Raw genomic sequence first — 72,089 nt, 5'->3', positions numbered from 1 at the left:
GGGTACAATACCTTCTGGTGCCGGCTTTCTCCATTTCAGCACTAATGAAATTTGGGGCCTGCCAGTCCTTTCTTGTGGGCTGTCCTGGGTACCGTAGGCTTTTGAGCAGCATCCTTGACTTCTGCCCACTAGAAGCCAGTAGCAGCCCCCCACCCCCCAGTGTTTTAATTAAACATGGCTGCAGACATTGGGAAAAGTCCTCTGGTTATGTGTGTGTGTGTGGTGGGAGGCGGGGGTGGGGAAATTGTCCCAGCTGAGAACCTCACCCTAGACGTAGAGTGCTCATTCTAGACTGGGGAAGCATGGCCTTCTTGTTTCATTTTATTGTTATTATTATTATTTTTTGACAGTTCCATGAGGAATTTCTCCTGTATGTTGAACTAAAATCTGACTCCCTTAGGCTCTGTGTATGAATCCTCTCGGCAGGATAGGGTAACTGGTCCTGCATTCACTCTCTCTCCCCTAGCACAGCCTTTTCATCAGAAGCCTGTGAGGTTAGGCCCTTTGAGCCATTCCTTAGGATGAAATTCGGTCCTTCTTTCCACTGCCCTTCCTAAGACTTGAGTTTGAATTCTGTCTCTAATGGCTTTGATAATGCCTCTCTAAATCAGAAACCTTGTTTTCAGTCACCATCTTGAAGATCAGTACCCAGATATAGGTGCAGCCATTCTCGAATGGCATTGGCTCTGCCCCTGTTATTTGCAAGGTCTACCTCTGCCTGGTGCTGGGAAGACAGAGATGAACCTACTGAAGGGGACATAAACTCAAAGCTGATGTGTTTCTATAAGCAGACGTAGTCTAACGGTGGATGCAGGAAGAGAAGCCAAAATAATTCCAAGGCAATCCTTGGAGGTGGCGAAATAAAGGCTTGCTGAAGGAGGCATTCACCCTTCCTGCGGGAGTGGGTGGCGGGGCCAGCGAAGGAGGAGAGACTGTGTTTCGCTCACTCGCTCTGGAAGACAGGCAAGGCAGTCGGTACTTTCAGGGATAGCCTGAACAGGGACCTAGGATGTGCCAACGTGGGCCATATTTCAGGAAGACAAAATGTGAGGTACGATGAGAGCCCAGTAGGCCCAGTTGCCGTGTGAATGCACACCTAGGCTGAGAGGGCCTGGGCTCCTGGGAAGCGGCTTGTTCACGGACTTTTGAGACCTCATGAAACCAGAGGAAAAACCAGCCTCCTGGCCATTCGGAAGCCACATCAAATGCTTTTCTGAAGCAGATTGTCAAACGTTCATAGGTACCACCTAAAGCAGGGATGGCAGATGCCAGCCTCGTGGAAACCTGCCGCCAGTCTCCTTCAGCTCCAAAACAACGCCCTGCTTGCCTCTCTGGTTTTTTGAGAGGTTGCTGGTTAAAGAATAAAGACTGCTCCCCGAAATTGTTGGGGAGACTTGGTTTAGAATAGCCGAGCCAAAAACTAGTTCCCAGACCTGGCATGCACTGCTTCTCGGAGATTCATTTCGGGTTTTTTTTTTTGACATGAGCAGTGAAGAAAAATAAGACTCGCTGCTTTGGGTTGAACTGTGTCCCCTCAAAGTTCATATGTTGAAGCCCTAAGCCCCGGGACCTCAGAATGGAAGCTTATTGGAAAATGGGGTCCTTACAGATGTGCTGCGTTAAGATGAAGTCACACTGGAGTAGGGGGTGCCCTAATCTAATATGACTTGCATCCTAATCAAAAGGGGGAAATAAGACAGGGAGACATGCACACAAAGAGAACACCATGTGAAGATGAAGGCAGAGCTCACGTGATGCTTCTATAAGGCAAGAAAGGACAGAGATGGTTGGCAGCCAGCAGGAGTCAGGAGGAAGGCGGGAAACACCTGCTCGCTCACAGCTTCCGAAGGACCCACCCTACCAACACCAGGACCTCAGACTTCCAGCTTCCAGAACTGTCCTAGAATCAGTTTCCGTTGTCGACTGCATCTTGGTTCTGTCATTAGGCATCTGTGTTATTTGCGCCACATGGTCCTAGAAAACTAATCTTACTGCATTGTGTGAAAATAAGATGGAATAGCAGGAAAGCCAGAAGATGGATCGCTTGGCACTTAGTAAAGGGACTGCCATGTGAGACCAAGTTACCAGTAGAAGAAAGAAGCTGGTTTTGGAAGGGAGCATGTGAGAGCCATTGGAGCCCAGTGGGAAGGATGGGACGAAGGAGGGCAGGGAGCAAAGAATGTGGAACCACAGCAAGAAGCTGACCCAAAGTCTGCAGAGAAGCCTTGAAAGAAATGTGGTTCATGCAGGGAGCTGAGCCTATGCCTGTGTTTTAATGAAGTGAGCGGTGGACCTGGGGTCACAAGAACAGCTCTCATCCTTAGGCACCGACTAGGTTCCAGAGGCCATATCTGGTGTTTGGCAGATGCTGTCTCTCAACTTGAGTCTTTCAAAGTAAATGGAATTCCCCCCATTTTCCAGGGGCTTTCTAAAGTTCCCAGGGATGCCAGTCAGCCCAGTCCTCCCAGGTAACAAGGAGCCCATGTTATCCATGCACAGCATCTGGGTCTAGACAGATGCCTGGCTAGTGGGATCTTGACTGTTGGTTAAAATAAAAAAGTGAAGGGACTTGGATTCAAACCTAGGACCTTCTAGTCCAGAGTTCACCCTTTTTTCTTTTCCTCTTTACTGCCCAATTTAACAGACAGCTCATCAAGCAGGACAGCGAGGGCCGTGAGCCAGCCGCAGACTGTCTAGACCCTCAGCTGCCCCATCTGTAAATTAGAAGTAATAAAAGACATTCCAAAGTCTCTCCACTTAGGACTAAATGAGCTATTTTAAGTGAACAGGCTTTGGAAACTGTAAATTGCCACATAAACATGAGGAAATGAAATGACAACTGAAACTGTCCACCAACACTTTGCCTTCACCCAGGTGCTCTTGTTTTGAACACAGCCTCCTGCGGCTAATGCGTAATTTACTCCCAGAAAATCCACACTGTGTCCCTGAGCAGCTTCACCCAGAGCCAGACACTCAATTAATAAGTCCCCATTACCCTGCAAAATACCCCAAACAGACAAAAAGCCATTTCCTAGTACCTAAACAACAGGATTTTCAACTTGAAACACAACGCCAGCCTAATTAACTAATTAGACAGCAAAATAAATAATTATCCAGTGTATCAGCAAGAGAAAAAGAGACGCATTAAAAGGTTACTCGGATGCATAGTCTCCTCTGGAAAGGGATAGAGACAGCTTCACCAGGAACTGGAGAGTTTTATTTGTGGGTTTCAGTCAGAGACCTCTCCCGGGTTGCTTGGTAATTATGCCTGTCTGCTGGTAATGGGTAATGGCAGAGCCTGGGCATGCAGACTTTCTGGGTGATGAGGAGTCCTGTCTCTCTCCCTGTGCATTTCCCGGGCATTTCAATGCCAGCCTGTTTCCCAATTCCTCTCGAAACAAACTTATCACAGCTATAACATCTACAAGTTGGAGAAGATGGTGCTATTTATCAAGGGAGCCCCCCCACACACACTCAGATGACAGGTTTCCGTCCCTTCCTTTGTAATCCTCAAGAAAATTGATTTTATGTCATTGCAACTCTGAGTTCTCAGGCATGCGATCTGGGGAAAGGGCCGATTTCTAACAGGGTATCCAGGTTCATTTTTAATTTTTTTTGGAAGAGATGAAATTATTTTATTGGTTTAAATAAACTAAAAAGATAGCAAGACATACAAATTATTTAGTTTTAATTTTAAGGAATACCACAAAATAAACTTGAATTTCAGCATAAACTTATTATTACAGATTACTATTTGGTAGCTTACTGATTACTATTTGAATTAAGCAGTGCGAACTACAATTTAAGCTTTTTAGTTTTGCAGATTGAATTTCTAGGTATGCTGTTTTGCTGATAGTGAAATAAACTTATTTCTTAAAAATTATTATTTTACTGGATTATGTCAGAAATAGGGATGTGTTCTTGAGGAAGGACAAGTTTCTTCTCGGGCTGGTGACAAAATCATGTGTACACCAAACCCCAGGGACACACAGTTTACCTATGGAACAAACTTGCACATGTAGCCCCTGAACCTAAAAAAGGAGTTGGAAGAGAAAAAGAAATAAAGAAAAACATTAGTCTGAAACAAAAAGAATTAAATGAATGCACATCACGTTTTTAGCACCGCACTCAATACCTATTGGGCCTTCAACAAATAGTATTTTGAAAAAAGACTTTTTTTTTTTTTAAACCGTCTCATTTTTTCACCCTGGCTGGTGTGCAGTGGCATGATCCTGGCTCACTGCAACCTCTGCCTCCTGAGTTCAAGTGCTGCTCCTGCTTCAGCCTCCCAAGTAGCTGGGATTACAAGTGAGTGCCACCATGCCCAGCTAATTTTGTGTTTTGTATTTTTTTTTTTTTTGGTGGAAATGGGGTTTCACCATGTTGGCCAGACGGATCTCAACCTCCTGACCTCAGGTGATCCACCTGCCTCAGCTTCCCAAAGTGCTGGGATTACAGGTGTGAACCACTGCACCAGCCAAGACTTTTCTTTTAAATAATATCTGCTTATGCCTGCTAAAGCCATATGATGGGAGCTTGAGTCTCCTCCCCCTCTGTGGATGTTCATGACCACAGCTCACTCTGCGTAGGAGACAGTGCACTATCCTTAACTACAAAGGAACAAACAAGGGGCCTCCAGTCCACCTTGGAGAAAACTGATCCTGGTCCCTTTCTTCTTTCAGGGGTCACAGCGGCTCAGACAATTCTACCATGTGATAGGAGGGATGACCATCATGGCAGGATAAAGCATCACTATGGAAGCTTATTTTTCTGGTTGTCTTTTCTTTGAGCTCATTTAGAACTTTGAACGTGTGGAAGTAGCAGGAGTCTAGCACATTCTAATCGGTTTTCTTTGCCTCCCTGAAAAGTCCTGTGTACCTTCTCATCACTCATTTATTAATTTGAGAAAAGTAGGGTGATGAGAAGCAAGCATCAAGCCATGTGGCAGGTGATATAACACACGCTGCCTGCTGGTTCTTCCCAGCACCAGAGATGGTATATTGCGCCTAATGGATGCTGTCCCCATCTTCAGGGGAATGGATTTGATGAGGCTTAGCAAATGAAATCCAAATTTTAAAGATGTCCCAAATGAGGGAGCTGATCTCACCTTCCAAAGATGAAGATTCCAAATCTCAAAGTGTCACTAGCATTTGGTTGGGAAGATGATTCTGGACACGGGGCTTATATATATAATGATACCATCATGCTTGCAAAGAAGAGAAATGCAGTGAGCTGAGGCCTATGCCTGTGATTCCATGAACCGATGGAGCTAGAGTCAAAACAAGAACAGCTCCCATCCTTGAGCACTTACTAGGTTCCTGATGCCATGTCTGGTGCTTGTCAACATCTGGTAAGCATCAAGAGAACAAGTGAAGCAATTCACTTGTTCATAAAAGGACTTTATAGTTCTCACTGGTATCTTGAAGAAGGAAAATTCCTTCTTCCTCATTCTCTTTTCTCTGCAGACACTTTGTACACACTGAGTATCTGACCATAAACAACTCCATTCTTTTTTTTTTTTTTGAGATGGAGTTTTGTTCTTGTTGCCCAGACTGGAGGGCAATGAAACGATCTTGACTCACTGCAACTTCTGCCTCCTGGGTTCAAGCGATTCTCTGCCTCAGCCTCCCTAATAGCTGGGATTACAGGCATGTGCCACCATGACCAGCTAATTTTGTATCTTTAGTAGAGACAGGGTTTCTTTTCTCCATTTTGGTCAGGCTGCTCTTGAACTCCTGACCTCAGGTGGTCCGCCAGCCTCGGCCTCCCAAAGTGCTGGGATTACAGGCATGAGCCACCATGCCCGGCTCCATTCTTTTCCTTGGGAACTTGACATTCTTGTAAGGGATGCAGACATTATCCCGGTTATGCAATCAGTTATTTAATTAAAAGGGTGATTGATGGCACAAAGAATAAGTCTGAGAACTTCAATAGTATGTCACAAAGACATCATGAGTTAGTGTGGTGGTGAAGGAAGTGCCCTTTTAACTGAAATCTGAGAAAGTCAAGAGAGAGGTAAGTAGGAGTCAGCTTTTGCAGAGAGTGGAGGCTGAGACTTTTACCTTCAGACCAACAGGGAACCATGGACATAATGAATGTAGAGCAGAGTCTTGATCAAACTTCAATGGTCATGATGGCTGCTGTGTGGAGAATGCATTGGAAGTGGTCAAGATTATATGAACAGAGAAAAGATAGACATCTTGGAGGTACCAGACAAAAGGTGATGGGAGCCAGATCTGCCCAGGTGGTAGAGGTCCTGGAGAGAAGCTGATTGGCATCAGAGATGTGTGTGCAGAAATCCACAGGGTTTTTCAAGTGATTAGATTGGGTGGGAAGTGAGGGACAGAAATGGCTAAATCTGCGTCCTAAGGTTCAACTTCTACCATTAAATGAATAGCAACGCAAAGTCACAGAAATAGTTGGCGGAGAACCTCATGCAGCTTATCAGAGGGCCTCATTCTGTGAACTACAAGACAATTCACGGGACGCATCCTCTGTCCCCCAAGTGAGGATATATCACATAGAAATGGGGGACGCTTCGTGCCAATCAAGGGCAGGGCTGATGCAGTTCACTAGTGCTGGGGCAGAAAACTCAAAGCTAAGGACAGTGAGGAGCCTTGAGGTTGGAGACCCGAGCACACAGAGACCAGGTGGGCTGCAGGGGACTTGTGGAGCCCAGGCAGGTACAGTAGGAGCTGGCTAAAAGTTGCACAGCTGTGTACAGAGACAGGCAGTATGGCAGGACCTGAGGATGGGCCCTGAAGAGAGACAAAGCTGGGTTTGAATCCTGGATGTGGCAACCAGGTCAGTGGCCTCGGGCAGGCATCTCAACGTATTTGAGTTTTCCATCTGTGTTAGTCTATTCTCATGCTGCTAATAAAGACATACCTAAGACTGGGTAATTTTTAAAGGAAAGAGGTTTAATTGACTCACAGTTCAGCAAGGCTGGAGAGGCCTCAATCTTGGCAGAAGGCAAGGAGAAGCAAAGTCACATCTTACATGGCAGCAGGCAAGAGAGTGTGTGCAGGGCAATTTCCCTTTATAAAACCACCAAGTCTCGTGAGACGTATTCACTATCATGAGAACAGCATAGAAAAGACCTGCCCTACCCCTGTTATTCAATTACTTGTCACTGGGTCCCTCCCACAACACGTGGAGATTATGGAATTCAAGATGAGATTTGAGTGGGGACCAAATCATGTCATCATCTGTGGAAGGAAGGTAACCTTAGCATCGACCTTAAAGCAGAGACTGGATAAGATGATGGGGAAAAGAACCAAACGACAACTCACAGATGATGGTTGTTCAATGAACCTGCTACTATCATGAGTGGAGTGAACATCAAACCTAACACTGAAGTGAAGCAAACAAAAGTCAGGGCAGCCCCTTTGGAGCAGTGCAGGCTCTCGGGTACCAGGGGAAAGGAGGCAGGTAGTTGAGGCTGAGCTCCTGTGTCCCTCTTTTGCTTTCATACAGTCTCATGTTTCTGAGAAAACCATAAGCACTCAGTCTGAATAATTAATAGAAAGTCAAGGGCCAACCCCTCACTCTGGAAAGCAACAACTGCTAGTAATGAACCATGATTCTGCAGCTAAGACGGACGTTGGCTACAGCCACAGCCAGTAGCCTTTGTTAGGTCTGGCTTGCAGATGGGTTTTGTTTGGTCTTCACATTGTTTTTTTTTTGTAATAAGCAATAAACATTTAACATTCAGATTTGCCACATTAGAATGTGAATTTCTGCTTCTACTGAGAGATCAGAAGATAGACAAAGCTTGAGTCAACAGGGTTGGAGACCCCTGAACCTAAGAAATGGCTGTCTCCGAAAAGAGACACCTGCTCTCCAAGTCCCCAGAGTCCTAGGGTGACTCTTGATGGTTTCTGTATTTTCTTTTTTAAAATTTTACTTTAAGTTCTGAGGTACACGGGCAGATCTTCCAGGACTGTCACACAGGTATACATGTACCGTGGTGGTTTGCTGCCTCCATCCCCTCGTCACCCACATTAGGTATTCCTCCTAAGGTTATCTCTCCCCAATCTCCCCACCCCCTGCTATCCCTCCCCCAGCCCCACAGCCCCAACAGACCCCAGTAGTTGATGTTCCCCTCCCTGTGTCCATGTGTTCTCATTGTTCAACACCCACTTATGAGTGAGTACATGTGGTGTTTGGTTTTCTGTTCATGTGTCAGTTTGCTGAGAATTATGGTTTTCAGATTCATCCATTTCCATGCAAAGGACATGAACTCATCCTTTTCTATGGCTGCATAGTATTCCATGGTGTGTATGTGCCACATTTTCTTTATGAAGTCTATCATTGATGGGTATTTGGGTTGGTTCCAAGTCTTTGCTATTGTAAACAGTGCTGCAGTGAACATACATGTGCATGAGTCTTTATAATAGAACGATTTACCATCCTTTGGGCTTATACCCGGTAACGATATTGCTGAGTCAAACGGCACCTCTATTTCTAAATCCTGGAGGAATCCCCACACTGTCTTCCACAATGGTTGAACTAATTTACACTCCCACCAACAGTGTAAAAGTGTTCCTTTTTCTCCACATCCTCTCCAGTATCTGTTGTCTCCAGATTTTTTAATAATCACCATTCTAACTGGCATGAGATGGTATCTCAATGTGATTTTGATTTGCATTTCTCTAATGACCAAGGATGATGAGCATTTTTTCATGTTTGTTGGTCACATAAATGTCTTCTTTTGAAAACTGTTCATATCCTTTGCCCACTTTTTGATGGGGTTGTTTGTTTTTTTCCTCATATTTGTTTTAGTTCTTTGCGGATTCTGGATATCAGCCCTTTGTCGGTTGGGTAGCTTGCAAAAATTTTTTCTATTGGTTGCTGGTTCACTCAAATGGTTGTTTCTTTGCTGTGCAGAAGCTTTTAAGTTTAATTAGATTCTGTTTGTCTGTTTTGGCTTTCGGTGCCATTGCTTTTTGTGTTTTAATCATGAAGTCCTTGCCTACGCCTATGTCCTGCCTAGGTATTGCCTAGGTTTTCTTCTAGGGTTTTTATGGTGTTAGGTTTTACATGCAAATCTTTAATCCATATGGAATTAATTTTTGTATAAGGTCTAAGGAAGGGGTCCAATTTCAGCTTTCTGCACATGGTCAGCCAGTTTTCCCAACACCATTTATTAAACAGGAAATTCTTTCCCCATTGCTTGTTTTTGTCAGGTTTGTCAAAGATCAGATGGTTGTAGGTGTGTGGTGGTTTCTATATTTTCTTATACTAACCTTGCCTCTCTGACTTTCTTGAGTCCTGTTGCCTTGAGAATTTTTGAAACCTTTATCTAAAGCAACTGTTATCAACTATGTTCTGGGTAGAAACACTATTTTTTTTTAAAGTGGATAAGTCTTCATTAACATGGTCCATTGACAGTATTTTCTAGATCTTCACAGCCATGCACAAGGACACACATGTGCTCATGCTAAGCAAAGCTTATTGACGAGTTTTCTAAACTTTTTCTCCAATACTGTTCTTTAAAGTCTTAAGCATGTCTATACTAGAATCTGGTGTCAGCATCAGATTGAGCTCACATTTACATCTTTGGTTTTTTATACATCGAAGTCATTTATCTTTCACAGTTCTCCTCCAGGTGTTTTGCCACCTGAATGCTTCTGAGATGCACGTGGCCAAAAGTTCTGGTTCAAAAGAATCAAAAACTCTTCTAGGCCCCGAGGGAAACATATTTTGACAATTCCTCTTCTCCATTCTCCCTTGATGAGTTCAGGAGAAGGTAAAGAGACACATAGGAAAAATCTGCCTCTTCTTTTGAAACAAAACAAAATAAAACAAGGCCATAAACAGTAGACAGGGAAGGTATTTACCTCAGTAGCAAACTCAACTACTTGCGGATTTCATTTACCAGAGGACACAGTGTTTTCTCAAATATTCTGTAGTGATTATCTGGCAAAATCTCAAAACATTTTTTAACACAAGTTGTCTTTGGTCAATAAACACCAGAACTGAAATGTCCTGGGGGTGGAGATTTATGATCTAAGTGCAACAAACACACCCATAACTTAGGCAGAGAAGGTGCTCAGGTAGCCGAGCAGGCATTATGCAGATCTCAGCAGAGGCCAGGGAGGAAGTCCATGGGGTCCTGGCAGGGCTGAGCTCACATCAGCCTGAGGGAGGAACGGATGGGCTTTCAAAGGCTTCATTTCTTCATCCACAAAGGAATGAACACTTTGGCTTTGCACTGTTGAGTTTCTCTTTTCCTAATCATTGGAAATTTTCCCTTTTCCATTGCTCACAGACATTTGCAAAGACAGGCGTGTTGGGAAGTACCTGGGGAACCAGGTTGAAATCATGGCTGGAACACCGGGCTGTGTGAGCTTGGGCAAGTCCTGTAAACGCTCTAGCATTTTGCATCCGTCTCTGAAACGTGAGGAAAATAATACCCACCATACAGGACGACTGTTAGGATTAAATCGGATAACGGTGAGAAATGCTTAGCACGGTGCCTTGCAAAGTTTCACTTATAGATAACATCTGTTAAAGTGCCCAGTCATGTAGGTCTTCTATAAATTACCCTTAACCCTTTCCAATGCGCGAAATTCAGGGAAATGTAGATGATGCTCTATAATAAACAGTAGCTTCGTCCAGACGCAAAGCTTGACTAAAGTGTTTGGTGGTGGGGCCGGGCGCGGTGGCTCACGCCTGTAATCCCAGCACTTTGGGAGGCCGAGGTGGGTGGATCACGAGGTCAAGAGATCCAGACCATCCTGGTCAACAAGGTGAAACCCCGTTTCTACCAAAAATCAGAAAATTAGCTGGGCACGGTGGCGCGTGCCTGTAATCCCAGCTACTCAGGAGGCTGAGGCAGGAGAATTGCCTGATCCCAGGAGGCAGAGGTTGCGGTGAGCCGAGATCGCGCCATTGCACTCCAGCCTGGGTAACAAGAGCGAAATTCCGTCTAAAAAAAAAAAAAAAAAGTGTTTGATGGCTTATCTTGATATGGAGTCCAGTTCTGATAAGTGGACTTCTCTTGGGTCCCAAGATCCAGTCTCACCTTGAATTTGGTTTGTTTACTCTCTGTTCCCTCCCAGGATTGTTCGCGGTCTCTGACTTTTTCAACTCTGAGTCTATGCTCTCTTCTCCTCCCTCCCCTGACCTCCTCCCCCTGCTTTCTTCTTTCCTCTCCTCCCCTTCTTTTCCTTTCCCCTCTATTCCTCTCTGCAGTTTAGTCTTCACTCCCTCCTTATCTCATGTGCTTCCACTACTGTCTATATATCCTGATGACTCCAGCTGACCTGTAGCTCCTCCCAGCCCTCTCTTCTACGATCCCAGGTACCCCTGTCTAGACAGCTCTTCCATTGACATTTCCACCAGGATGTGTCACAGGGGTCTCAAAGGCAACATTTCCCACACTTACCTCTGTATCCTTCGTTATCATTCTCACAGTCTTGTTCAGCATCTCCCATGTGTGGGGCTTTTGCAGGATTTGGAGGAGGCAGCAGTAAGAGGTCGGCAGGTCCCGATCTGGACTTGGTGATATTCAGACCTGGTTCACCCCTGCACTTCTCGTCTGGGCAAATATCCCCAGTGGCGTACCTGTGGCCCAGGTTAAATATCTGAGAGGCCACGTTGATGCCTTCCTCTCCTGCATACAAGCCTCTCCCATGTCCTGTGGACTTTACTTCCTAGCTACCCTCCATGTCTGTTTTTTCTGTCTGTTTCTACTGCCCCATCCTATTTAAAACCACTCTCATCTGTCACCCAGGTGACTAGCAAGCAGCCTTTCACTGGAATGATGCATTTCCCCAGCAACATCCCACAAAGTACAGAGAATAACTAAACACACAAGCCTGCTCATGTGATCCCTCTGCTTAAAACTTCTGTGGCTCCCCACGGACTTTGGCATAGAATCCAATGTCTTAACCGGCTTCCAAGGTGCCTCCCACTCAGAGCCCTGCCTCCATCCCTGGTATGTCTCCAGCTTCCCTTCCTGCCCTTTCCTTACTAGACTTTACTTTTTTATTTTTTTGGAGATGGAGTTTTGCTCTGTTGCCCAGGCTGGATTACAGTGGTGTGATCTCAGCTCAATGCAACTTCCGTCTCCAGGGTTCAAGCAATTCTCCCTTCCTCAGCCTCCTGAGTAGCTGGGATTACAGGTGCCAGTCACCACACCCAGCTAATTTTTGTATTTTTGGTAGAGACATGGTTTTGCCATGTTGCCAGGCTGGTCTTGAACTCTCGACCTCAGGTGATCTACCTGCCTCGGCCTCCCAAAGTGCTGAGATTATAGGTGTGAGCCATCACACCTGAACGACTTTATGTTCTTTCAGGTTCTCTAACATACTGTGATCTCCTTGGCCTCCAAACCTGTACTAGACCAGACTCCCTGCTGCCTGGAAGACCCTCCCTTAACTGTTCCCAATTCCTGGTAGAAATGAGACCTTCTCCTCGATGCTTCCTTGACTTCCTACCCTTGATACATCCCTTCGTTCTATACTTTCACATCATCCCCACTCTTTCTTAGGAGTTCCTTAGGCACTTGGGATTGTTTAACGAGCTCTAGGATGCAATGGAGCCCCAAGACAATGCCTCTTCACATGTGCCCCAAATCACTTGGGCAGCGAGCCTTAGAAAAAGGCAAAGTTGGGCAATTCCTGGGAGGTGAGGTCTGGAATTTTATGTTTTTAACAAGTTCCACAAGTGCATGTAAGCACAGCAAACTCAGAGAGCTGTTGCCATGAGTGCTTGGCCCACAGGACAGTGTTTATAACTTCTCTGGACTTAGGGGTGCTGCAGGAGGGAAAGCCTGCACCCGGCGTGAGCTCTCAGAATGTCCTGGGAACCTTCTGCACCTTCAGATTCTCTGTTATTACTGCATGGTTTGGACTTCCAGCTGTCTCATGATAACTCAACAAACACGTATTTCACGAAATGTGAAGGGTTTTCTGGATGTGTCTGCATGAGCGTCCTTCTTCCTTCCTATCCTCGGGGGGTCTGCCACTTAGATTCCTCTGCTTGGGCATTCCTCTGACACATGCATAAGCCTCACTGACAATAATACCCCCCTCCCCAAAGTTATGGGTCTTGAGGAGGCAAATGTAAAAGACCAGCCTTTCTCTCTATGAAATCTGACTTGCTTTCAAGAATAGTTATGTCTGTGACATCTTTTCTACTGTTCCTTTGAACAGCTGCTTAAATCTTGGTTTAGCACAAAATGCCGAGATGGTCAAAGCAGATATCATTTGACCCTGGAGAAGTTCTTCACTTCCTCTGGCATTCTGATTTCTCTTCTGTACAGAAACAGGTAGAACACTCACCTGGAAGGGATTGAAATGTGCCAAGGTGCTGGATACAGGGAAGGCTCTCACGGCTGTTCACCGCCCTCCCCGCCTCCCTCTCTGCCAAATGCACTTCACCTCCAGTACCCGTAGGGGCCAGCTCCTGTCTGACAGTGACCTCAGTCCTGCCCCCAGGTATGTGCTACTGTCATCTCTGAACCAGGCGGAAGCACTCCTGGTGATGGTAAATTGCTCTATCAAATGCTTGTCTCATATTATCCTCTTGAAGATTGAAAGGACATGCAGCTTCATTTTCCATAGAGGAAATCTAGAAACATAGAATTGTCCATTTTTTTTTCTATGATCAATCAGTGATTTATCAGGATTCAGGTCGTGGCTCTGCTTCTTACTAGCTGTGTGACGTGGGGCAAGAACCCCAATAACATCCCCGCAAATGTCAATCATGGTGTCAGGCGCTGGTTGGGGTGTTTGGCTGACTCTTCCCCTTTCCCTTGCTTTGCGATTAAGTCTTGATTTTTATAGGGGTGGAAACAGAGGCTGGGTGGAGTAAGCCAGTTGTCCAAGCCTCCACTCCTGGGAAATGGCTGTGCGACAGCAGAGTTGGCAAGTCACTGTCACTTTCTACCACAGTTGTTGCCTTTCTAAGCCATAGTTAGAGTTAGCCCTACATGGCAATACAGTGAAATTTTAATAAGCAATGCAATGCATGGGAAATACTTACCACAGCCTCTGGCCTTGGTGAGTGTCAGGGCATGCAGCTTGTTATGTCTTAGGCTCTGCAGGTGCTGTGAACTTGACTGGACATTTCCCTTCACTAAGGTGGTCCACTGGCAAAAGTGTGAGCATCAGCTTTGTCCCCTGCTTGTGTGGCCTGGCAGCATCTCTCACGGCCTTCAGCCTTGCCCTAGGCTCTTTCCGATGTACCCAATCCTACTGGAAGCAATTGATTAAGTGGCTCCCACATCTGGTCATGGGCCTTGCCTCCAAGAAAGGCGTGGAGGGGGTGCTCAGTGAGGAGCTAGTGTTGGGCTGGGCCCCCCAGCCTGTTGTGGGCACTGTGGAGGGAGCAGCTCCTCCAGGGGCCCCTCACCCGCTGCATCTCCCCACCAGGCCCTAGCTTGTGCAGCTTCCTCGCATCATGGGCTCTCCATCTTCCTTCTCCATCTCAGCCTGGGCCCTCCCTGCTCCCCACATAGGGTAATTTGGCAGCCTTCTGAATGGCTCCCCATAACCAGGCAGCACATGACAGCCAGTGGTCAAATCCAGCCCTTAGACTATTTTCATAGCCCTCAAGCTAAGAATATTTCTATGTTTCTAAAGAGTTGTTAAATCCAACCACATGACAAAAATAAAGAAGAATATGCAACAACGACCGCAAAGCCCTTTGCAGACACTGTTTGCAGACACTGTTTGCAGATGCCTGCTCTAGACTGTTCTTCACACTGACCTTCTCGCCCAGCCCCAAGGTTTCACCCCGACCCCACTCAAGGTCTCACATCCTGTCTCTGCACTGTTTAAAAATCTTTAAACCACCCTGTGTGCAAAAAACGCACCTTGGAGGAAGTCTAAGAAGATCTGGATTCAAATCCCGACTCTCATACTTATTAGCTGTATGGCCCTCTTGACCCTCAGTCTCTTCCTCTGTGCAATAGAGTAACAGGGCAAAACCAGGAGGTTAGTTGGGGACCTGATGACTTTGAGGTGTGAAAATACACTCTGAGCTACACAGAGCTATTCACAATATGAAATTTCATCATAACTGTTTTGTCCATGGGGAGTGTCCACACCCCAGAGCCTGCTTAGACTCTGTCTGCAGCTGAGGCCCAGTTTCTTTCCAACCTCATTCCTTGTGACTTTCCACATCCCACCCCACATGTCACATGGCTTTGCTCTCACCCCACCTTGGTTGAAATGCCCTTCCCAGTTCCCTCTTGCATTTGAGCCCTACCTGGTCTTCAGAGTTCACGCCCAGCTCGGTGGCAGGCGCCTCTGATGTGTGGATCCTGGAATTTACGTGGGGACATTTGGAGACGTGGAGATGGGAGGAGTCTTCAGTACTCAGAGCGCTTGTTCTCCAGCCCGAGAACGCATTAACCATTTCAATCTGTGCGCTGGTCTTAAATCTTCTCCTCCCTCTCTTTTCTTTCTCTTCTGTTTCTTTCCAACACTCCAACATGAAACAGTGCCTGCTGAGCAATAAAAATACTTTGGCTGCTTCCCTTTTAAAAGTGTTCTCAAAATACACAGAGACATCCACATGCACACATGGCAGGCTCTGACGATTGCCTTCCAGGTGACGGAAACAAACCCTGAGCTCATGCTCCTCTTTGGGACCAGCGCGGGCAACTCCGGGCCCCGCCTTCCAGACAGACACCTAGTTAAGAGGCAGCAGCATTCGATATGGAGCAAAAGTTTGCTGTCTTTGCTGACCATTCTCAATACTACAGAACTCTCAACTATTTGTAGAAACTGGAAGAAGCAAGGTGATGTAAATAAAGGTAGAATATGATTCACGCGCTTTTGTGTTTTAAGATCTGCTCAAGGACATAAAAATTTTTGAAACTCTTGCCTTTTTTAAACCCTAGTTTTCTTGCCTGAACTCGAATAAACTTGTGTTTCACCCAAAGAAAGGCATTGTGGGGTCCTGCAAAATCATTAGATGAGGAGCCAGCACGATGAGGTTCTCATTGTCACCTGTCACCACCTCTAACAAGTCCCAGGTTGTCTCTGAACTTCAGTCACTTTACCCAAAATTTAGGGGCTTTAATTAAGTGACCCGTGAGATAACTTCTAGCTATAAAAGTCTGTGGTAGAACAGCTAGAATTCTTAGTATGATTTAAGGCATAATATGGGTTTAGGAACAGCATTTCTTTTATCACTGATAGTTATAACTTTGCAGGATAATGCCTACAGTCCTCATTCCATAGACCCCTTTTATTTTGGCTTTTTTTTTTTTTTTGAAACAGAGTCTCACTCTGTCACCCAGGCTGGACTGCAGAGGTATGGTTTTGGCTCACTGCAACCTCTGGCCCGGGTTTCACTTAGTTTTGTGTGTCAGCCTCCCAAGTAGCTGGGATTACAGGCATGCACCACCATGCGCAGCGGTTTCTTTGGCACTTTTAGTAGAGATGGGGTTTCGCTATATTGGCCAGCCTGGTCTCGAATTCTTGGCCTGACGTGATCTACCTGCTTCCCAAAGTGCTAGGATTACAGGCATGAGCCACCACACCCAGCTGACTCTTTCTAAATAAAGTTATTATTATCAATATTAGATACAGTGTCTGGCTCTGTCACCCAGGTTGGAGTATAGTGGCACAATCTTGGCTCATTGCAACCTCTGCCTCTTGGACTCAAGCAGTCCTCCCACCTCAGCCTCCCGACTATCTGGGATTACAGGTGTGTGCCACCACGCCAGGCTAATTTTTGAATATTTTCTTAGAGAAAGCATTTTGCCCTGTTGCCCAGGCTGATCTCCAACTCCCGAGCTTAACGGATCCTCCTGCCTCAGCCTCCCAAAGTGCTGGGATTATAGGCATGACCCATGGCCCTTCGGCCACATTCAATAGCCTCTTTACACTGGGGTGGGTGCTGTGGCTACAGCAAAGGGAAATGTGTATTTATTTGTTCAGTGGTCAAATATTTATGTCATTGTGGTTGGCATCATTCTCCTTTTATGGAAGATAACACGAAGGCTAAGTGAAGTTGGAATTAACATTCACACTCACATCTATAATATGTGCTCATTCTACTTAGCTCATTTTAGGGCCCTAATCTCAATAGGCGTTCCCACAGTAGGCTTTCAACTTATGGATTCTTTAGGCCATTCCTAAATGTAAAACAAGTTCTTATTTACAATGCATTATTAAATAAAGTAAGCTATTATGTTAGTGCAAAAATGATTGTGGTTTTTGCCATTAAAATGCCATGGCATAAACCGCAATCACTTTTGAACTACCCTAATATTTCAGATTGCGATTATTTCAGTATACCACTTATATGATATTTTGGGACTGTCTTTGAGTGAGGTCTATTGCTGGTATTGTGCCCTAGTAAAGCCCCATTTAGAGCTCTTCTGAAATTCAGTCTTTCAGAAAATCAGGACTCTTCAATAAGTCCCCGATTTGCTCTTGCCCAGCATTAGTCACTGTACTAAAGAGGCTTTCACGATCAATGTGTTTTGGAAATACGACTACACAGAGTAAGGTTAGTGCCTTTATAGCAGCACCTCCTGCATCCTGCAATGCATGGATATGTAATCGGAATCTCCATGAGGGTGTTTGTTACCGTTTGCTGCTTTTTCTAAAGTTATTTTACTCTAGAAAGTACTATCATGGAGCATCTAACAGCCCTGGTATTCATGGAAATCTGTGTTGCCCTCAGTTAATCTTAATTTCTCTCATTAACATTGAATCTGTGGGGGTTTGCTGCAATGTAAAAAGGAATAATGACTCTGTGTCATATTTTAGACACTTTATGGATTCCAAAGCATTTATCTCATATGGTTCTTAAAGCCATCATGAGAGATGGATATGATTATTCCATTGTATTCACAAAGCAGTGAGAATTGTAGTTTAAGATGATGCACCCAATAAATACTACAACTTTTCCCCACTTCTCTGAACACATAAGAAGGAGGGGAATGATATTGATAAGCCATACTAAATACACAGCAATGCCCCCAAACAAGAATGGGCAATCTACAGATGCCAGAAAAAGAAATATTTCCTGAAAAGGAGGGTGCTTGGGGTGGTTACTAGGGGCTGAATCACTGGGGTGCAAGCAGGTGCTGGGAAAAGAGCTCAGAGCGATGCACAAGGCTGGGCTGAGGGTTTTGGGTCCTAGGAGGGCCTGGGGACCACATCTGGCAATCTAGGTGTGGCAAAGGACTGCAAACCTGCAGTGGGGACTGGAAATCTACCCCCACCCATTTCTAGAGTCTGCACTGCTCTGTGTCTGTCTACCCAGTGGTGTGGCTGAAGCCCTGGTCTTGGAACTTGAGATGGGCCTTCTGCATGGGGGCACGGTCTGGAACCACCATAAGAGTAGGAGCTGTCTGGAAATAAGTCCATCATGTGGCATTGGGATTGAACTGAGACAGGGGCAGAGCCCATGTATAGAACTGTAATAATGCATCTTGGGGGTTGCTGGAATTCAAAGACAAGAAATCACTCAAGGTGGTGACGACCTCACAACCAAGAATCACACAACCCTGGAGGAAGACAGAGCCCACGTGAGACAAAAACACAGAACAGAGGAACACATACCCTGCAAAAACAAGAGAACTTAGGGAATCTGAAAAGAAATGTGAAACAGTTTTTAATATCCTGAAAGAAAGGAGAGGAAGCAGCCATGACCAGAGGAAAGAAGGCTCTGGAGGGAAAGAAATCTTGAAATAATAACAAGAAGTTTGGGGAAGCAATGATAAATTCCACATGTACCAATACATTTTTGAAAATCACAAAAGCACCTTAAAAGACGTGCTGAACAGATGAAATCTTCAAGACCATAGCAGTACAAAGAGAAAACACACTAGAAAAGGTAGGGGACATAGAAGACAGGTAGCCCTGTGACACAAGTTTAGTGGTAGGAAAAGCAAATGAATAGAAGAAAGCACAAGAGACCCCTACAAATGTGCTGTGTGGATATTCCAAGAACTAACTGACATCATCTAGAAAAACCTCCAAACAAAAAGAGTAAAAAGAAAATCCCACAAGCTGTGAGAGAAGATTAAAACACACACACACACACACACACACACACACACACACACACACACACACGTTTTCTGCAAAGGAAGGAAAATGAACATTAGATGCCAGGAGACTAATTAAGTAATATATTCAAAGAGAAAACAGTTTTCTGTCATAAATACTTTACCAGTTCCAGGTAGTTTTCAAGAATATGTGCAATATAAAATAAAGAAATTTAAAGACATAGGCAAACCGGCCTGTTGACCACAGACCCTTTCTGGTAGAGCCGCTGTCAAACGGGCCAAATCCAGTCACCACCTGTTTTTGTATGGCCTGTGGGTTAAAAACGGATTTAAATTTTTTAATGATTGAAAGGAAATCAAATAACAATTAACATTTTCTGACAAATGAAAGTTATATAAAATTCAAATTTTGGTGTCCGTAAGTAAAGTTCTATTGGCTCATAAGCCTGCCCTCTGGCTTCCCTGTTGCCTGTGGCTACTTTCATGTTACAAGGGCAGAGCTGAGAAGTTGTGACAGACCCCAAATGGTCAGCAAAATGTACACTATTTATTATCTAGCCCTTAACTAGAAAATTGCCGGTCCTGAAGGATATACTTTAGCAAAAACAAATATGAACCCAGGAGAGAGTAATTGGCTTTCTTTTCTCCAATGTATGTTCTTGGCACCATTGTCAAAAATGAGTTCACTGTAAGTGTGTGGATTTGTTTCTAGGTTCTCTAAACATTAGGGAAAATCTCCAGGACATTGGACTGGGCAAAGATTTCTTGAGCAATACCCCACAAGCACAGGTAACCAAAGCAAAAATGGACAAATGGGATCACATCAAGTTAAAAGGCTTCTGCTCAGCAAAGGAACAATCAACAAAGTGAAGAGAAAACCTACAGAATGGAAGAAAATCTTTGCAAACTACTCATCTGGCAAGAGGTTAATCACTAGAATATATAAGGAGCTCAAACAACTCTGTAGGAAAAAAAATCTAATGATCTGATCAAAAAATGGGCAAAAGCTTTGAATAGATATTTCTCAAAAGAAAACATATAAATGGAAAACAGGCATGTGAAAAGGTGCTCGATTCATTGATCATCAGAGAAAAGCAAAGCAAAACAAAACTACAATGAGATATCACCTCACCCCAGATAAAATGGTTTATATCCAAAAGACAGGCAATAACAAATGCTGGTGCAGATGTGGAGAAAAGGGAATCCTCGTACATTCTTGGTGGGAATGTAAATTAGTAAAATCGGTGAGAGTGTAAACTAGTAAAATAGAGCTACCATATGACCCACCAATCCTGCTCCTGGATATAAATCCCCAAAAAGAAAATCAGTAGATGGAACAGATATCCACACTCCCATGATTGTTGTAGCATTGCTTACAGTAGCTAAAATTTGGAAACAATCTAAGTGTTCGTCAACAGATGTATGGATAAAGAAAACGTGGTACGTATACACAATGGAGTACTATTCAGCCATAAAAAATGAATGAGATCCTGTCATTTGCAACAACATGAATGGACTGGAAATCATTAAGTGAAAAAAGCCAGGTACAGAAAAATACACATCACACTCTCCCAATTATTTGTGGGATCTAAAACTCAAAACAATTGAACTGATGGACATAGAGAGTAGAAGGATGGTTACCAGAGGCTGGGAGGGGTAGTAGGGGGTTGGGGATGAGATAGGGATGGTAAGGGGGTACAAAAAGTAGTTAGAACGAATAAGACCTACTGTTTCATAGCATAACAGGGTGACTGCAGTCCCAAATAACTTAATAGTACATTTAAGAATAACTAAAGAGGGTAATTGAATTGTTTATAACACAAAGGATCAATGCTTGATGGGGTGGATACTGCATTCTCCATGATGTGCTTATTTCACGTTGCATGCCTCTTTCAAAACATCTTAAGTATTCCATAAATATATATACTTACTATGTACCCACAAAAAATAAAAATTAAAAAATAAACTTAAAAGCTAAAAGAAAAAAAAGATTTACCTCCCCCCCCCCGGAAGTTTTAGATGCACATCCTCTTTGTCATTTACAAAAACAAGAACTAACCCCAAATATAAACCCAGAGGTGGTCGGGGAATGAAAGCTGACTTGAGACAGATGGTGTGGTGGGCACAGGCTGCTGTTGGAGTCCTAGTTGCCTCCCACCCTCTATCCTGGTCGAGGGCTTGAAGGTGCAGCATTTTCTCACCCAATAGGTGTTTTCTTGCTTTTTGGTTATTTCGTTGTTGTTGATTTTTGGTTGTACTATGACCATGGTTTGCGTGATATCCGTTTTGGGAGGACGGAGGAGGATTTGACTTAGTACAGGATCAACTTTTATAAATCGTCCATGCACACTTGAAAGGAGCATATGTTCCCTATTGGGTGCACACATTCACGTGTCAGTTACACCACCTTCACATCCTGGCATGTGTGCTGTTCACCAGCATCTCAATGGTGATACCCAGTCCTATCATCTCTTGCACTTGTGTTATGACTGTGTTACCATTTTCTGGACCAAGCGTCTTAGAGATCCTTGCTGTACTGGGGTTAGTCCCTTTTTTTTTCTGGTGGTTTTGTCAAGCTCTTGTTTTCTATGCTTTGGGAATTATATTATTAGGTACTAAAAAAAGAAAAACATTATTTCCTCCCAGGACCCACTGACCACTTCTTACTGACATAACCTCTACATTGTTGGAAGGAGCGATGTGCCTCACGTAGAAGTGATATTTCCTCCCAACAAACAGAAAATAGCAAGTGTTTTAAGGATGTGAGGAAAGTGGAGCCCTTGCCATTGCTGATGGGAATATAAACTGGATCCGTTGCCAGCGGAAAACAGTATGGAGGACGTTCCTCAACAAACTAAATATGGGGCCAGGCGCGGTGGCTCACGCCTGTTATCCCAGCACTTTTGGAGGCCGAGGAGGGCGGATTACCTAAGGTTAGGAGTTTGAGATCAGCCTGGCCAACATGGTGAAACCTCATCTCTACTAAAAATACAAAAATTAGCTGGGCATGGTGGCGTACGCCTGTAATCCCAGCTACTTGGGAGGCTGAGGCAGGAGAATTGCTTGGGCCTGAGAGATGGTGGTTGCAGTGACCCAAGATTATGCCACTGCACTCCAGCCTGGCTGAAAGAGCAAGAGTCTGTCTCAAAAAAAAAAAAAAAAAAAAAAAATTAAACACAGAATTACCATATGATCCAGAAATCCTACTATTGGGTCTATATATCCAAAAAATTGAAGATAGCAACTCAAACACCTATTTGTACACCTGTGTTCATAGAAATATTATTCATAGTAGCCAAAATGTAGAAGCACCTAAATATCTGTTTCTAGAAGAGTGAATAAACAAAATGTGACATATGTATTCAATGGAATATTATTCAGCCTTTAAAAAGGAAGAGAATTCTGACATATGTTACAATTTATCAATGAACCTTCAGGACATCAAGCTAAGTGAAACAAGCCAGCCACAAGAAGGAAAATACTATGTGATTCTACTTACACGCAGTACCTAGTGTAATCAAATTCACAGAAACAGAAAGCAGAACAGTGGTTTCTAGGGGCTGGGGAAGGGGGACATGGGGACTCAGTATTTCATAGGCATGGAGTTTCAGTCTGGGATAAGAAAGTTCTGGAGATGGGTAATAGTGATGGCTGTACACCGTTGTGAGTATCCTTAAGACCACTGAATTGTGCGTTTAAAAATAACTAAAATGGTAAATTTGTCCTATGCATATTTTATCACAATACAAAAGTTATTAAAGTTACATTTCCCAAATCTGTGGGCAAAAGTAATCGGATGGGACTTCAGTGAATGGGACAAGTCATTAGGCACTCAGCAGCCTGTTACCATTTCTTTTTCTCTCTCTTGTGTGTGTGCTCTTGGAACGGTGGGGGGTGGGGGTGCGGCTGAGGATGCCCTGTTTCCTCGTGCACACAGCAGGACACCCACAGGCCCACACTTGGCTCAGCAGTCCTGGATCCCACCCTGACGTGAAGGACACATGGAGGGTTGACTCAGATCTGCCTTCCCTTTGTCAGAAATCCTTCATCATGCCCCAATTTCATGATGCGATTTTACAGGAATGTAGCAGGAACAGCAGTGCATTATAGAATTAATTACATTCAGCTTTAAGGCCTGTGACTAATTGATATGCAGCTCTAAGTGTGATGCCCGGAGAGCCAGTATTGCAGCACCGTGTGTGCAGGGCCGGGGTGGAAGAACGACACCCCCGACCCTGGCCATTTCTGCTTACTTACCTCTTCCCTCCCGGACCCTTTCCCACCATCCACTCGTTCTCACCTTCACATTCCTGCTGTCCTCCGCGTTTTGCAGGTGAGGGATCTTTAGCCCAGGGGAGGTGGCGAACAGCCCCAGATGACACACCTCAGAACAGACAGAGCTGAGATGCAGACACAGAGCTGTCAGGCTTTGGATTTCTTTTCTTTCCGGATCTACTCCCCTCATTCAAAGAAAACATCTCCTAGACTCTGTCTCAGGATTCTGCCTGTTTTCCTGAAGAGGACTGCTCGGGAGAGTATGAGGTGATGAGGGATTAAAAGACTGTGTCACTCCAGGGATTTGCACCTTTTTTTTTTCCAGTGGGAATTTGTATATCTGCTCAAAAGCTTCCTGACTGATATAGGTTACAGGCAGCAGGTTTTCCCCATGCTCCCCCAATCAAACCGTTTTTTTCTAATTCCTGGCCAGAAACCCCCCTAAGAGGTTCCAGAATCTACCAAAAGTCAAGGAGCTCTTTTCTGCAATTTTTGGTGCTCCTCAAATCACAAAGCTTTTCTTCTTTTCCTCCTCCCCTTTTCCATTGCCTGGCTGCACCTTAGTTGTCATCTGAAATTCTCTAACCATCTCCATAAATCATGAAATATGCATTGATGGCAGAAAAAAATCTGTTCAAAGCATTGTGCTATTCAACAGGAATCCCGAGATAAAAAAAAAAAAAAAAAAAAAGACAAAGTCTTGATTCTCCAGCAACTCAGTGTGATGTATAAACAGATAGTGATAATTAATATTTATTGGAGGTTTACTATTACACACATTGCCATTTAGTCCTTCACACACTGTACCCTCAATTAATTCTCAAAACAAACAACGATATGAGGAAGGTATTATTATCAGCCCTATTTCAGGGCTGTGAGAGTTGCAGGTGAGAGAGCAGGAGGTAGGGACAGACTCATTCCCTGATCAGCGGATGGCCAAAGCCACACACTTAGTGTGGCCAATAAGGTCACTCGCATTAGGGTGTGATGCTTGCCCTGCTTAACGGACTCTGTGACGGAGGCTGGTATCAACTCTACCAGTGATGTTTTAGGGCAGCCTGCCCAGAGCAGGATACCAGACTCTTGAATAATGAGTCAGAGTTCACCAGGGAGAGTAGGAAGAAGGAGGGAGAAGGGAAAGAGGAGGCAAAGACCTACAATCACTGTGCAGCTTGGCATGTTTGTACAACTACACGTGGTTTAGCATTGCAAAAGCTTATAGCAACTGGGCAGTAGGGAGGAAGGGGCAGGAGCTGAGAGTGGGAAGCCAGTGGGGCCAGGTCATGGGAGGTCCTGCAGGGACTGGGACATCTTCCTATTGGAGACAGGAGACGCAGACGTATTTTGGGCAGGGGTTGGTGTGCTGCATCTGTGGCTCTTTCACCTTGCCAGGCGCATAGTAGGTTTTCAATTCATGTCTGTGAAACAAACCTATTTGCTCTGGAATCATCTCTGAGTTTCCAGTTTAGATTGTTCATTAACACAAAGAACTAAACTGCAGTAAAAGCCAACAATGTGTCTATTACATGCCCATGTCTGTTTTAGACCATTCACGGAATAATTATCAGGATGGCTAACAATGGATGATTTATTATAAATATCAGCTTTGCTGCTTGTTAATTCAGAACCAAAATATTTGCCCATTTCCATCCCAAAGGGAGAAATCTAGTTAGTTTGTTCCCCATATTATAACTATGAAATTAAATTAAATGAACTAAATGGATTGCATGGGGGTAAATAAACTATTTAATTTAATTCACACAATGAAGAATAATACTGAATACATCTATAGTTGGCTAAATAAACCAATTAACTATTTTCTCTTTAGACAGCACAAGCCAATAGTGCAGCCATGACAAAAGAAAAAAAAAAAAGACAGAGTAAGAGAAAAAGAACTTGTCTTAATTAAGTGTAATCCAAATCTATCTGGAGCCACCATTCCTTGCCTTCAACCCCCTTCCCCTCTTGGGTGGCTCTCACTTTGGCTTCAGGTATGTCTCTTTCTTGTCTTCCAGGTTTTTTTTTTAATCACAATTTTCTTGGGGGAATTGGAGGTTCTGGTACATGAGCCAAATATTATTATTGTTATTATACTTTAAGTTCTAAGACAAATGTGCCGAATGTGCAGGTTTGTTACATAGGTGCACACATGCCATGGTGGTTTGCTGCACCCATCAACCCATCATTTACATTAGGTATTTCTCCTAATGCTATCCCTCCCTTATGCCCCCATCCACCCCGGACAGGTCCTGATGTGTGACGTTCCCCTCGATGTGTCCATGTGTTTCTTATTGTTGAACTCTCTCACTTATGAGTGAGAACATGCGGTGTTTGGTTTTCTGGTCTTGTGCTAGTCTGCTGACAATGATACTTTCCAGCTTCATTGGCAGAAATAAGCGCAAGAGGGTGAATATGATGTGGTCTCATTCATCCATTTCCACCTGGAAATGACAAATTGTGGGCAAGGGGAGCAGAAGTTGACCTGTAAGTATAACAGCACACGGTGGGTAGGGTGTCGGGTCAGGTAGATCTCAGCTTAAATTCTTCCTCTTATGCTCATGGCTGGGTGATCTTAGGCAGGTTACACAATCCCCTTCAGCCTCAGTGTCTTATCTCTAAAATGGGAGGAGAGATTACTTCCTGTGATGATGGTGAGGAGTAAATGAGACGGAATTTAAAGGCGTAGCCCAGTGGCAGACACCCAAGCGCTGCACAGTTAGCACTTCCTGCCTGCTAGAGGCATTAATCTGTGTTCTCAGAGTCAGAACTGAATTCTTTCATCTACTGTTTTTTGAGTACCTACTGTATGCTTGGTTTTTGACTCAAGGTAGTGGGGTGGGATTCCCAGAATCCTGTAGTCCAGTGGGTAAGTCAAACTCTGTCCCCATAGGTAACGGAATTGGAATTTTACAAGGATGTGTGGAATGAGGGTTTAGAGTTGAGCTGGGCTTCAAATTAATGTCCTGGCTTCCCGAAGTCACTGACAGCAAGGGTCTCAAAAGGTGTAGATGTTTTCTGACTGTAGTTTCAAGCTCCATAAGCCCAGTTTCTGCTTTTATCTGAGGTCTATTCTTAGTACAAATGAAGCCAATTGAGAGTAAGCTAGGGTTCCTCATTTTCTCTTGCTGCCACCATATAAGAAGTTCCCTTGGCCTCCCACCATGATTCTGAGGCCTCCCCAGTCATGTGGAACTCTAAGTCCAAATAAACCTCTTTTTCTTCCCAGTCTCAGGTGTGTCTTTATCAGCAGCATGGAAATACTAATACGCCCCACCTCTTGGAACCTGTGGTTCCTTCTGTGAAATGCAGATCAACTTTTCCATTTGTTTGAAGGACCGTTGCTCATGTTTCTGAAGCACCTGGTCCACAGTAGACCTATGGGAAACACACAGTGAATGCTAGCTGTGGCTCAGGTATTCTTGATTGTAGCCAAACAGTCACCTTTTGGAGAGATAGCAAGCAGGCATCCCACACAGGAGGAACTGACTTCAGTCCCTGTGTTCTTCTGGCTCTGGGACCAGAGAAATTGGAGACCTTCAGAGGGCTTTTCAGACTCTTGCTCTTTCTCTAGCATAACGTGCACAGAAGTTGTCATCAACTCTAAGCTTCACTTAGGGACTTACCAAGTCTCCATCGGTTCCTGTGCATTTTTGCGCTCAAGGGAAAAAGTGAGAGTGTGCTACAGTGATGCTGGAAATCTTCTGCCAGTCCCAGATTGCTCACTGACTGCTCTTTCTGGCTGCGGGTGCCCATTTGTGGAGATACAGTTCCTGAGTGTGCTCAGGAGGTGGTCTGCTCAGATACTCAGTACCCACCAGTGCAAGGACCTCATGCCAGTGGCCACACTGGGAATGGGGAAATGGTCTGCAGGTTTGCACTGCATTTGAGTCCTGGGGGTGGCAGGGACCTGCTCTCAACTGCCCACCCAATCTAACAGGCTACCCTGAACTTGGGTCACCTCTCTCCTGGGGCTGACCAGGGATCGTTTAGCCTCACTTTGGATATTCTCAGAGAAGAGGAGCTCATTAACAACAGAACAAGCATTCATTCAAACAGAAATGTCAAAATCATCTTCTGTATGTGCCACCAAAATTTTATTTTTATTTTTATTTTATTTTTTGAGATGGAGTCTTGCTCTGTCACCAGGCTGGAGTGCAGTGGTGCAATCTCAGCTCACTGCAACCTCCACCTCCTGGGTTCAAGTGATTCCCCTGCCTCAGCCTCCCAAGTAGCTGGGATTACAGGCTTGTGCCACCATCCCTGGCTAATTTTTTGTATTTTAGTAGAGACGGGGTTTCACCATATTGGCCAGGTTGGGTGATAGTCTCTATCTCCTGACCTCATGATCTGCCTGCCTCAGCCTCCCAAAGCGCTGGGATTACAGGTGTGAGCCACTGCACCCGGACTCTTCTTGTAACTTACACAATTTCGTTTTATGTACTGAGAACATTACTGAAATCTGGACACTGACATTTGCCAGCCCATCCATTTTTCCATATGATAAGTGTCTTAAAGACAGTGACCAGCCTTATCTGTCTTTTTGTTACCAGCTGACAGAAGAGTGGGCAACACTATTAACAAAGCCCATAATAGAGAGTTTCAAATGAATGAATAATTTCTCCATTGACTCCACCTCTGCAGATTTCTTGATCCGTGTTTGCATACTAGTCACACAACCTCTTTGACCTTTTCTTATCTGAAAAACAGGAATACTCCATTCTCATTATGACACTCTTCCATCCATCCATCTATCATTTGATTATCATCACATATTTCTATGTGGGAGGCTGTGTACTACAGGCTGGACATTAAATGGTGAACAAACCAAAATGCAAGTGGGATGACTGAGAATTTCCCTGTGTCACGGAGTCCCAATCAGTGTACCCCCATGGGGTCAGGAGAGTGACAGTAATGTCGGAAGGTGTGAGTTAAGCACCCTGCAGACCACCTGCTGCATAGGCACCTGCAAGAACTTTAGTTCCCTTCCCTCCCTCACATATATGTCACCTCATCAGATGTCTGGAGATCTCAGATATCAGTGATTAGAGAAACATCACTCCCATACCCTTAAATCTCTGTGTCCAGATGCAGGCAGAGTACCCAGAAGGAACTACCTCTGATGGGTCTTTGGTATATGTCAGAAAAAAACTGCCTGGGGCTTTGTGTGGGTCATGGCTCACAGTTTCTCCAGGGCAAGCAGGGGAGGCCTTCCTGATGATTCCCTATGATGCCACTTCCCCTTCTGCCTCTCTGCATCCTTGCCCTTCTTCATTACCTTCATTTCCTCATGTGTTATATTACTTCTTCATTTTATCAGCTTCTGCTCATGTATAACCACCCATCCTCTCTCCCACCTACATACCTGTCCACATTTCACTTTTCAACTTCCTCTCTTAGAAACAGTGGAGAGCTGAAATGGTGCATCTCTTGCTCCTACTGCATCCAGGATGCTTAACACAGAGACTGCCCCATAAGAAGTCTTCATTAAAGATTTATTGATTGTACAAAGAATCCACAGTTCTTACAATTGTTACTCTTATTCTGTGGCACTTACACCCTTCACTCAGCAGTTCTCCTGAATATATATCTCATCCTTCCTGGAAGCACACCCACTCCCACCTGTGGCCGCAGGCAGAATTCAGTAGGCTGTGCATCACACCATCCTTGAATTCTGTGTATGTCTCAGCTTCAGATTCTAACATACATACCTGTCTCCTCCATCACATCCCCAGAGCTAGATCAGGGTTTGGTCCCGTCCACTTTATGCTGAACAGAGCTTAACTCATGGTAAGTGATGAATAAGGATTTGTTGCATGAATGAATGAGTGAGCAGCCTGATTGGAATTCAACTTTGGAAAACTTGGAAAATATCCAGAAAGGCTTAATAGCCGAGTGAAGTACAGGCTTAATAAGAGGGCAGATGAACATAAGCTTACCTGGCATCTTGCCAGAACAATGTAGGGATAGTCCATATTATTCAGTTTACTAAAGGCACAAGACATAGCTACTCAACATGGCTCTCAAAAAGTCCCTAAAACTGCCAGTCCAGTCATTCTGGCTTTCTGGCTGCCTGTAGTCTAGATTAACATCAGCCACTTCTTTTACCACTCATAGAAGATAAATTAACATTCACTGAGTGACTCTCACATGCGTGGAATTGTGACAAGGTACTTAACAAAATTAAAACACATTAATTCTGTCCACCATTTTGCCTGATTGATATTTTATCACCACATTCCAGGTTAAGAATAAAAGACCTTGAGAATATACATGATCTGACGAAGGTTTTGTATTTCATACCTACTGAATTTGACCTGTTATTGATCTAATGTTAAAGCTTTGTTGTTTTTATTTAACTAAATAAGAGTCACAGAATCATAGGACAAGTGGAAAATCTTTGAAGTCACCTGGCTCCTCTGCTTCCCATCCAGTGTTAAGATCTCTTATTCAACATTTTTGACAGAAATGGCCTGTGTTTACATTATTATCACACTCTCGTATCCCTCATCACCATTTTTCTCACTGTCTCATCATCATCATCATCATCATCACTATTATCACCATTGTCATAGCTGTTATCATCATCACCAACATCTCCATCATCATCACCACCATCGTCATCCTCACCATCGTTATTACCATCATCATCTTCAGTGTGGTCACCATTTTATGCAGCTAAAAAGTCTCACAGTTTTTCAGTTGGATCTAAGACGTGAGCCTGTCTGCCGTGAGTGCTGTGATGGAATGGCCTGTCTTGCACTTGGGAAACTCTTTCACAAGATGATACGTCTATTTTTTGGCCTACTTGTCAGATATGATTTGGCTCTGTGTCCCCACCTAAATCATGGTGACAGTCAACCTCATGCTGCTTTCATGAAAATGAGTGAGTCCCACCAGATCCGACAGTTTTGTAAGCATCTGGAATTTCCTCTGCTTGCACTCATTCTGTCTCCTGCCACCCCATGAAGACGTGTATTCTGCCATGATTGTAAGTTTCCTGAGTTACGCCATGCAGAACTGTAAGTCTATTAAACCTCTTTTCTTTATAAATTACCCAGTCTCAGGTATTTCTTCACAGCAGTGTGAGAATAAACTAATACACTGCCAGTGACAGAAACATCTTCAGTTAGTATATAAACGGACTCCCACTAGAATGATTCTAGCTTCACTCTGTGGAGACAAATTTGATTCCTCATGTATACCACATCCTTCTTTTCAGATATTTGAAGACAGTGCTCAATAGACAACTGCTCAATCTTTTCATTTTGTAATTATTTTAACCCTCTTATGTGAGTCGCACCCAGGTTCATCATGTGTCTGGTAAATGCACTGACACAAAGTATAAACTCTCTTCTGAGAGGACATCGAGGTTCGGTAGCTTTTCTAGACATAAACATTGTGGAAATGAAATGCTAAGGAAACACTGGAGCAGTGTTTGCAATAGTTAGCAGGAGAAGCTCATATCGATAAAGTTTTAGGGGATGAAAGAGTAGATAGTCACCCTGGGCAATATGGACCATGGCCAAAAATGGGAACAGACAGGCAGATCTATCCAACACCAGCCTCTTGCAGAGAAACCTTACACAAAATAGATCATCTGAGTCTCAGATCCCATGGATTTAGTTATAGCTCTGTCATGAATATGCTGTGTGACCTTGGCTTATCCACTTTCCATCTCTGGTTTTCAGATAAACCATCTAAAAACCAAAAGGGTGCGATGTAATGATCATATTACTTACATTGTGCAATTTCTCTGAATCCATGGATTCAAAGGGAATGAATGAAACCAGTGGCTTTAAGACAAGCCAAACATTAATTCAACTGAAGACTTTAAGAGAGGAGGCCAACCACTAAAATTAGTCATTCTTCTCATACATGGAAAACAAGAATAAAAACCAACAATGAATCTGCCTCAAATTGCTCCAAACATATTTAGAAATATGAGCTGTAATTTAAAAAAGGGACAGAGCGTCTTTTAGATGTAGATGTGAAATTGCAAGTAGAAAATATAATTGAACTTATTACTTGGTGCAATGTCCTATCATTATATCAGCTTGGATTTCAAAGGGAATGGCAATTCTTTAGTAAGAATGGCAGTCCAACTTGCTGTTTGAAAGAGAACAGAGATCCTGAGCAGGTAGCCTGTTTGCAGTCTCCCCTAGTTGGGGAAGCGAAGCTGAGGTCGAATGAGCTCACTCTCCCTACTCCAGACCTAACCTTTTGCTAGACCCTGGCTTACATTTTAAGGCATATTTTTAACATACAGGGTTTGTAGTAAGGCAAGTAAGGCTCATTCTATTAATTTAATCAATACCAAAATGATCATAGATCCGTCATTCTTCAAATAAATGATACATCATATTTTGTTATTCATATAATGACCTGATCACGTTCAGTTTGAAAAGAAATGAAATATGAAACCCTCTGGAACAAAGAAGATACATTAGCCTCCTAGGTCTACCTCTTGCTTACACCACCTTTGATACTTTGCAGAATATAATGGAGGTATAAATAAAACTATATAATAGATTTAACATTTTCTTTCTCTGACACCACATCAAACAAAAATGGCCAGATTTCTGCACACTGCATTTGGGGTCTCTGAACAGAAAACTCAAGCCCGATGGCATGTGTAACATTCACTTTGGGGATCCTGATGGCTTTTCTGAGAGAGAGGAGAGGCAGTTCTAGCGGACCTCAAGGTTTAGTGAGAAGTATGTGTGTCGGCTTATTGGGAAAGACAGACCACAGCATAAACACATAAACAAAGAAGATGGACAGTGGTTCCAAGGGTGGGCTCTGAATTCCCAGTCATAGGACAAAACTTTGACTTTTCAGGTGTTGCTTTGTAACCAAGTTGCTTCTTTTGTGAGCAACTCTATGGTCAGAAGGGGTAGCACCAGGCATCAGATTATTTGTCAAGGGTTAATAATTTTAAGCAGTACAAGGAGATATGCATGAACATGTATTAACTTTACATATGTAACATATTTATAGATATAAAACATATCTGTGGCAATGTCTATGGGTAAGTTTAGGCACACATACAGATTTATTTATACCTGCTGTGTGTAATAATGATAATATCCATTTCTCTTCAGGTGACTTAATTTTTTAGCTCCATTTTTTTAAAAGAAAAAGGATGGAATTAATACAACTTCCAAGTCTATTTAAACTACTCTTATTAGCACTGTCGTATAAAACATAAAAAGCTCATTATAGCAAAAACTACTGGAATACCTTATTCAGTAATCGAGTGAACCATTAAGGAAGAAAAATCGGCTAACCATCCCTCCATCTGTCCACCAGTGGTGACGCAGTTGGCAGTCAGGCCACTGGTTGAGGATCTAGCTGAGCCATGCACTGGCTGTGCGACCTTGGACAAGTCACTACTTCTCTCTGGTCCTGATCACCTGAGCCTGAAATGAGCCAAAAAATTCATCTCCTCGCAGCCCTGTGGTGAGGGTCACAGGAGATGCAGAGTGTGGAGCAGGGCGGCATGGTGATTTAGGGCTCAGGCTCTCTCGGTGTGCCAGGTCATGATTGAGTGACTGTGGATTAGTAAGACCGAGCTCCTCAGGTTCCACTTTCCTCATCTGTAAAATAAGGATGCTGATACCCACATGGTGGGGTCACTGGGAAGCTTGAGTTAATTGAAGTAGAGATCTTTGCACAGTGGTGGGCACGTAGGAAGAGGAGTGCTAGCTGGTGTGATTAACAAGCCTTAGAGAACCGTGAAGGACTCATCCTCATCAGCTTCCTGGGGACCAGTGGCCTTGCAGTCCTCTCTCAGGCTTGGGGAAAGAGGCTGGGGGGAGGACAAGAGGGAGGGCAATTGCTCTTTCCCTCCCAGCCCCTTAACAAAGCTTCCGGAGTTGAGCAGGCTCTGTGAAGGTCCTCGATATCTTTCTCTGCAGCACGCCTGCCTCCTCGCCTTGACAGGTGGACATCATTATCTCTATCAGGATGGCTGAGTTACTGAAGGGAAAAATTCCACCCTGAAGCCATCAATTCTACATTTGATCCCTCTCCTCAGGTTGAAGCTTCCTTCCAAAGTCACTTTTAAAATATTTTTACAAAATCTTTGAATGGAGGTTTTATGCAACAGACAATGTCCCCTATTTGAATTATTTCTTTTGTGCCTGGATAGCATTTCTCTTGCCCACCGTCCAATAAAACGTTAATCACAGAAATATTGAACATTAACGAGTGTCTTTGACTCTCTGACGTTTCCATGTCGAGCACTTGGGGGAATGGATATTTTATAAATCTGGAAGGGAACTCACCTACGAAGTTCACCACTTCCAATACAGATGCTGGACAGCCGGGCGAGGAGCTCTCTCTGAGCCATGAACTCCTTGGAGTGGGGAGAAGGCACGCATTGGCAGAAAGGGACTCACACTGAATTTCATGGTGCCATGCACCCTAAGGAGCTCTGTGTGGCCTCCGGGAGCTGTTGTCACACAGACCTGGATCATTTCTTTTTTGTTTTTTTTTTTGAGTAGGAGTTTTACTCCATTGCCATGGCACAATCTTGGCTCATTGCAACCTCCGCCTCCCAAGTTCAAGCAATTCTCCTGCCTCAGCCTCCTGAGTAGCTGGGATTACAGACACTGCCCACCATGCCCAGCTAATTTTTGCATTTTTAATGTAGATGGGGTTGATTAGGCTGGTCTCAAACTCCTGGCCTCAGGTGATCTGCCAACCTCGGCCTCCCAAAGTGCTGGGATTACAGGCATGAGCCACCATGCCCAGCCTGGATCACTTCTTTTTGAGGTCTTGAGGATACTAGGCACATCGTTTAGCCTCCATGGGACTCTGTTTCACCACAGGTCATTGTAAGGATTTAACGAGCTAAGGATTTTATGGCTTATAAATGTGTGAACCACTTTTAAGAACTCACTAGGCTGTAGATATTATTACCCTGACTGCTTTACACACATACAATCTTGTTCAATCCATGGTTTATTCTTTGGGGTGGGCATTATCACCATTCCCTTCTTGCGGCAGACATTGGATGTAGCCATCTGTTCAAGATCCCACAGTTTATAAATGTGGAGTCCAGATACCTGCACCCATTATTGTAAATACATGCTGCCTGTCTCCCTATGAGGTAGGTAAATAGATGCCCTGTGCCTGACATGCAGGAGATGCTCAAAAAATGCCAGCTCTTTGCCTGCTTGCAGTTAATGTCTGTCTGAGGACTCTTTCTAGGAAGGAAGAGCACTGCCCACGTACATGGGAAGACAAAAATGCTTTACATTCAATGCCCTTGGAAAAACCATCAATACTGATGGATGGCATATTGGTGGCTAAACACGCTAGCTCCCTAGTACCTGATTTGTGGGTGCAGAATATCACCTCCTAGAGTTCCTAAGACTGAGCCTATTGTTCTCTGAAGTATCTTGCTTGGTGGTGTAACCCTTTGTCACAAATTTCCCATCTCTCTGTCTCCTATTCCAAGTCCCTCACTAGTGCTTTCTGGAGTCACCTTCCAAATAAGCAACTTGTCACCAATCACTGTCTCAAGTCCTGCTTCTGTGAGCACTCACATCAAGCCTGAACTTTCTGAGAGATCTGGCCTGCCTGGTTGATCTTGGATGCTCCGGCAGGTGGCACAGAGCCTGGCAAAGAGGAGGTGCCCAGCATGTGCTTCACGTGACAGGCAGATGAAAGCAGAGGGTGCACAGGTGTCCTGGGTTCAGGCCTTGGTTTGGACATGTGCTGGCTGTGATCCTGGATCAGTTACACAGCTCCTTTGAGGCTTAGTTTACTCATAAGGATAAAAATCCTTGCAGGATTGTTTCTGGGCTTGTACAAAATTCACAGCAGCAACTGACATGTAGTGGGTATCCAATACGCAGTAGCTATGCTGACACTACGTAGAATGCACTGGGGTTTAGACTCCCAGCTTCCTGTCACATTGGCAAGTTCAAGTCCCATGATGCAATGAGGTTAGCACCATTGAATAAACTATTGATAACACTCCCCCCGAAAGGCGGTCTGAACTTGCGTGTGGCTTGAGCTAGGCACCTCCGTTGAATTGGGCCACTCTTTTTAGCAACAGCCCCTAGTGGGCGTCTCTGGCAAAAGGGATGAGGGAGGAGGTGGATTTTCTAAGTTCATTCTTTGAGGAAAAAAATGAGTTTCTTTTATCCCAGGTTTGAGAACGGTCTGTGAAGGTCAGTACATTTTTGCTCCAAAGTCAACGGCTTAGACAAAAGGCATTTGACTAAAAGGATAAACAGATGCAAAATACCCCAGTTACAGGCCTGGCTCCCCTCCAAGAACAACGGAGGGCCCCTGGAAGTGGAACCGATTGGACAAATGCCTCACCTTCCTCTGTAATCTTTTTGAATGCCCCCCTCTCCACTCTCTCAATTAAATGTGTTAGACTTGCAGAGGCAATTTCTGAAACGGGACCTGACAGAACAAGAAGCATGAGCTTTGCCAGCATCCTAAGGCAAGTGGGCCAGGCCTCTGTTCCAGAGTGTGAGTCTGTCTTCACCAAAACTTTTATTCGCAGAAGCCGCAGGAGAGAGAACCTGCATTATCTGAACATATAAGCTGTTTCTTTTTCTTTTAATTGAGTAAGCCCATGAACCATGCATCCTGCATTCAGGAAAATGACTCTCAGAAGCTCTCAGCATGTCTACATTGAACTCTGGACATTTAAACTCACACTATATGGCATGAGTTTAAGTGGCCTCTGCCATGGTATATGACAGACTCAGGGAGCGTATGCGCTGTGTGTTGAATACCCAGGTCTAGGCAGCACACACAGGGATGACTATCCCCTCCGAAGGGAAGGCAATTTTCTTATAACACCCTTTGCTGCATATATTAGGCCATTTTTGTACATTGCTATAAAGGAATACCTGATATGTGTGGGTGACGGCAAGAATTTAGGCCATCAGTGTGTGTCTGTGTGTGTGTGTGTGTATGAGAGAGAGAGAGAGAGTGTGTGTGTGTGTGTGTGCACACGCACACTTGGGAGTGTCATAGTCCTTTAAATCGGGAGAAAAAATGGAGGCTAGGGTGGTGGCTCACTCCTGTAATCCCAGCACTTTGGGAAGTGCAGGCAGGCGGATCATTTGAGCCCAGGAGTTGGAGACCAGCCTGGGCAACATGGCAAAACTCCATGTCTATAAAAACTACAAAAATTGGCCAGGCATGGTGGCGTGGACCTGTGGTCTCAGCTGCTCAGGAGGTTGAGGCAGGAGGATCAATTGAGCCCAGGAAGTCGAGGTTACAGTGAGCGGAGATCACACCACTGCACTCCAGTCTGGGCAACAGATAAAAATTATTAATAAAATAAAAAATAAAAAGAGAAAATTTAAACAACTTTTAGAGGAATAAGTGCTCTCGCATCCGCAGCTGCCCCGCAATTCTGTGTCTCCTGTAACTTCAGAGTTCACACCGTGATGTTCCTCCTGAGGCATCTTAGTTTGTGTCTCCCATTTGTGGGCAGGGAGCACCAGGAAAGTGCACGGGTGGTTCTGGGAAGAGATGCGCTGTGGCAAGATGGTATTTGCTGTTCCGTTTTACATGGAGAAATTTCCATCTTCGTAAGTGATCGTTCTTATTGACCCTCGAGGTGTATTGGTGATATAACGTTCCTTTTGCTTGAAAATATGTGTGAGATATTATGACACTCATTAAACTCTATTCTAGAAATATCTATAAGGAAACAAGAAGTTGATGAACTTGCTTCATTTGAGTTTTAGGTGGGTAGAGGTGTGTGAGATTTTCCTGTGAGGAAAACTTATTTAATTCAAGTGTTTTATCACTTGGTCTTTAAGAAAAGCTCTAGGCTGGGGGGTTGTGGAGTTAGAGGAGGGATAGCAGGGGTGGGAGTATTGGAGAGGGATAACATTAGGAGAAATACCTAATGTAGATGACGGGGGGATGGATGCAGCAAACTGCCATGGCATATGTATACCTGTGTAACAACCCTGCGTGATCTGCACATGTACCCCAGAACCTAAAGTATAATACAAAAAAATTTTTAAAAAGCTGTAGGCTGACGGAAATTTGTGTTCTGTTGTCTTCCACGGGAGTCTTCAGTAAAAAGACCCTGTGCCAAGAGCCACGGCAGCAGGTGCTCTGGCCCAGCAGCATGCCCGGGGCCCGGGGGGGGCGGACAATTAAGAAGACAGACATCAGAGAGAAAGAGCTTCCTTTCTTCTCGAGCCTCCCCTAGTCCAGCCTTGCAGGAAAGCAGTGGGTATTTACTGAGTTCCTAGGTGACGCCAGCACAACTCTTCATCTGCATGAGCCGCCTGTCCCTGCAGACTAGAACCTGCCATCATGTTCCGTAGGTAAGAAAACTGAGGCTTGGATGGTCCGAGTAATTCCCCTCATCACGTGATTGTGAAATGCCACCACCTAGAAGATAACCCGTGTTTGACTCTGAGCTCCCATGTCTCTGGATCTAAGCAAACACAATGACCATTTGATCAGAGGGATGACACTCTAATACAACCGAGACTCGGTCCTCTCCACCAGACACACGTCTTTTTGTGCTTTGTTGGAAATAGACACAGCAGTAGATTGTTATGGATGGTAAAGACAGCCCATGGTTGCTGAGTTCCCGTTTGAGTACTAAATAACAGCCTCGTTCTCAGGCCTGAGTTCCTGGCGCTTGGCCTGGACACAGACAGGAGCCAGCTGGTCACCACACTGGCCAGACTTTCGGAGTGCTCAGAGAGGTATGTCCACCGGCAAGCGTGTGCCACTGCTCATCCCAGCCTGGCTGAACCCAGAGCCATCCTTGCCGTTCCTCCGCCTTCAGGACATCAGGAGTGTCTCCAGCACACATCTTCACTTCCTGCCTGAATTCAGTTCTTACCCTTTTAACAGGAACCAAGTCCAATTAAGTAATTTATTTATCACCAAACTAGAATCCCTGTCCTTAGAGAGTTGAAGAATATTATTTTATGAAAGGAACCATTTATTAATTTGTTCTTCACTAGGTATTATCTGGGCATCAATTCTTTCCTGATTGGCTTTGTCCTGGGCTCTGGGGTGATAAAGATGGATATGGCTCTGGTCATGCCTTTGAGAAGCCCGTGGTCTAGCGTACAGCTCGGATGCAGATGTGGAAACCTGCAATGCAGCGCAAAACGTGTTGCAATGAAGGTAGTGAACCTGGGCAGGCTGCACAGAGGATGGGGATGAACTCACCACTGAATGAAAGCAAGTCTAGGAAGGCTTCCCTGAGCAAGTGAGGTTGGATTAAACTTGACAGATGACTTGGGATCCTCCAGGAGGAAAAGAAAGGAAGGGTGCTCAGGCAGGAGGGACTGCATGTTTAAGGAAAGCGACCCGTACACAGAGATGGTACCAGTAGACTCAGCTGCAGTTGGAGCACAGGAGGGGAACGGGATCCAGAGACAGGTCCATCCAGGATGACATGGGTTCCCCATGGTGCATCTGTCCCTAAGGAGCTGAATGGACCCAGTAGGGTGTGGACAATGAAGGGTTATGTCTGCTGGTCTCCCCACTCCCCTCCAGGGCAGGATTCTAGGACCATGATGCTATGAACAGCTGGGTGCCAGGTGGCCCAGGACTACAGTCCCCGCGTTCCTGGGTAAATTCAGAACAGCTGAGCACCCTGGCCCTTTCCTCAAAGTGCATTGTCCACATAGGCCGCCTTTGGCAGAAAAACTGACTTTCATTCTTGGGAGCTCTGGGGATTTGGGACAGTTCACAAAGCCTGCCCTTTCCTCTTCTTCCATTCATTAATTATTGTCATCGTGAACTTCTATTTATCAGGCACCGAGCACAGGTTTTGGGGAGAGATAGACCCATGTAGAATGCCCGTGATCTGTTACAACTGGGCTCCTACAAGAGCTACCAGACCGCGGATGTTAGTTCATTAGGAATTCAGAGCCTGCCATTCAAAGGTGGTTGATAACCAGCTCTAAACATCATTATCTCCGCAGCCAACAGAGCGACTGGCCGCCTCCCAGCCAAGCCACCCTGTCCCCTGGGAGGGAGAGCGGTTCCCTGCATTTCGAACAGCACCTGAGCGTCCCAGGCAAAGCTCGGCTGCCAGGTCAGTGCCAGGCCAGCCTGCACAGAACTGGGTCTGCTTGGACTGCAGCTATGCTTTCCAGTTTTCTCTTGCGCACTCCCCGCCTCACTTTGCTCATCTGTCACATGGGCTGATGCCAGATCCCTGCCTGCATTGCTGGTGTGGGAATTGACCACAGGATGAAAGAAAATGGCAAACCAGGGACTTACGTGCCAGCTGATGAAGGTTCAGGAACTCTGAAGGGTGGTATCCGAAAGCGATTCCCATATTCTTTGTCTTTGGGACTATTACGTTTCTAAATTCTCTGAGGGCTCCCATGAAGATCACGGAGAGAAGGTCAACCCTGTCTTTTGTGGGAGATTCATTCTGCAGGGGTTCAACTAGCAGGACTCACCACCTCGGCTTTGAGCGGCTGACAACCCAGTTCACAGTGGATTAAAAACATCTAGTTGTCTATCTTGATCCAGGAGGGAATCGGGCTGTGCACTTCCCAGTCTCTTTTTATGTATAGGTATAGGGCAAAGGAAACAGAGGAGAGAGTGAGGGTCATTTTGGGGCCTGGGAAACTTGTGACTCTAGAATTGAGGGGGAAGGGGCAGTGAATTCATAAACATCTAGTTGAGAAAATGGTGCTCATTTTTTCCTCTCTCCATCCTTCTATAAACATCCCAAAGGTTGAATGGCAAACAGCTCCAGGGAAAATTAACAAAAATGGTGATGGAAGTTTAGTTTTAGGGTTTCTTTTGCAGGGCAGTAGGTTTCTTTTGTTTTTTACAGAGTGTGAATGAAGGATCCCAGTTTTTTCTATCTAATTGGGACAGCAAGTGAGGCATGGCCTTGGCTTTCTGTTCCTGGGCTGAGACTTGAGTAAGGATACCTGGCCACCCTGGAAAGGCATCCCTTCCTGCTCAGAGCAAGGCTGCAAGCTGCTGCCCTGGAACCTCTCTCCTCTGAGGGGCTGAGCTCAGGCTTCCCTCTTGCTACAGGCTGTGCTGGTGAGAGCTCCAAACACATGCGGCAGAGCAGTGCGATTGTTTCTGCTCCCCATTAGACAGCCAATTCATTCCTCTCAATGTTTCTGGCACCTGATTTGCTTCTTGGCACATCTTAGGCCCTCAGTATGTCTTTACTGATTGAATAAATGAACAACAAGGAGGAATGCTCACAGCATGGTTGCTGAATTACAGAACATTAAATGCACTTCTCATGCCTATCATCTGACTCGACTCTCATAGTCACCCTAATCAGGCAGAGGGGAAGATGGGAAGTTATCATCTCCATTTGACCCAGAAAAATACTGATGTCCAGATAAGTTAGGTGACTTACTCAAGGACAAAATACCAGTGACCGATTGCTGAGGTGCAATAATCAGTCCATTGCTTGTGCAAAGATGATGGAAAGGCCAGTGGGCTCTATGCTGAAGGTTTTCACCAACTCAGTCCCTGATCCTGCCCCACCCTGCCTTTCTTCTCCTCCTCAGTAGCTGTGGTGGGGCCTTGCATTTCATGCAAACATGTGGCCAACCCAATTGCTGGTCTTCCTGGATCTGCCCTGATCCTGTCAGTTTCCCCTTTACAAGGCCCTCCGTGGGAATGCACATCCAGGCTGGAGCAGCGAGGAGGAGAGAGAATCCCATTCTCACTCATCACTTTCCAGGGAATGCTTGACACTTGGGCTAGATGACAAAGCCTCTCTACCACCAGGCTCCACTCAGGAGGCCACAGGGGGTGTTTCCGGGCAGATGTTGGCCCCTAGCCATGAGTCCACCCTGTTGGACCCCTCGATCATCTGGCCCAGCTGTGCAAAAGCTTTAGAACTAATCCACAAGAATGTCCTTTTCAGCTTTGATTGGCTGCTGATGACATCATAGGAATCTGGGGGAAATGATTTTTGTGCATATCTTGTTTTATATGTCTTTGATTAATAAACATTGGGCAATCAAATTAATTATGTCAGCCTAAGAACAGATTGGTTGGCAAAATATTTTGAAAATGTAAAGTTCAGTCAACTAAGACCTGATTAGAGTTGTAACCCTCTCAGCGTGCAAATGAGGAGACCAAGAGCCAGCAGGAAAGATTTTTTGTCTAAATTAATATCCAAACTCAAGTTTCCTGACCCAAGCCAGGGCCCTTATCCTTTTACTCACTACTACCTAGGAAGGATCTTCCAAGGAGACAATGAGATTTTAAAAGTGTCATATACAAGGCAGCACTTCTCCATGGTACATATGTAAGATAGTGCATATGTATGTATGTACAGAGGACATGCATGGGTACTCTGCCAGAAGGTGTCTAGTTGTAATAGAATGAAGCTGTATTCGTTTTTCAGGCTGCAGTAACAAAGTATCACACATTTAGTGGCCTAAACAACAGAAATACATTCTCTCATAATTCTGGAGGCCTGAAATCTGAATTAAGGGATCAACATGTTTCTTCTGAGGCTGGCAGAAGAAAGACTGTGCTCTAGGCCCTCTCCTCTATTGTCTGAAGGTTTCTGATAACCTTTGCCATTCCTTGGCTTGCAGAAGGATCACCCCGATCTCTGCCTTCATCTTTGTGTGGCATTCCCTGTGTGACTCTGTCCAAATTCCCCCTTTTTATGATGACACCAGTCATAATGGATTAGGACCCATCCTAATGACTCTATCTTAACTAATTGCATCTACCATGACTTATACCTCCGAATAAGGTCACACTAAAAAGACTGCAATTAGGACCTCAACTTACTAATTTCTTTTTTGGGGAGGTAGGAGTGGGAGAGAAGAGAACACAATTAAAGCCATAAAAGATGCCTTTTTCAAGAGTTCAAGACCAGCCTGGTCAACATGATGAAACCCTGTCTCTACTAAAGATACAGAAAAATTTAGCCAGACATGGTAGCAGGAAACTGTAATCCCAGATACTCAGGAGGCTGAGGCAGGAGTATTGTTTGAACATTTGAGGAAGAGGTGATGGTGAGCTGAGACTGTGCCACTGCACTCCAGCCTGGGAAACAGAGTGAGGCTAAGTCTAAAAAAAAAAAAGGATACTTTTGATAGAGACTACCTGATACAAAAAAAGTATTGTCTGGAATACCTTCTAGACCTTCCACTTGGATGAGTCAATTTCCTTCACTGAATATGAATTGCTCCACCTTTAAGGTGAATGTAAGGATAACCACATGAAGGGGACACGTATGCTTTGTTTTGTCCAGCAAGATGAAAACTTAAGGATCAGACAGGGTGAAGACTTGACCGAGTTCACACGGAGTAACTGACAAAGTCTAGGCTCACGCTCTTGGTTTCCAGGGTAGCTCTTTCTACTTTACCGGACAGCCTCTCTATCTTTAGTATATTTTCACCACATCGAAGGTTTTTTTTTCTCTGCATACACAGAAAAATAGCATAAATGAAAAGTCCTCTGAATGACATATGGGAGATCTGAGTTCTGGAGTCCAATCTCCCTCTACTTACACGTGTGAGTTTAGACGTTGATGTATCTTGGACGTCCATGGCTTCGTGGTTGTTGTCTATCAAGAACTATATTTAGCTTATTACTTGGGAAATGGTACATGTGAAAAAATGACTGTCTCCCCAAAACGAAATCCGACTACGTGCTCTGTGTAAGAGACACATCTAAAAATAAGATAATGTAGAATGTCTGAAAGTGAAAGAATGGCAAAAGATACATCAGATGAATGCTAATAACGAACAGGTATTCCACTTAGTTATAAAATATGTATTTTATATATAGAATAAAATATAGGTACTTACAGAAATAAGTATTCTATTTAGGTTGCTTCCCTAACTTTGCTATTGTGAATAGTGATGAAATGAGCATGGGAGTTAGATTTTGCTTTGACATACTGATTTTTAATTCCCTTGGATATATATCCAAAAGTGGGATTCCTGGATCATATGACAATTCTTTTTTTAGTTTTTTTGAGGAACCGCCATACTAATTTCTGAAATGACTGCACTAGTTTAAATTATCCCTCCCAATATACAAGGGTTTCCTTTCCTCCACATCCTCACCAACACTTGTTATCCTTTGTCTTTTTTATTTTTATTTTATTTTTTTTGGAGACAGAGTCTTGCTCCATCACCCAGGCTGGAGTGCAGTGGCACAATCACTGCTCACTGCAACCTCTATCTCCTGGGCTTAAGTGATCCTCCCACCGCAGCCTCCCTAGTAGCTGAGACCACAGATGCTCGCCACCATCCCTGGTTAATTTTTGTGGTTTTTTTGGTAGAGTCAGGCTTTTGCTATGTTGCCCAGACTGACTGGCCTCAAACACTTGAACTCGTGATGTACCTGCCTCAGCCTCCCATATGCTAGGATTACAGCCACGAGCCACTGTGCCCAGCCCATCATTCATCTTGTTGTAACAGCCATTCCAACAGGTGTGAGATAATGTCTCATTGTCATTTAAATTTGCATTTCTCTGATAATTAGCGGTGGTGAGCATTTTTTAATGTATCTGTTGGCCATTTGCGTCTCTTCTTTTGAGAAATGTCTATGCAGAACTTTTGCCCATTTTAAAAATCGGGTTATTTGATTTCTTGCTATTGAGTTGAGCTTCTTATATATTTTAGATGTTAGCTATTAGACATTATCGGATATTCGATATTATACATTTGTATGGTTTACAAATGTCTTCCTCCGCCCGTGGGTTGTCTCTTCACTTTAATTGTTTCCTTTGCTGTTCAGAAGCTTTTCAGTTTGATACAATCCCATTTGTCCATTTTTGCTTTTGTTTCCTGGTCTTTGGAAGTCCTGTTCAAGAAATCATTGCTCCAAACAATGTCATAAGGCTGTTTTTTTTTTAAGTAGTTTTACAGTTTTAGGTCTTACATTTAAGTATTTTATTGATTTTGAGTTTATTTCTGTAGGTAGTGCAGGATTAGGGTCCAATTTTATTCTTTTGCCTGTGGATATTCAGTTTTCTCAATATCATGTATTACAGATTCTCTTTTCCTCGTTGTGTATTCTTGGAAACTTTATCAAAAATCAATTGATCATAAATACTTGGGTTTATTTCAAGGTTTTCTATCCTGTTCATTGGTCAATGTATTTTGTTTTATGCCAGTATCAGAGTTTTTTGATTAAAATAGCTCTATCACATATTTTGAAATCAGAGAGTGTGTGATGCTTCTGGCTTTGCTCTTTTTCTTAAGATTGCTTTGGCTACTTGGGGTCCTACAATGCAAATTTTGAGATTGTTTTTTATTTCTCTGAAAACTAACATCGAAATTTATATAGGAATTGCCTTGAATCTGTAGATGGTTTTGGCTAGTGTCCATCAATGCATGAATGGATAAAGAAAATGTGGTATATATACATAATGGTAAACAACATAACCTTGAAAAAGAGGGAAATCTTGTCATTTGTGACAACATGGATAGAACTGGAAGATGTAATGCTTAGTGAAATAAACCTAGCAAAAAAAAAAAAAGACAAATAATGTATTATCTCACCTATATGTGGAATCGAGAAGAGTCAATCTTTAAGAAATAGAGTGTAGAAAGGTAGTTTCCAGAGTCTGGGGTAAGGATGAAGGAAAAAAAAAAAGATGTTGATCAAAAGGTACAAAGTCTCAGTTAGACTAAAAGAATAAGTAATGTACATCATTGTAAACACAATTAATAATAAGTACACTTTCAAAATTACTAAAATAGTAGATTTTTAATATTATCACCAAGAAAAGCTGATGAGATGCTAGATACGTTAATTACTTTAACCGAATCTTTCTACATAGATAAAAAATCATGTTGTATTCCATAAATATATATAATTATTGTCAATTAAAATGAATACATTTTAAAATAGATATTCAAATTAATATAAAAACATTCCAAATAAAAATTATTGTTAGGGATTTGATTAGTCATTACCTATAATAAAAAGAATATTTTATCTGAATATACAATAATCATGAACCTGAATGCAACTAACAACACAACTACAAAATTATAAAGCAAAAGTTTACAGATTTATAAGGAGAAATTAGAAAATTCATAATCAGAGTAAGATTATTTTAGTAAGCCTCTTTTGAAACTGTTAGTTAAGATACAGAAAATGTAAAAAACCTGCTGAAAATCTTGTACTACATATAAAATTCTAAAAACACAGATAATGTTCATTTTCAAGAATATCTATGTACTATTTGCAAACATTGATCATATAACAAACTGAATGAAAGCTTCAACCAATATCTTTGATACTATTTGATTTGTATATCCATAGGCAACAATCTCTAAATCCATTGCAAGAAAATTGGAGACTAATGAAATGATCTCTCCCAATCTGATCATCTGCTTAGACACTAAAACAGAAGAATGCTATGTTTATTAATTCCTGAAAAACAGAAGAAGGCATAATGTACATAACAAAATATTTAAAACTAAATAAGAAAATCATTACCTATAAAAATCTAGTAAAATTAAAGTGTTATTTAGATGGGCATTCATAAGTTTCAAGGCACACATTAAGAAATATTAAAGTTTAAAAATTAAACAGGCACTTAACTCAGTAAATCAATAAAGACAATAGAGTAAGCCCAAAGAAAGTCGAAGTAAAGATGTAATAAAGATAAGAGCAAATATTACAAATAAATAGGATTAAAGAAATCAGAGCTAGCTATTTAAAAGACTACTGAAACAGAAAACCCTCTGTTAAAATTAATTGATAAAAGAAGGGCAAAAATAAAAATATTAGAAAAAAATATTTGTGACAGATATGAAAATATTTTTATGAACAACTTAATTGCAATAAATATAACAATATAGATGAAATAGATAATTTTTAAAACTATGAATTATTGCAGTCAGGTGAAAAGAAAAAAATATCTGTATACCTCAATCACCATTAAAAAGTAACCTCACTGATATACAAATTACATCAATTATATCTATTATAGAAAGACACCAAACCTTGGTTGTCTTATAAATAAACTTTACCAGACTATCAGGGAACAAATACACCATGTATACATTTTTTTTTTTTTGAGACGGAGTTTCACTCTTGTTACCCAGGCTGGAGTGCAATGGCGCGATCTCAGCTCACTGCAACCTCTGCCTCCTGGGTTCAGGCAATTCTCCTGCCTCAGCGTCCCGAGTAGCTGGGATTACAGGCACGCACCACCATGCCCAGCTAATTTTTTGTATTTTTAGTAGAGACAGGGTTTCACCATGTTGACCAGGATGGTCTCGATCTCTTGACCTCGTGATCCACCCGCCTCAGCCTCCCAAAGTGCTGGGATTACAGGCGTGAGCCACCGCGCCCGGCCCAACAATTTTTTTTTTTAACAGTTTGTTTCTAAACAGAGAAAGAGGAAGAAAGCTACTCAACCTTTTTATGATGCTAATTTTAGCTTGATTTTAAAATTAGTGACGGGCAGATCAAGAGGAGAAAAATTACAGATTTTTCTTACTGAGACAGAGGCAAAAATAATAAATAAAATATTAGAAAACCAAATTAAATAGTGAATTAAAATATGACATGCTAGACTGATCTCAGAAATGCATCATTTGTTTAAAAACCACAAAGTTTATTAAAATACACCAGAGCATCAACAAATTGATGTATAAAACAATAGATAAAATTCAATACATCTCTGTGATAAAAAACTTTTGATAACTAATAAGAAGGTAAGGGTGTCTATTATTCAAATAAAAGAGTCTCAATAAATTTAAGAAGATTTAAATGCAAATTTGATACAAATTATGTTGTTTAACATAACAAAATAATTTAGAAACCAATAAAATAAAATATCCAGAAAAATTTCAATTACTGAGAAATTAAACAACATAACTGTAACTAAACTAACTGTGGGTCAAAGAAGAAATTGCAATGAATACTAGAAAATACCATAAACTGAATGAAAGTAAAATCACAATGTATTAAAATCTAAGGTATACATACAGCCAAAGCAGTTTTTTAGAGGAAAATGATTAGCATTAAATTCATATAGTGGAAAAAGGAGTGCCTCAAATCAATGAGCTAATCGTCCATAAAAGAAACTTAAAGATGAGAAAGAGCAAAGTGAACCCAGAGCAATCAAAAGAAGAAAATAACAAAATAGAAGAACAGAATTTAATAATGTAGAAAATAGAAAACTAATAGATAATAAAAAGACCAATCAAAATCTGATTGCTGGGAAAGATTAATAAAACTAATGACTCTCTAGACATGACGATCAATATAAAAACAAGAGAAGATACAAATTACCACTAATGGAATGAAAGCGGTGACAGCTCTGCCGCTAAAAGTAAGAAAAGAACATAATAAATTATTATGAATAACATTATGCCAAATAAATCAGCAGCTTAGGTGAAATGGGCAAAATCATTGAAAGACACAAAGTATGAAACTAACTCAAGAAGATAGCCTGAAAATACTTGTGTCTCTTATATAAATTAAAGTTGTATTTAATATCCCCAGCTAGGCACAAACTCCCAGCAGAAATATTTTACAGGTGAATTCTACCATATACTTAAAGACATCTAACCAATTCTAAAGGAAATATTTCAGGATATATGAGAAGAACTATTTCTCAACCCATTTTATGAGATTTGCACTATCATGATATGATGATCAGACAAAGATAGCACCCTTAAAGAACAGGGTAGGTGTGGTGGCCCATGCCTGTAGTCTTAGCACTACGGGAGGCCAAGGTAGGAGGATTGCTTGAGCCCAGGAGTTCTAGACCAGCCTAGGCAACATAGTGAGACCCCATCTCTACAAAAAAATACAAAAATTAGCTAGGCATGGTGATGCTCATCGGTAGTACCAGCTACTCAGGAGCCTGAGGTGGGAGGATCAAGAGGTTGAAGCTGTGGTGAGAAGAGATCATGCCACTGTACTCCAGCCTGTGCAACAGATGGAGACCGTTTCTTAAAAAAGAAGAAATAGTGAAGAGGGAGGCTGGACTAGACTCTGGTTGAGGGACTTGGACAGGTCTGGGGTGGAAGCACTTCCCCATAAGACATGCCTACCAGTGTGCCATGTCAGTTTACCATTGCCATGGCAACACTCAGAAGTTACTGCTCCTTTTGATGGTAATGACCCAGCAACCCAGAAGTTAACCACCCTCATTCTAGAAATTTCTGCATAAACTGCCCCTTAATTTGCATATAATTAAAAGTGGATAGAAATATGAGTGCAGCCTTGCCTCTGAGCTGCTGCCCTGGGCACTCAGCCTATGGAGCAAACCCTGCTCTGCAAGAAGCAGCCTTCTGCTGCTGCTGTACGGCACGGCATCAATAAAAGCTGCTGATGAAAACCAGCAGCCTGTTCTTGAATTCTTTCCTGGGTAAAGCCAAGAAACATCCTGGACTAAGCCTCAATCTTGGGGCTTGCCTATCCTGCATCAAAAGGACACTATAGAGCAATATCGCTGGAGGACATAGATGCAAAAATCTTTTAAGAAATGCATTTTTGCAAATAAAATCCAACAACACACATTCAAATGTCTTAATGTATCATAACCAAAAGAAGTTCATCCCAGTAAAGCAAATTTAGTTTAGCTTTCCAAAATCAATCAATGCGACTCACTGTAATAGCAGACTAAAAAGGAAAATATGTTTTAATAAATGCAGAAATACGTTTATTAAATCAACACCTATTAAACTCTATGCCAACTAGGAATAGAAAATCCTCTCACCCTGCTAAAGGGAATCTAGCAGAAACTTCGGGCAAATCTCATAATTTATAGTGAGAGACTAGAAACAAGGGACAACTACCCGTGCTCACCATTTGTATTTAATATACCAGAGATCCACGCTTCTGCAACCAGACAGCAAAAAGGACATAAAAGGCACCCACATTAAAACAAAAGAAGTAAAACTGTCATTATTAATAGAAACTTGGTTGTCTATGTAGAAAAGTCTAAGAATAATATAATTTTTAGAATTTAAAAAATTCTTTAACTGAGTTTAGCCAGACCATATGATACCAAATCAGTATACAAAAATCAAATGTATTTTCTGTATATTTGGACAGTTAAAAAATTGAAATGTAAATAAACAATACCATTTACCAGAACATAAAGTAATATGAAATATGTAGGGACAAATTTAATAGAATAGTCACAAGATCTGTGCACTAAAACCTATAGAACACTGCTGAATTAAGTTTAAAAAAACCCAAATAAATGGAGAGAGAAAACACGTTAAAGATTGGAAAAGTATTGCTTAGTATTCTTAAATTCAACTATAGATTTAATAAAATCCCAACCAAAGGAGAATTTTTTAAATTGGCAAACTGATTCTAAAATTTTTGGAAATACGAAATACTTAGAGAACATTTTCTGAGGAACGGCAGTACCTAAGTAGAAGCTTCCTGTAAAGCTACGGTAATCAAGTCATCATGCTATTGGTGTAAACACAGACATAATAGATCAGTGGAAAATAATCAAAAGCAGAAAAATAGACTCTCACATATATGGTCAATTGAATTTCAACAAAGCTGCCAAAGTAATTCAAAAGGGAAATAATAGTCTTTTCAACAAATGGTACTTGAACAATTGGACATCCAGATTGAAAACAATGAAGCTCAACCCTTATCTAATACTATATAAACAGTGAATTTGGAATGAATACATATCAATATAAGAACAGCTAAAATTGTAAAGCTTCCAGTTAAAAATGCTGGAAAAAATATCTGTGACCTTGAGTTAGGTGAATATTTCTTAGAACACACAAAATTAATATAAAAAGAAAAAAATAATGACCAAAACTTATAAAAGTGAAAAACTTTTGCCTTTCATAAGAGAGTGTTAGAGAAATAAAAAGACTGGGAGAAATATTTGCAAAACAGATATCTGACAAACAGTTAATATTCAGAATATAGAAAGAACTCCCATAACTCAAAAATAATAAGAAAAACAATCTGATTTTAAAAATTGTGATTATAAAAGTTGAGCCGACATTTCACCAAAGAAAATACAAATATGGCAGATAAATACATGAAAAAGCTCTCAAAAATATTTGTCTTTAGGGAAAAACAAATTGAAAGTATCATTTTAAAACTGGGGCACACCCGATACCAAGTGTTGGTTGAGGGTGAGGAGCAATTTCCACTGTCATAGATGGCTGCTAAAAATGCAAAATGGTGCAGTAACTTGAAATACAGTTTCTTATAAAGTTATAATACCTACCACACTGTCTGTCAATCTTATTTATAGACAGCTTCCCAAGAGAAATGAAAACTTATGTCCACACAAAGACTTTGAAGGAGTTAAAAATATAACCCTCTAGCATATTGACTATTTAAGTTAAAGGCACTTGGAAAACAGCAGGTGCAAAAAGATTACTCTGACCTTTGTGCTGTTTCTTAAAAGCAAAAGGTGAAATTCCCTTGTGAAAGATGCAACAACTTTATCCTCAAGGATGAGAAATTGAGACCAAGAGAATTCTGCACAGACCTTGTTAAAATAACTCTTTCAAGTCTCCCTACATGATTTAGTTGCTTCTTCAAACTTACTATTCTTTGTCCAACTCATACTTACGTAAGTGATTCTAACTGCTTCTTTGGTTCTTCATTTCTTTATGAGGGCTCCCATGCTGCATAACACTTGTATTAAATACATCTGTATGGTTTTGTCCAGTTAATTTATCTTATGTCAATTTAGATCTCCAACCCAGCTGGGATCCTGAAAGAATGAGGGTAGGATTTTGTCTCTCCTTCAACTTGTACTTGAATATTTATAGTAGCTTCATTTGTAATTGTAAAAAAAAAAGAACAAAATACCCGGAAACAGCTCAAATATCCATCAACTGATGAATAAATAAACAAATGGTTGTATATTTACATGAGAAAATACTACTTAGCAACAAAAAGGGACATGCTGCTGATACAGACATCAACATTGATGAAGCTCAAAACCATTGAGCTAAATGAAGAAATTCAGATGCCAAGGCTACATACTGTATGATTAATTATACATAATTAAAAATTTAAAACAATTATATGGACAAGCAGATCAGCGGTTGCCAAGGGGTTGGGGGAGGGGCTTAACAACAGATGAACATTCAGGAGATTTTTGGGGGATTGAGGATGTTCTATTCCATCATTGTGACCATGAACATTTGTAAAAAGCCAAACCCATCGGTGTGCTATATCCAGGAAACCCATCTCACGTGCAAGGATACACAGTCTCAAAATAAAGGGATGGAGAAAGATTTACCAAGCAAATGGAGAGCAAAAAGAAAGCAGGAGTTGCAATTCTCGTCTCTGATAAAATAGTCTTTAAACCAACAAAGATCAAAAGAGACAAAGACGGACATTACATAATGGTAAAATGATCAATGCAACATGAAGAGCTAATGATCCTAAATATATACACACCCAATACAGGAGCACCCAGATACCTAAAGCAAGTTCTCAATGACCTACAAAGAGACTTACACTCCCACACAATAATACTGGGAGACTTTAACACCCCAATATCAATATTAGACAGATCAATGAGAGAAAATTAACAAGGATATCCAGGACTTGAACTCAGACCTAAAACAAGCAAACCTGATAGACATTTACGGAACTCTCCACCTCAAATCCACAGCATATACATTCTTCTCAGCACCACATCACACCTACTCTAAAATTGACCACATAATTGGAAGTAAATCACTCCTCAGCAAATGCAAAAGAATGGAAATTATAAGAAACAGTCTCTCAGACCACACTGCAATCAAGTTAGAACTCAGAATTCAGCCTGTAATCCCAGCACTTTGGGAGGCCAAAGTGGGTGGATCACGAGGTCAAGAGAACGAGACCATCCTGGTCAACATGGTGAAACCCCATCTCTACTAAAATTACAAAAAATTAGCTGGGCATGGTGGCGCTTGCCTGTAATCCCAGCTACTCGGGAGGCTGACGCAGGAGAATTGCCTGACCCCAGGAGGCGAAGGTTGCGGTGAGCCGAGATCGTGCCATTGCACTCCGGCCTGGGTAACAAGAGCGAAACTCCATCTCAAAAAAAAAAAAAAAAAGAACTCAGAATTCAGAAACGAACTCAGAACCAACCGCACAGCTTCATGGAAACTGAACAACTGGCTCTTGAATGTTGACTGGATAAACAGTGAAATGAAGGCAGAAATAAAGATGTTCTTCGAAACCAAGGAGAACGAAGACACAACGTACCAGAATCTCTGGGACACATTTAAAGCAGTGTCTAGAGGAAAATATATAACAATAAATGTCCACACGAGAAGCAAGGAAAGATCTAAAATCGACACCCTATCTTCAAAATTGAAAAAGCTAGAGGAGCAAGATCAAAAAAACTCAAAACCTAGCAGAAGACAAGAAATAACTAAGATCAGAGCAGAACTGAAGGAGATAGAGACACAAAGAACCCCTCAAAAAATCAACAAATCCAGGAGCTGGTTTTTCGAAAAGATCAACAAAATAGACAGACCACTAGCCAGATTAATAAAAAAGAAAAGAGAATAATCAAATAGATGCAATAAAAACCAATAAAGGGGATATCACCACAGATTCCACAGAAATACAAACTATTATCAGAGATTATTACAAACAACTCTATGCACATAACTAGTAAACTTGGAAGAAATGGATAAATTCCTAGACACTTGCAGCCTCCCAAGCCTAAACCAGGAAGAAGTCAAAACCTCGAATAGACTAATAACAAGGTCTGAAGTTGAGGCAGCAATTAAGAGCCTACCACCCCAAAAAAGCCCAGGTCCAGATGGGTTCACAGCTAAATTCTGCCAGACACACAAAGAGGAGCTGGTACCATTCCTTCTGAAACTATTCCAAACAATTCAAAAAGAGAGAATCCTTCCCAAATCGTTTTATGAGACCAACATCATCCTGATACCAAGACCTGACAGAGACTCTGCAGGAAAAGAAAACTTCAGGCCCATCAATATTCATGATGAATACAGATGCAAAAATCTTCAATAAAATACTGACAAACCAATTGCAACAGCACATCAAAAAGCTTATGCACCATGATGAAGTAGGCTTTATCCCAGGGATGCAAGGCCAGTTCAACATATGCAAGTCTATAAACGTAATTCACCACATAAACAGAACCAAAGACGAAAACCACATAATTATCTCAATTGATGCAGAGAAGGCCTTTGACAAAATTCAATAGCACTTTATGCTAAAAACCCTCAATAAACTAGGTATTGATGGAACGTATCTCAAAATAATAAAAGCTGTTTATGACAAAGCCACAGCCAATATCATATTGAATGGGCAAAAACTAGAAGCATTCCCTTTGAAATCTGGCACTAGACAAGGATGCCCTCTTTCACCACTCCTATTCAATATAGTACTGGCAGTTCTAGCCAGAGCAATCAGGCAAGAAAAAGAAATAAAGGGTATTCAAATAGGAAAGGAGGAAGCCAAATTGTCTCTATTTGCAGACCACATGATTGTATATCTAGAGACTCCATTGTCTCAGCCCCAAATCTCCTGAAACTGATAAGCAACTTCAGCAAATACTCAGGATACAAAATCGATGTGCAAAAATCACAAGCATTCCTATGCAACAATAACAGACTTAAAGAGAGCCAACTCAAGAACGAACTGCCATTAACAATTGCTGCAAAGAGAATAAAATATCTAGGAATACAACTAACAAGGAATGTAAAGGACCTCTTCAAGGAGAACTACAAACCACTGCTCATCGAAATAAGAGAGGACACAAACAAATGGGGAAACATTCCCTGTTCATGGTTAGGAAGAATCAATATCGTGAAAATGGCCATACTGCCCAAAGTAATTTACAGGTTCAACGATATCCCCATCAAACTACCAATGACCTTCTTCACAGAACTGGAAAAACCACCTTAAACTTGATATGGAACCAAAAGAGAGCCCATATAGCCAAGTCAATTCTAAGCAAAAAGAACAAAGTAGGAGGCATCACACTACCAGACTTCAAACTATAATACAAGGCAACAGTAATCAAAACAGCATGGTACTGGTACCAAAACAGAGATATAGAACAATGGAACAGAACAGAAGCCTCAGAGGCAACACCACACATCTACAACCATCCGATCTTTGACAAACCTGACAAAAACAAGTAATGGGGAAAGGAGTCCCTGTTTAGTAAATGGTGTTGGGAAAACTGGCTAGCCTTCTGCAGGAAGCAGAAACTGGACCCCTTCCTGACACCTTACATTAAATTAATTCCAGATGGATTAAAGACTTAAACATAAGGCCTAACACCATTAAAACCCTATAAGAAAACCTAGGCAAAACTATTCAGGACATAGGTGTAGGCAAGGACTTCATGACCAAAACACCAAAAGCATTGGCAACAAAAGCCAAAATGGACAAATAAGACCTAATCAAACTCCACAGTTTCTGCACAGCAAAAGAAACAGTCATTAGAGTGAATCGGCAACCAACAGAATGGGAAAAAATTTTGACAATCTCCCCATCTGACAAAGGGCTGACATCCAGAAACTACAAAGAACTAAAACAGATTTACAAGGAAAAAGCAATCCCATTCAAAAGTGGGCGAAGGATATGAACAGACACTTTACAAAAGAAGACATACATGAGGCCCAAACATATGAAAAAATGCTCATCATCACTGGTCATTAGATAAATGCAAATCAAAACTACACTGAGATACCATCTCGCACCAGTTAGAATGGCGATCATTAAAAAATCTGGAGAAATGCCAAATGTGGGTGAAGGGGAGAAGAAAAGCAAAGCACACTGCCATGTGTGTACCTATGCAACTGTCTTGCATGCTCTGCTCATGTACCCCAAAACCTATAATCCAATAAAAAATTAAAAAAAACAAACAAAAAAAAAAAAAAATCTGGAGACAACAGATGCTGGAGAGCATGTGGAGAAATAGGAACACTTTTACACTGTTGCTGAGAGTGTAAATTAGTTCAACCATTGTGGAAGACAGCATGGGATTCCTCAAGGACCTAGAAATAGAAATTGCATTTGGCCCAGCAATCCCATTACTGGGTATGTATCCAAAGGTTTATAAATCGTTCTACTATAAGGACACATGCACACGAATGTTCATTGCAGCACTGTTTACAGTAGCAAGGACCTGGAACCAACCCAAATGCCCATTGATCATAGACTGGACAGGGAAAATATGGCACATACACACCATGGAATATTATGCAGCCATCAAAAATGATGAGTTAATGTCCTTTGCAGGGACATGGATGAAACTGGAAACCATCATTCTCAGCAAACTGACACAAGAACAGAAAATCAAACACTGCATGTTCTCACTCATAGGTGGGTGTTGAACAATGAGGACACATGGACACAGGGAGGAGAGCATCACACACTGGTGTCTGTCGGGGGAAAATAGGGGAGGGACATCTGGGGTTGGGGAGTATGGGGAGAAATGCCAGATACAGGTGATGGGGAGGAAGGCAGCAAATCACACTGCCATGTGTGCACCTGTGCGACAATCTTGCATGTTCTTCACATGTACCCCAAAACCTAAAATGCAATAAAAAAACTTACCAAACTGTACACTCTAAACTAGTGAGTTTTATTTTTGGTAATTTATGTATCAATAAAGCTGATTTTTAAAAAAAATGTAGTACATTCTTTAGAAAGACAAGCCGAGGGCTGGGAAAATATAATTCCAACCTCCTTATGTAATCAGGATTACTATCATGGAATCAGAAAATGCATTTCTTTTTTCTTACAATGTAATAAGAAAGAGACAAGAAAAACAGGAGAAAAGCAGGCACAGGTTATGAACAACAAATTATAGAAGAGAAAACCCTACAGAACAGTGAACACATTTTCACTATGTTTCAGGGAAATGCAAATTAAGATAACATCCGACATTATTTCGATCCCCTTGGAGTAAGTCAAATTTAAACAATAAAGTAGCAAATATTTTGTTACTCCATGCTGCAGATGGGAGTAGATATGTCTGCTGGTTACTGGCACCTGTAGTGTACATAGGATTTGAAGTTAAACAATCACATGTTTCTCTTGAATCCTGGCAAGTGTCATCAACTATGTAGATATAGAGTTAGATGCAGATACAAATACAATTCATTTGTTGTCTATCTTCCCCTCCATAGTGTAAGCCATTTGAGGGAAAACAGTTGGTTTTACTTGGTGCTCTGCTCTCAGGGCATAAGACAGTGCCTGAGAAATGAGGGAATCCATAGACTGCTAGAATGAAGATGGAGGTAGGAGCATTAGTGAGTACCAGCAAAGGTGACAGACAGAAAAGCATGCATGGTTCACTGGTGCATAGCCACTGATGGTGGCTGTGCTGGTGGCAGGTACACTGCCGAGGTGCCACCAGGGGTATCCAATTGCACTTCTTTTGGTAAGACTAGGTTTGTGATTTCAGTTGCCTGGCCTCTCCCCCAACTGCCCTTCTCCCAAGCCCATATCTTCAGGATGTCTATTTCTCCTGTCAACCCCCTCAACAACCTTCTAATTAAATCCTTTTCTGCTTAATTTAATGAGGGTCTGTTTTTGTCGTTTGTGACTAGGACCCATGATGATGACAGAGGCACTGCTGTTAACAGGAATTAACCAAATTTGTGCATATTGATGTGTATTAAACTTAAAAACAATTTTAAGTGAAAAAACCAAGTTACAGAATGATATATGGCATATAATATATGCACCAAAAAATGTGATTCCTTAGCAAAGACTACCATCCATTAAGGTGTTATATGTGTGTGTGTGCATGGTACACACACACACACACATATAATATCTTCTTAAAATCTTGATAAAATCTTATGAACGAGCAAGAACATTAATGCTATAAATGCATCCTGATGTTTTGCTGAAAAGGCTGAGAGTTGTGATGGGATGAGACTAAGTACAATCCTGCAGAATAGTAACCACACTTGTATTTTTAATACACTCAACACTTTCTACATTGTTTTCCTCTTTTAAAACTCAAAAACTTTCCAACTAGGTGTGGAGGCCAGGAATTATGCCCACCACAGATATGAAAAGACTGATGCACAGAGAAATGCCTATCAAAGGTCTCACATTGTTTCAGAAAAAAGGACTAGGATTTGGATCCCTTTGCTATCCCTTTTGAATATTTTTTTCATTTGATGATGTTGATTTAGCCTAGACCCAAACCCTGTGACCTCTGGGTTATTAAGATAACGTGGAAGTTTACATGCACAAACATTTAAGGAATATTCTGTGTGTGAAGGACACTATGTTAGGATCTGAAAAACCAGAAACAAATAAATCTTTTCCTATGCTCATAGCCTAACGGGTGAGACAAACATGTGAAATGGTCACTTCAATTGAATTCTGAAAGGCTTGCATGAGATGTAAACACAAGGCATTATGGGAAACTCACCTGGGCAGAAGATCAGGAAAAGCTCATGGAAAAGACAATGCAGAGAAGGAATAGATATTAACTAAGAATAGAAGAGAACAGAGGGCATTAAAAACAGAGGAAGCAAATAAATTTACATGTGAATGACACGACCTGTGCTGACACTGACAAGCATCATTATCAGAAGCAAAAAGATAGAGCAGGAGATGGAAGGATTTCTGGTTTAGGTTGTGGACAAGATTCTCAGGAAATGTAACTGCTGAATCCTTTCCCTGAACACTCTGGAGGAACTACAGGGAAAAAGAAAAAAAATGTAAAAAACACCTTAGATAAATTTTAATAAGAAATAAGAAAGAATATATAAATAGAAGGAGAACTATACTATGTTCATTGATAGGAAATCTTAATATTAAAAATGTATCAACTCTTCCCAAATTGATCTCTCTATTCAATGTAGTTCCTCCAGTTATGGAACTTGAAAAGTGATTTCTAAAATATATTCTGAAGGTTAAAAATTAAACCTGCAAGTTTAGGCAGGACACTGCTGAAGCAGAAAAGCTGGAAGGAGTGATATCAGTTACTAGCATCTATTATGAAACCACAGACAACCCAGAAGTGTGAAAATAGGGCAGAAATAGACACATTGACCAATGGGCTATAAGAAAGCAAGCAAGCTACATGTGCAGGGGAGTTTGGTACACTTCAGAGTAGTATGTGAGACTACAGAGGAGAGAACAGATTAAAAAATCATTCAGAAAAATGGTTATGTAAATAGAAAAAGAGAACATTTAACCTCTACCCTATGCCATGCACAATGTTAATTCCTAATGGATTAAGGTCTTATTTACAAAAAAATTAAAATTCTTTCAGAAGTATGCTTTAGATCTCAAAGATTGGCTGGACCTTTAAACTAGACACAAGTTTTTATAGTATTTACTATAAAACTAATGGCAAACAATTTCACCTTATTAAAATTAATTTAAAAACACCTTAAATAAAGTGAAAAGAAAACTAATAGAAGATATCTGCAATAACCATCTAATAGACAAGTCGTCTAAAAATCAAATAAATTTTGTAAAACAGGCAAACACGTGAACAATAAGGCTGATGAACACATGAAGATCTGTTTAGCATGCTTGGTGAGCCAAGACCACAAAGTCGTATTTTATATACTTTCAATTGGCAGTTTGGAACATAGCAAGTGATGGGCATGATGGAATCTGCAGAATCTTCTCTGCATCACTGATGAGAGGAAAAATTGGTGCAAATGCTTGGAAATTCACTTTGTTACTACTCTCTAGAGTTTTTAGTAAATCAATAATCTGCATAACTATTTCAGGGAATATTCTTGAAAGAAATTCTTGCACGTATATAGGCACTGCTCACAGTTACAGAAATATAGGAACAAAAACGTTTCATGTCAGTGAGAGTGGGTGAATAAATGGTATGTTAGATATATTCACAAAATAAAATTAGACATCAGTGAAAACTGATGAACTACCATGACTCATAACTAAAGGCTGAATATTAGCAACATAATGTTACATGAAAAAGTCCTGAATACATGTAACAGCAGGACATTATTTTTATAAAGTTTATATCCAGTTAAATAAAAGGCATTTTTAAGGAATACACATAAATGCTATAAATGTATTCAAAAAGAAAGCAAGTTAAAGATGAACAGAGGCTTGAGGATGAAGGTAACCTTGGATAAAGAAAGGCAGGAGTTGGGGTGGTGGGTGGGGACATTTGGTTAGATGTAGTTATTGTCAAGGGCCTAGCTTCGATTTCACAAGGTGGGTTTATGGGTTTATGGTTGCATATGTTTAAAATTGTCTATATAGCTAGATAAATAAATGAAAGGGTGTCATGAGATAAATGTTACCTTTATTCCAGTTCTGTGCACCTGAAGTAGATAAAATGGGGAGGGAGGGAAGGAGAAAGAAAAGAGGAAGAAGGAAAAGAAGGAAGCAAGGAAGGAAAAATAAAGGAAAGGAAAAAGGGAAAGAAGGAGGGAGGAAATAAAGGAGGAAGGGAAGGAAGGAGAGAAGGAGGGAAAGAAGGAAGGAGACAGGAAGGAAAGGAAGGAGGAAAGAAAGGAGGGAGGGAGGGAAGGAAGGAGAGAGGGAAGAAGGAAGGAGAGAGGGAGGGAGGAAGGGAGAGGGAGGGAGGTTTGGAAGGAAAGAAGGAGGAAGGAAGGAGGGAGGGAGGAAAGGAGGGAAGGAAGGAAAAAGGGAGGGAGGGAGGGAAGAAAGGAAGGAAAGGAGGGAAGGAAGGAGAGAGGAAAGGAGGGAAGGAAGGAGAGAGGAAAGGAGGGAAGGAAGGAGAGAGGAAAGGAGGGAAGGAAGGAGAGAGGAAAGGAAGGAAGGAAGGAAGGAAGGAAGGAAGGAAGGAAGGAAGGAAGGAAGGAAGGAAGGAAGGAAAGACAGGGTGGTGAGCAACCTCAGAAGAAAACTCAGAGAACACAAGCTGGCAGGCCACAAAGTTTGTGTTTCTCATGCAATTAAGAAAAATTCTTTCTGGCTATGATATTACCATATCATAATTATTGAACATTCAGCAATTCAGGTGTGCTGAATGCTTCGCACCCTTTACCTTAGTGAATTATCCCTATGGAACCTGTATGAGACTGTTGCTTACATAAACCTTCCTGTGAGGTGGCTTTCTGGAACTTTTTCCTGCAATTTATGCTTGGAGCCACTTGTATTAACCACCTTATCTAAAATATGCACACAATTCCTCTGTCGTCTGTTCCCTCATCCACCTTGTTTTTCTGTGTGACTCTTTACATCCCTTAAAACCAGAGTGCGTATACCATCTTTCTCTACATGTGGAATGAAGGCAGGGACTAGATGAGTTACCCTCACTGTTCTACCTCTCATGCCTGGCTTAGTGGCTGGGATATTTTTGTCTGGGATTCTGAATAAATACATGAATGGCCTCACAAAAACCCTACCCAAATCTGTTTCTAGTACCTCCATTTTATGAATAAGAAACCAAGTCATAAGGGCATTCAGCAGCTCTGCCAAAGTCACCCAGTTACTAAGACACGGAACCAAAACTCAGATCTAAGCAGGTTGACCCCTGAGTTCATGAACTCAATTACTTGGCTGTATTCCTTCTTGAACTGGCTGAGAAAGTGCCATCCAGGAGAGCAACATGGGGAATCCAGTAATGGATAGAGAAGAGCCATCTACAATTCAAATATGACTTTAGGCCTCAGAATTGCCTTCCAGGGCTTGAATAAAATGTTTTGGATATATCTCCTCATTAATTCTTACGCTATTAATACGCTAACCAAACCCTCATATAGAGAAAAGCTAATGTGAGTAACTATCCGAATTCTTTCAAATCTTTAACAGACGGTTTTAAACCAATCAAGTTGTAGCTGATTTGTTACTACATTAGTGACCATAATTCTCATGGCAAATGGTATTTATGAAATGATGATGCTATAATAATGAGTGGACACGGTGTGGCAAATGGAGACAAATTCAGGGATAGTGGATCTCAACTCCAAGACAGCTAAGGCAGCTCCTAATCATGAAATTATGTGAAGAAAATCAAGGTAAGCGTATGCTTTCCTGTTTATAAAAGTTATACATGTTTGAAAATTTGGAAAAAACAGAAAGCGTATAGATGATAATTGTCATTTAGAGAGAAGAACTGTCAACTGTGTGTATATATGTATGTATAGACCTCACCGACCTCATGATGTATACACTTATATATAACATACGCTCAACCCTAAAACATACATATTTAAAATATAAAATGTATATTATATAATGTATATACAAATTATATATCTATACACATGTAGCTGATCCTGAACAATGTAGCTATTACAGATGCTGACCCAACCCCCCTCCACAGTAAAACTTTCCTATTCCTCAAAACATAACTGCTCATAGCCTACTGTTGACCAGAAGCATTACCAAGAACATAAAGAGTTGATTAACACATATTATGTGTGTTATATGTATTCTATCCGGTATTCTTACATTAAAGTAAGCTAGAAAAAAATGTTATTAAGAAAATCATAAGGAAGGGAAAATATATTTACGGTTCATGAAATGCAAGTGTATTATCCTAAAGGACTTGATTCTCATCATCACGTTGAGTAGGCTAAGAAGGAGGAAGAAACAGAGCGGTTGGTCTTGCTGTCTCAGGGTTGGCACAGGCAGAAGAAAATTTGCAGAGAAGTGGACCCACACAGTTCAAATCTGCGTTGTTCAAGGGTCGACTGAACATTGCTTTGTGTCCTGCTTTCTTACATCATGTCAATCATCACCACTTTCCTTCATGAGTAAAGTGTGATGTTTAACGGCCATGTGGTTTCCCATGATCAAATGTCTCAAATGTATTCACCCATTTCTGCAAATGTGGAATTTGAGAAGCCTGTGTGTGCATGTGTGTGAGTGACACTGCACGGAGCAGCCTTACACACGTAACTCTTTGCTCACATCTCCAGTCACTCCTGTTACTGAAAGGTGACTTCCGGTGACTGGAAGGAGGCTTGCAGGAATGCAGTCAGAGCTATTTAAATACTTGCATCATTGGCGTGAGTGCTATTTCTTTTCACCTCAAGGGAAAAGGTGTTGAATGTTCTATAAATGTTTATCTTTTGCTATATATTTTCCAACTTGTGAACAAATTGCTGACTGGCAGGGGAAATTTTAGTGGCTGTTTCAGGCTAAAACTATGAGTCTATGGATTGGCACATATTTGTCCCCAACTGGCCATTTTTCCAGCAGTCCATAAATGCAGTCCATGCACCAGGACCCCTTGTGAAAAAAAAAAAAAAAAAAGAAAAAGTTTTCCTCGAACTACAACAGAAGCAGAAAAATGAGGCCCATGGCAAATATTCCAAAGAGCTGAATATGTTCCCCTTTAGGAATGATGGTGAGAGGTGGTAGCAGGTTGTACAGTTGTTCACGAGCAATTTAGCTGAAGACAAAAATTGTCAATCGTACGGTCATCTCAAAAACGTTTCATAAAACCTTACAGGCCTATAAAAGTTCTCAAATCTAAGAGCAACTGACTCACTGATACGGGCAGGAAGTGAGTAGACTGGCCTTCAGTGCTGCTGCTGCTGCCGGGGGAAGCTTTGATGATGGTACACAGGAAGTCTCATCACATGGGCTGAGGGTGGAAAGCATCCTCAGGCTGGACCCCACACAGAAAGTGACTTTTCCTCTGAAAAGGATTTTCAATGCCCCCTTTATCACCACAGCAACCAGAGAATGTTGATGTCAACAGTGACTACAGGAAGAACAGCACGTGCAGGTTACGGGGAAATTGGCCAGATCAGGCATTAGATAAAATCCACTTCTAAGTTAAAGAGTTAAACAGGCAGACAGTGTTTTGCTGAGCATATTGGAGGGAAGCAGAACAAGCTAAATATATATTTAGCTTTGAGCATTTGAAGATGTAAAGACTAAAAACTCAGAAGTGTGGGTCATGAGATGAGGAAGCAATGCCAGAGCCCATAACACTGTGGGGTGAGAATGGGAGGTGCCCACTTGAGATTGAACCTGAATGCTGCAGAGAAAATAAAATCAGGGGTGTGTCCGAGGAGGGTTCTCTGCAGCTGTGTAGGGAGGGTAACAAGAAAGATGGTTCGTTGTTTATTTATTTATTTATTTTTGCCAATCATTTTGAGCTTATAGGTTGCTCAGGTTAGCCTTGAACTCATGACCTCACCTTCGCAAGCACCACGACCTCCAGCGGGAGCCACTTTGGACCCCCGTTGTTTATTTTTATGCCTTAGCCAATTAAATTGTGTAGGAAACTAAAGAGTGTTCGATTTTGAGCTCTATCTATTCCTTATAATTATTTTAAATATCTTAAACTGTCCCCAAACTACTGTTGGTCCACGATCCCTTATAGGCAATACCAAAATCTGAACAGTTCTGAAAAACACATTTTAAGAAAAGTTTGTGGCAAACTCATTTGGCAGCAGCCCTTGACCTAAACTGAAGTGAGGCTATTTATAGTCGTTATCAGAGCCCTCTTTGTGTGAATATTCATGTCTTCTGTAGCAGAAATATTCATGTGTTTAATTACAGGTTGCTCCTGCAGATCCTGCTGGGGCTGTTAAGTCATATCCAGTACATGGATCATATTACATTTCTAAAATCTAAAAAACTTCTGAAATATGAAACCATCTGCCCCAAAGGTTCCAGCCAAGGAATTATGGATTTTTATATTAATATACATATCCTATAAGTATGTCCCTATACTCCATAAAATTCTCACAGACTGTAGGAAATTAAATATTAGAGAAATAGGTTAAATCTCCTATATGTTACTCTACTATTCCAATGTCCTTTCTTCCTCAAAATCTCCATTTTGAATGCTGATATCTATTATTTCATACAAGTTTCTATACATTGACAAAGATTAATTTTAATACTTATACATATTCTATGAATATTAACATATTATATACATTTATATACATATATGCATGCATACAAACATCTACATACGTGTATATATCTATATGTTGTTGCCACTCCGTAAAATTTGTTTCATATATGGCATTCTTTACATGTTTTCAAATGTTATGAGTAGGATCTTTCAGTAATTACCTTCACTTTTTTTTTTTTTTGAGATGGAACTTTTCTCGTTTCCCTGGCTGGAGTGCAATGGCGAGATCTCTGCTCACTGCAACCTCTGCCTCCTGTGTTCAAAGGATTCTCCTGCCTCAGCCTCCCAAGTAGCTGGGATTATAGACATGTGCCACCATACCTGACTAATTTTGTATTTTAGTAGAAATGGGGTTTCTCCATGTTGGTCAGGCTAGCCTTGAACTTCCGACTTCAGGTGATCTGCCCGCCTTGGCCTCCCAAAGTGCTGGGATTACAGGCAAGAGCCACCGTGCCCGGCCTATCTTTACTTTTTATTGATGACTATTGATGTCACACTTGTTTTTGCATGCTTATTGATCTTTGATGTATCTTCTTTAGTGAAGTATCTGTTCAAATGTTAATATAAATTTTTTAAATATTTGTTTTTTTGGTCATCAACCGATAGCAATTCTTTATATAATCTCCACATGAGTTCCCTGTCAGATGTACGGTTTGCAAATACTTTCTTCCAGTATGTGGCATAGCTTTATGTTTTCTTAACATGTTTTTCCAAGATCAAAGGTTTTTAATTTTGATTAAGTCCTATCAGTTTTTCCTTTCATGTCTTGTGCTTTTGTTCCTGCTTTAGAAATTATTGCCTGATCCACTATTACAAAGATTTTCTTCCAGTTTTTCTTCTAGATACTTGCTTCAGTTCACATATTTAAGTCAGTGATCACGTTACATTATATTTTTACGGTGTGAAATAAATGTCAGTGTTCATTTGCGTTTTTTTTCTTGGTACAGATAATCTAGTTGTTGCTGTTATTGAAGGACTATAATTTCTTCGTTGACTGGTGTTAACATCTTGGGCAAAAATTAATTAGCCATATAAGTGTGGATGTATTTTTGGAATCTTAATTCTATGTATCTCATTTCTATGCCTGTTCTTATGAAAATACTACATTGTCTTTGGTAGTACGTGCTGAAGGTAGGAAGTATGAACACCCATGCTCTTCTTTTTCAAAATTATTTTGGCTATTCTAGATCCTCTGTTTTTCTCATATACATTTTAGAATTGGCTTGCCAATTTTAAACAAGAAAGCTGCCTAAAAAGATTTGTATTTAGGTGGCGTCGAATATCTTTTCATTTACTTGGGTCGCCTTTAATTTCTCTTTGCAAAATTTTGTAGTTGTTTATTCCTGGTATGTGGAAATGCATTATATTGATTTTATATTGACCTTTTAGTCTATCATGCTACTAACTTCACTTGCTGTTTTTCATGTTTTATTTTGTAGATTTTTAAGAATTTTCATAAGTCTTTTCTATCACTTTTTTCTTTCATGGCTTGATTTTAGGTACACGGTTATATCATCTTCAAATGAAGAAGTTTTTATTTTATCCCTTCTGCTCTAGTTTGAATGTCTTCCCAAAGTTCATGTGTTGGAAACTTGATTCCCCATGTGGAGGAGTTGGGACGTGGGTCCTTTAAGAGGCGTTTAGGCCATGAGGTCACCACTCTTATGCATGGATTAATGTAATTATCATGGGAGTGGATTTATATATAAAGATGGGCTTCCCCTCTTCCTGTGTGCTGTCTCTCCCTCCTCTTCTCTTTGCTCTTTCACCATGTTATGATGTCACAAGAAGGTGGTCATCAGACACAATCCATAGATCTTGGATTTCCCAGCTTCCAGAAACTGCAAGAACTAAATTTCTGTTTACTCTAAATTATCCGGTCTATAGTGTTTTGTTATAGCAGCACAAAATGGACTATGATACTGTTCAATTCATATGCCTTTTAGTTTTTCTTTTTATTGCCTTCTGACATTATCTAGGATCTCCAATGCGAGACTGAACGAAGGTGAAGAGAAAAGACCTCCCTGCCTTGTTCGTGGTCATAGGTAGAAAGTATTGAGTTTTTAGCATTGTGAATGATATTAGCGGCAGAACTTTTGTAGATGTACTCAATTAGGCTAAGGGAGTCTCTTTCCTTTTCTTTTTTTTCTTTCTTTTTTGAGACGGAGTTTCGCTCTTGTTACCCAGGCTGGAGTGCAATGGTTCGATCTCGGCTCACCGCAACCTCTGCCTCCTGGGTTCAGGCAATTCTCCTGCCTCAGCCTCCCGAGTAGCTGGGATTGCAGGCGTGCACCACCATGCCCAGCTATCGTATTTTTAGTAGAGAGGGTTTCACCATGTTGACCAGGATGGTCTCGACTTCCTGACCTCGTGATCCACCCACCTCGGCCTCCCAAAGTGCTGGGATTACAGGCGTGAGCCACCACCCCTGGCCCTGGGAATTTCTTTCAATTACTGGTTTGGTGAGGGTTTTAAAAAAATCATGTATGTATTTTGAATTTTGTCAAAGACTATCTTCATCTATTACATTGTCATAAGTTCTTTTTCCTTTTATATTCTCTGATTTAGTACACTGATTACATTTCAGATGTTAAATCAACCTATCATTATTGAGATAAGATCCATTGAGGCATAAAATATCACTGATTTCACGTATTCTTTGATTTAATTAGCTAAAGTTTTATAAAGGATTTTGCATCCAGATTTAAGAGGAATAAATACTTATCTATAATTTCTCTTCTTGTGATGTTTTTATCTGCTTTTGATTTAGTAATCTCAGATTTGTAAGATGAGTTGTGAAGAGTTCTCTTCTTCTCTATATATTCTGACTGAGTTTGTGTATGGTTGATATTACTTCTCTCATATATGTTTGGTCGAATTCACCAATCGAGCAATCTGGTCATGAAATTTTGTTCGTGGAATGAAATTTTACTTAATGATTTCATTTATATAGGGCTATTGAGTTTTCTATTTCTTATTGGGTGACTTTTGGTTACTTTTGTCTATCAAAGAATTTGCCCATTTTATTTAGGTTTTAAAATTTATAAACAAAATGTTGCCCATAATTTCCTTTTATAGTCCATAAGAATCCTCAGTGCGGCTCATCCTTTTATCCTTAATATTAGAAATTTATGTCTTCTCCTTTTTCTCTATCAGTCTATGTAGAGGCTTATTTATGTTATTTATTCTTAGAATCAAATAATAGTTTAAAATTTTATGTCATTTATTTCTACTTTTATCATTCTTTCCCTGCTTATTCTTAGTTTATGTTTAATTCTTTGATCCATGGGCTGCATATTGGATGTGTCAGCAGGCATGAAAACAGCATTCACCTCCTTGTACACCTCCATCAGAGTTCTTGGTCACCAAATGCAATATCAATGTGCAGTACACTTTCAATTCTTTTCTTCTGAGCAGTAAGTCTCAACGGTGGGCTTAAAATATTCACTAAACTGTGCTGTAAACAGATGTACCATCATCTGGACTTTGTAGAGCTTGGGCAGCTTCTACATCAGTACCTGTTGCTTCACCCTGTTTTTTCATATTACGGAGATGGCTTCTTTCCTTAAACCTCATGAACCAACCTCTGCTAGCTTCCAGGTTTTCATTTGCAGCTTCCTCATCTCTTTCAGTCTTCATAAAACTGAAAGGAGCTAGGTCCTTGCTATGGATTAGGCTTTGGATTAAGAAAATACTATGGCTGGTTTGATCTTCTATGTAGACTACTAAAATTTTATCCATATTAGCAATAAGGCTATTTTACTTTCTTATTATTTGTGTCTTGATTGGAATATGATCTTTAATTTCCTTCAAGAACTTTTCATTTATATTCACAACTTGGCGATTTGGTGCAAGATACTAGCTTTTGATGTGCCTTCCTCACTAAGCTTAATCATTTCTGGCTTTTGATTTAAAGTGAGGAATAACATGACTCTGTATTTCACTTGAACACCTGTGGTTATTATTTGGCCTAATTTCAATATTTTTGTGTGCCAAATAATAGAAAGCCTGAAAGAGAGGGAGAGACAGGGGAACATGTGGGTCAGTAGAGCAGTCAGAACACACACGTGTTCATTAAGTTCACCATCTTAAATGGGTAGTTTGTGGTGCTCCGAAACAATTACAATAGTGACATCAAATATCGCTGGCCCCAGGTCACCGTAGCAGATGTGATAATAATGAGAAAATTACAGTATACCTGGTTTGCATCTTCACAGTTTATATGCAGTTAACAGTATCCCACTTCATGCAAAATAGTGAAACTTACAACTGCATTAGTTCATACCTCCCACCCTGTGCTTTATGCTACAGTTATTGTATGTGTAACTTCTACATACATTTTAAAACTCACCAGAAATATTACATATGTTGTTTTAAACATGTATATGTATCATAAAAATTATCAAGAATGAAACAAAAATATAGACTTTTGGATTTACAAAGATTTTTGAGAAAGAAAGTTCAGATCTTCAAAATTAAAAAAAAAAAAAAGTATAGAAATGCCCTTTTGAGCTCAGGAGTTTGAGACTAGCCTAGGCTACATGGTCAGACCCTGTCTCTATACAACATCAAAAAATTAGCCATGTGCCGTGGCATATTCCTGCAGTCCCAGCTACTTGGGAGGCTGAGGTCGGGGGATTTCTTGAACGCAGAGGGTCAAGGCTTCAGCGAGCTGTGATGAAATGCCCTTTTTAAAAAGGAACGTGAAGATCTGAGCTTTCTTCCTTCAGCCTGAAAGGAAGCATTTCTTGCAGTGTGGCTACTCTCTTAGTTTTCTTTAATTTGAAAATGTCTTTACTTTCATTCTTTGAGAATATTTTTGCTGCATATAATTCTGGGTGGAAGGCTTTTGTTTTCATTTTCTCACTAACATAAAATCTTCCACAGTCTTCTGACCTCTATAATTTCTGACATTCATTCACTTACTCTTTCCTTCCTTGCATATTTTTCTCTCAATGTTTTCCATATTTGACTTATATATTTAGCTTTCAACAGTTTAACTACAATGTTTCTTCATGTCTATTTTGAGTGATGTTTACCAGTATCTTGTATCTGTAAACTTCTGTCTGTCATCATGTTTGGAACATTTTCAGCCTTTCTTTTTCAAATATTATTTTTGGCCCATCTTTTTTTTCTTCTCCTTCTGGAACTCCAATTGCATATATGTTGGAATACTTGATATTATTTAGCACCTCCCTGAGGTCCTGCTCATCTTTACTTTTTTTTTTTTTTTTTTGAGATGGCGTTTCGCTGTTGTTACCCAGGCTGGAGTGCAAAGGCACAATCTCGGCTCACCGCAACCTCTGCCTCCTGGATTCAGGCAATTCTCCTGCCTCAGCCTCCCGAGTAGCTGGGACTACAGGCATGCACCTCCATGCCCAGCTAATTTTTGTATTATTAGTAGAGATGGGGTTTCACCTTGTTGACCAGTATGGTCTCAATCTCTTGACCTTGTGATCCACCCACCTCGGCCTCCCAAAGTGCTGGGATTATAGGCGTGAGCCACCGCGCCTGGCCTCATCTTTACATTTCTTTTTCTCTTTGGTTCTTCACATTGGATCATTTCTATCCATTTATTTCCAGTTTACATAATCTTTCCTTTGTTGTCTCTGTTACTGTGATTATTTCTTTTTTAGACTTTGGTCTCTTTCTCATCTGAGGTTTCCTATCTTATTATTCAGTGTGAGTCTATTTTAAAAATTAATTTATTTAATTGTAACAGCCACTTAAAAACCTTGGTTTTCTGTTTTTCCTATCAGGATCATCTTAGGGTTGGTCTCAGGTTATCTTCTGCTTTGCATGTGTTTTGTATTCTTGATTCTCTAGGTGTCTGGTTTTGTTTGTTTGTTTGTTTTTGAGACAGGGTATCACTCTGTTGCCTAGGCTGGAGTGCAATGGCACCATCACAGCTCACTGTAGCCTTTACCTTCTGGGTTCAAGTAATCCTCCCATCTCAGCCTCCTGAGTAGCTGAAACTACTGGCATGTGCCACCACATCTGGCTAATGTTTTGATGTTTCGTAGAGACAGGGTCTCACTATGTAGCTACTCTGGTCTGAAACTCCTGAGCTCCTTAGATCCTCCTGCCTCAACCTCCCAAAATGCTGGGATTACAGACATGAACCACAGCTCCTGGCTATATCTGATTATAGTTTTGGACTGTAACCAAGATATTATGGATACTCATTTGTGGAGATTATTTATTCTGTCATCATTTCTCTCTGATGAATGATGTTCCCTTTGTTTTAGTAGGCAATTATATTGCATGGACGTGAACTGCAAACTCTGTTTCTTGGGTGGCATCTCATCTCTCTTCACCTATTTTGTCTTTAGCCGATGTGCTTTGAGTATGTGTGCTTGGGTGATGGGAGTGTAAGTCTCTCAGTCAGAGATACAGGGAGGCAGAATTTAGGGATCCTCCCTTGGCTCTTTCCTTTCTAGAATTCTTCTACTCTCTTCAGTAGCCACAGAATCCCTGTATTTAGTTTTCTGGTTCTCTAAACCAGAAACATTGTGGTTTTTCTGGCCCTCCTTGCTATCTCAAATGCTTTGCTGAGTTGTCTTAGGCTGAAAGCCGTGAAGATGGGGACTGATTTTATTCCTTCCTCTTTCCTGTGCATGGACTCCCTGTCAGAGTTCATCTACTTCTGTGCACTATCCAGTGGCTTCCAACAGCTGCTTGTAGTGTCACATACCTATTCTATAGTTGTTTGCTGTGGGGTCATCTGCTTAAAAGAATCTTACTTCTTCATTAGCACAGCCCATCTTGAAACTTGCTTTTGACACACATACAAAATGCTTTTGAAAATCACTCATGGTGACATGTGAATTCTAGTTCTTTTTTTATTGCTGGCTAGTGTTCTCATTGAAGGACTACAAACATCTTAAATCCCATTTTCATACAAGGGATATTTAGCTTTCCAGTGTTGCTTACAGGAAATGCTGAGATGAACATTTTGTCACTTCTTTAGTTACTTCTTTTTTTTATACATAGTGAAGTTTCTTTTAGGTATATGCCTAGAAGTGGAATTTCTAACTTGAAAGGCATTGATATGTTCAACTTTCCTAGGCAGTGCCAAATTGTTCTTCAAATTTATTGTGCCAACTTTGCACCTGCCAACAACATACAGTCCTTATTTCTTCAGATATGCACCGTAACTATTATTAGGCACTTAGTGTTTGACAGTGCGATGAGTGTGAAATGTCGTCTCACTGTTGTTTTCATCTGCAAACTTCAGATGATGAAGGTGGAGCACAATTCCTCTCTATATTCACTACTGTATTATCTTCTTGTGACTTTCCTTTTCAGATCTTTAGCCAAAATTTTATCAGAAATTTCTTTCCTTTTTAATTTCCTACATTTGTAGTAGTTTATTATGTATTCCAGATACCTTTTTTATTTAGTTGTACGATTTATAAACATCTTTTCTCAATCTGGCCTGTCTTTTCTCATAGCTGAGAGTTTCTTGATGTTGTTATGAAAAATGCTTACATCGAGTTATTTTTTTCAGTCAATTCCATTAGATTTCATTTCTTACTATGTAAGGCTTTTTGTTAGATTTTTTTCAAGAAATTATTCACTGCCCTATATTATAAAGACATTTTCTTATACATTCTCCCACAATTTTAGATTTTTTACTTTTTAGATTTAGCCATTTATCATGTCTGAAATTTCTTTATTTCTTTTTTTTTTTTTTTTGAGGCGGAGTTTCGCTCTTGTTATCCAGGCTGAAGTGCAATGGCGCGATCTCAGCTCACCGCAACCTCTGCTTCCTGGGTTCAGGCAATTCTCCTGCCTCAGCCTCCGGAGTAGCTGGGATTACAGGCGTAAAGCATATGTGATGTTTTATTTTCCATATGGAGAAGCAATTGTTCTTTACATTTTATTGTGTGATCCTTTTTCCCCCAACACTACAATTTGTTTTTTATTTTTATTTTATTTATTAATTTAATGCCACCTTTCACCAGTTCTGGTCTCCACACTTGCATTGTCCCATTTCTGCACTTCAGTTTTCAATCTATTTTCTGTCACCTGCATTGAGCTCACGGTTGTAAGTACAAGAAGTTT

The 72,089-nt window shown here is 41.4% G+C and overlaps 2 long non-coding RNA genes and 1 pseudogene across 3 annotated transcripts; all 3 read right to left on the bottom strand.

Annotated features, from left to right (window-relative positions):
• Positions 1-6,899: 6,899 nt before the first annotated feature.
• On the bottom strand, positions 6,900-11,571 carry LOC144577572 (uncharacterized). Its single transcript, XR_013521747.1, has 2 exons — positions 11,393-11,571; positions 6,900-10,933 (listed from the first exon to the last, which is right to left on the bottom strand). It is a non-coding gene; the product is annotated as an uncharacterized LOC144577572 (long non-coding RNA).
• A 1,435-nt stretch (positions 11,572-13,006) lies between these two features.
• Positions 13,007-23,527, bottom strand: LOC144577571 (testis-specific protein LINC02914-like; annotated as a pseudogene). The gene is made up of 4 exons (XR_013521746.1): positions 23,289-23,527; positions 15,223-15,460; positions 13,996-14,204; positions 13,007-13,292 (listed from the first exon to the last, which is right to left on the bottom strand). The product of XR_013521746.1 is annotated as a testis-specific protein LINC02914-like (transcript).
• An 8,312-nt stretch (positions 23,528-31,839) lies between these two features.
• Positions 31,840-62,809, bottom strand: LOC118145029 (uncharacterized). The gene is made up of 6 exons (XR_004730129.3): positions 62,637-62,809; positions 50,790-50,933; positions 44,758-44,822; positions 42,754-42,940; positions 39,512-39,799; positions 31,840-38,371 (listed from the first exon to the last, which is right to left on the bottom strand). It is a non-coding gene; the product is annotated as an uncharacterized LOC118145029 (long non-coding RNA).
• Between the last annotated feature and the right edge of the window lie 9,280 nt (positions 62,810-72,089).

This window comes from Callithrix jacchus, chromosome 8 (assembly GCF_049354715.1).
Source record: "Callithrix jacchus isolate 240 chromosome 8, calJac240_pri, whole genome shotgun sequence".
Taxonomy (NCBI): domain Eukaryota; kingdom Metazoa; phylum Chordata; class Mammalia; order Primates; family Cebidae; genus Callithrix; species Callithrix jacchus.
The sequence above is the reverse complement of the archived record's forward strand: the minus strand, read 5'-3'. Positions and strand labels throughout refer to the sequence as shown.